The sequence below is a fragment of the Xenopus laevis genome, chromosome 2S (genome assembly GCF_017654675.1).
Source record: "Xenopus laevis strain J_2021 chromosome 2S, Xenopus_laevis_v10.1, whole genome shotgun sequence".
NCBI classification, from domain to species: Eukaryota; Metazoa; Chordata; class Amphibia; order Anura; family Pipidae; genus Xenopus; species Xenopus laevis.
This window is the reverse complement of record NC_054374.1, coordinates 1320184-1392272: the sequence shown is the minus strand read 5'-3', so window position 1 is coordinate 1392272 and position 72089 is coordinate 1320184. Positions and strand designations below refer to the sequence as shown.

At 37.0% G+C, this 72089-nt stretch overlaps 1 protein-coding gene across 1 annotated transcript; it reads left to right on the top strand.

The window, feature by feature from the left end:
- Nucleotides 1–21172: 21172 nt before the first annotated feature.
- Nucleotides 21173–64436, top strand: mxra5.S (matrix-remodelling associated 5 S homeolog). Its single transcript, XM_018248767.2, has 7 exons — nucleotides 21173–21696; nucleotides 46126–46332; nucleotides 47362–47491; nucleotides 49694–50084; nucleotides 52507–57510; nucleotides 60019–60919; nucleotides 61751–64436. Exons 2-7 carry the CDS (start codon nucleotides 46163–46165, stop codon nucleotides 63654–63656), a joined length of 8502 nt encoding a protein of 2833 aa, XP_018104256.1. The 5' UTR covers nucleotides 21173–21696; nucleotides 46126–46162; the 3' UTR covers nucleotides 63657–64436.
- The last annotated feature ends 7653 nt before the right edge of the window (nucleotides 64437–72089 follow it).

Below are 72089 nucleotides of genomic sequence, written 5' to 3'. Positions count from 1 at the left end.
TTTACCTTGTTCACTTTTTGCCCTCCAATTTGTGCCGGTATGTTTGCCACTCTCCCACTTAGACTGTAAGCTCTATGGAGCAGGGACCTTCTTCTCATTGTGTCTCTTACCACATAGCACTTAAGCTTTTTGTCCTTCTATGAACACTGTGTGTATTTATTATATTAATTGTGTGACTTGGCCTCCCTCTGTGTACTTTTACATATTGTATTTTATTTATATTGTACTTTTATGCATTGTATTGCTCTGTGACTCCTTAACAACGCAAAAAAAGTTATACAGTATATGCATATACTGCATTTTATCAAATTTTTCAAAATGATTTCCTTTTTCTCTGTAATAATAACACAGTACTTAGAACCTAACTAAGATATAATTAAACCTTATTGAAAGAAAAAACAGACTACTGGGCTTATTTAATGTTTACATAATTTTCTAGTAGACTTAAGGTATGAAGAGCCAAATTACAGGAAAATCCATTATGCATTCTGGATAACAGGTCCCATAACTGTATATTAAATTAAAATAAAGATCAGGAGAATAACTAGGTTGTGGAATGCATATTGAATTAATTCAACAAAATCACACTAAAAAGGATGTGTCACAAAATAATTCAAGCTTCCCTAAATTAAAACTATAAAACTATGTAAAGTCTATTGTTCTTTTGCAGAGACTCTAAGCTTTTCTTATTTCTAGTTATATTCTAAGAACAATATACCTTGACTTATACAACATCATCATTGAATTATAGGACACATGAATACTTGATGAGCTTCCGCTTCAGCTCGGCTAGGAAACATTTTTGAATCACATTCGGTGTAACATATGTAGTTCCCTTGAGGAAGTGCTCACAAAGTTCACAGCAGAAGCTAAAGTATCTGTCAATTTACCTTCAGTGACTTATTTCACTGACGTTACAGTTGGAAATAAATAAATTACCTATAAATATGCAATGAAAAGAGGTAAAACCAAGAAAAATAAAAATGTTTAAGCCTGACATCATTTAAGCGCTTATTATGCAACTTAATAGTAAAGTAGGTTAAAAAAAAACACATAGCCCCTTGTATGTATGTAATGTTTTCCTACTGTCTTCTAATACAGTTTTTACCTTTTGGATTTATTTTATAATTGTCTGAGGACTGGAATTATGGGGTCACACCTTTTTGTCATTATACCATATGGCACTACATGGTGAAAGCCAACTAAGTAAAATGTCAAATTTGGGAAAGAGAGAGGAAACATTACACAATGGACTAGTCCCTTTATTTACACTCTATTTAAAACCGTCCCAAATTCAAATTTATCTTTTTTCATATTCAGGTTCCATCATGGTCAGCCGATATGTCAACATGATGAAGAGACACTTAGGGGCCCATAAACAGTCCAATTGTGATTTTTTTTTCCACAAATCCAAAAATTTGGGTTTTTCTATATTGGTTTTCCTATATTTCTTAAAAGCTTTAAAAATTCTAAATTTAAAAAAAAAACCTTTAATACCAAACTTTGCCTAGTAAAAGTTGTTGAGGTGCTATAGAAGTCCTTGGAAGCTGAAGCTTTGGACCACTTTTAATCAAATCAGACTTTTAGAATTTTTCAGGTTTTTATTCACTAGGAATTGTCCTAAAAACTCAAATTCTTAGAGGTTATCATGGTATTCGTATTTATTAGCACATTGTTCATCACTTTTTCGTTCATACTTTTTATATTCAAATCTTTGAATAAATTTAATGACAATCTTGGCTTTAGAGTTTTTGAGTTTAGTCATGGTTTCCAAAATCTCTAAAACCACTGACTTTCAATAAATAAGCCTCTGTGTCTTATTCTTAGCCTAAAGAAACCTTTAAGTATTAAAACAAAAATAACCCAAAAGTGCTGAAACAATCATCCAGTGTCGGACTGGGAAGCCAGGTGCCCACCAGAAAACATAAGACCATGGGCCCACTTTCCAAACTATTATTCCTCCACTCCTCTCTCAACCTCTTTATTCTCCTAGTCTTTTATATCTACTTAGTCTATTCTTCCATTATTAAGCATTTTTCCCATAAAGAAATAAGGAGTGACCATGAAATTGGCCACATAGTTAGAAGCAAAAGGGCCCACTGACACCTGGGTCCACCGGGAGTTTTCCTGGTATCCCAGTGGGTCAGTCCGACACTGCAATCATCTGTACCTAGTCTAATCAAAATGTATCCTCTGTATCACCCTCTTTCTTATATTAGTAGGCCTCTACCTGTGCTACACAGTCTTGAAATTCCTGGTCTAGGTTAATATTTACAATGACTGGCAAAACATATAAGATGAAACAGAAAGTGAGTTTATATATCCTATTAGTGAGACCTAAACCTAGAGGAGCAGAGTATCAATTATAGTTTCTTTTCGACAGGCTGGCAAGGGTGACCCTGCCACTAGCTTAGCTCTCTGGATCACAGAAACACATAGTGCCCCCAACCACAACAAGGTAACAAGGCAGGTAGGTGCCACCATTCCATCATTCCATAACAACATTTTAGGAGTAATGGGAGTTTCATAATAAAAATATATATATATATATATATATATATATATATATATATATATATATATATATATATAAATATAAGTATGTTGCAAAAAAAATTCTAATAAATTGCCATCTACTCAAGCAACCTAGCATTTAATATTGTCATTGTAGAATTGTATTGGCTTTTAGAGTCATAACTACAGGATATGCAGGTCTGTGACTACATACGGGCTTAGGTAAGTATAAAAGGGTAAGTGATATAAGGGAATAAAGGGCCTGAGATTAAAACTATAGTGGTGATGTGAGAGATTTATTTTGGGGACAACTAGTGGGGATAAATATTGGAACTCCAACTTCTCCAGGAACTGTCCCTGTTGGCTCCAATGGGTGCTTGGAAGGTCCATTTTTAGAGGTGCACATCTGAAAATGTTTTATCTGGTTTTATAGTTGACAGAATTTTTGGAAGCTTTTATCAAGTTTGCAGTTTACAGGATATTGACTTCACACAGTCCAAGAAAAAGCAATGTAACAATGTCAAGTAGATTTTGTAATAACATGATTAGTAAATATCACTCCTGGCAGAAAATACCACAATTGCAATTAAATAAACATTGGACATTGTTTCGTCTGGTAAAAGTACTTTCAATTTTGTTCTTAAATAGTTTTTGATATTTATTCAAATATGAGAACTTGGCTCTGGAGATGCTTTTGAATCCATTTGATGTACTGAATGGATGACCCGGAATTACCCTTCATCAAAAAACAAATATTACTTCATTTGGCTGGGGACCAAACAAAATATACAAGTAAAAAAATTATAGCCTTCAGCAAAGGACTTTTAATAACTAGATCATTTCTATAAATGACAATTTATCATGCTTTTGCTTGTCATAGTTTTATTCACCAGATTTATTACGCACTTAGTAAGAGCTTCCGGTATTTGTTTTAATCTCATGAAAGGCATGTTACCTTAATCTTTTATTTATTTGGGGTAAATACTTGAACAGTCTCTGCTGTTTTCTGTTACATAAGAGATCAGGTTTTTCACAAGTACTCTATGTTGATACATTAAGGGGTCTATTTATTAAACTGCAAATTTTTCTGGTCACGTTTTTAAAGGGGAAAAACACAAATCTTCAAATGGAAAAAACTAATATTCTTTCAGATTTATCATGCTCTGAAGCTGCTAAAAATTTAGAAAGACTGGATTTCAAAAATCTGCACCTGCTTTGAGGCCATTGGGAGCAACATCCAAAGGTTTGTTGAGCAACATGTTTCTCATGAGCCACTGGTTGGGGACCACTGCTCTACCTGTCTTTCCTTCACCGTTAAACATCACTTAGTTATTCACTTGCCATGTGACTCCATACAAGTACATTTTTAAAATAAATATGGAATATAAAATATTTTTTGTAGGAAGAACATCAATAACAATCATGCCCCCTGACTGCCATTAAAAATGTGTGCGAGCAATGAAAATAATAATTTTTCAACAAAAAAAAAGCTTTTCATGCAACATTTGGAGAATGTGGACAAATCTGCGAAAGTGTGATTTTTTTTTCGTTCTGAGAGACTTACTGAATACACAAGAATCTGCCACCTGGATGGAATGCTGCCAAGTAGCTGTGGAAATAATGAAAAACTCCTGTTGAATGTTTTGGTAATGATCACATTCATTATATTACAACTTGCATTAAGGGAATCTGTAATTTTTCAGTCACAGTCTGTGATTCTGTTTTAAATCAGTCCAACTGGTAGTGTGGGGTTTTTTTTTGGTGTATTTACTGTTGCATGTGTTTATTTTCAGTGTTCAAGCTTGTATTTAAGCTTTAATGTCCCACAGGGAAAGCCTTCATAAAGACAATTATCATTACGCTTACATCCAATGCCCTGAGTGGATGGGGTCGCCACCTTTTCTGGGGCCAGAAAACAGACAGGGGGATGAGGTGGATGACATCAAAGGTGAGGAGGGGCTGGTGATGTTGGGGTGGGACTGGTCACATGGTGATCGGCAATTGGCCATTTCATTATTTTCAATGTCCTGTCCAGATTTCCTAATTTGGAAATCTGGACAGGAAAGTTTCACCCAGACAGACCTTCCAAATACTGGGGTGTGAGGGTGAAACCCTAATAGTGGATCAGACAGTCACTTGCAACCCAGATATACATGGAAGCCTTGTATAAATATTTGTGCTTGTACTTGTACTGTTCCTTGATTCCACAAAAGTATAAGTGAAACTTTGTGAAGACATGATGTTCCTTGGGAAAAACAGAGTAAAAACTGTGGTAGTAGAAACGTATGCAATTTGTCACTCTGGCCTATGGGGACAACCTTGATGGGAACCTCATTTCAGACTAATTAAATAAATACAACCAGATAATAATCTGGCCAAACAGAATATGACTGACATTTCTAATTGATCTGTATTAGTGATGTTACAGTCATCACAAAGTTGTCTTAAACCAAACCCAACCTGCCCTACAGCCTGACCCGCCACTTTCGTAAACTCCTGTACGATTAAAAATTGGCAGTCAGCTAAGAAAAAGGCTTATGTATTACCCATGGGACTCCCATAATGACACAGATTGAAACTGCAAGAACAAGTCAAGTCTAACACTGCTTGTGCCTATTTATAGGTACAAAATGTCTGTGATTATTTAAGTGATTTTGGATATTTATATCAGCTGAATTCTGCTTTGTAACATCCTAAAATATTGAATTTTCATTCAGCTGCTTCAACTCATCCCCAGGTAAAGCACAATGGGCTGTGGAATATTAACCCGTCTAACGAGATGGGATTCAGGCTTCATCACTGAAAAGGAAAGAGAAAAATATGAGTTATTTTTCATGAAGTGACATGTAGCAATGCATTACCTTGCCTCAAGTGAAACTGAAATAGCAGCTAGAGACGAAGCCTGGTGTGATGAATACACACGTAAATGTCATATGAGAATCTCTTTACATGTTCAGACCTGTATGTGAAACAGAGACGGGGGAATTAAGGAACGACTGTAAGGAGTAAGCAAGTTGCTTTCCAGTGTGTCAATATATTTTTTAAAAAAATGCTACAGTCAAATAATGTAGTTGCACTATTCTACTGTACTGTTAAATCCCATGTACCGATGCACCAGTGGTTCTCCCACCTTCTAGTCCTAGACAATTGTGCAGGGATCTTATAATTATCTGAGAGGCCTCTGGGATTCTGCAGTTCCAATTTTCTGCTGCTGAAGCTGCTCTGACCAAATGACATATTAGAGAACTGAAAGGCCATACAAGAAATAAATAAGAAAGAAAATTACATTTCACACTGTAATAGCCTATTACAAATCCTATTTAAAAAGTTAACTTTTTGGTGCAATAATAAAGACTGAATATTTAAGATGTTTCATGAAACAGTGTGGATTGGAACATGTAGCTCACATACAATATGTTAAATTTGCACAGCGAAAAAATTGTTTAAACATTGTTTGCATTGAGTACGTGTTTCCTTTACTAAATTTAATTACATCCCCCCATAAGACCCTAATCATATCTGCAAACTGTATGCAATTCTGATCCAAGTCCTTCTGACTCTAGGGGGGTTATTTATCAAAATCTGAAATGTCCTCACTATTTTTTGAAAACCACTCAGACCAAATCCACACAGACATTTCCCCACTCTTTATCAATACATTTTCATGAAAATTTCTTGTGCGGAAATGACTTGATAAAATCCTTAAAAAATATAATTTTTCAGATTTGTCTGTTACTTTTTCAAATTTGATGCCTGAAACCTGCGATTTTTTTGGATTATCACCTGAAAACCACAGCGTTTTAGGATTATTGAACAAAACCCAGCTAAAATCAGTTCCAGTTGTAAATGGAACATCTGCCATTGACTTCTACATGAACTCAGCAGGTCTTAATTGCAGTGCATTTGTATTCCAATTTTTAACACCATTGGGGTTGAATAAATCACAAAACTTTTTTTTTCTCTTTTAAAAGTCAGACCAGAAAAAAAATCAGACTTTAATAAATAACCCCTAAGATCTCATTAGATTTTCAGCATACATGGGGAATAAATTATTAATTTACAGCCTTAAACTAATAATTTGTCAGAAGTTTTTCTGTCTTGTGAACATGGGGTGACCAAATAAATGAAGAAAAAAATCGAGTTTTGTCAATCACACTAGTATGCAGGGGATATACAGTAATAGAATGAAAAGGCATTTTTCTGTTTTGATGCTTGAAGACAAACAACAGAAATAGCATTTGACAATGTAGTTACATTCACAGCAAATTGGTTGGTAATGAGCAGATGTTACAGGTTGTGGTTATACATGTGTTTATGGCATACAATAAAGACAGTGGGAGTGGAAAGAACAAGAGGAAATAAATGGAGCCCTTCTAAAACTGTACCGGTGGGTCAATCAACAATGACCAAGCTTCAAAGTACATACTGTAGTTATATATTCGAAACACTTTAAAATTGTCAAATGTGTTAATAAAACTCTCCCATTCCTCAAAAATATAAAACACCTGAAGAACTTGCTTTTGAAGAGTTACAGTGAAAGTGGTTGTTTTTCTATTCATATCTGTAAGACAGATTTATGGACAAACCCCCAGGTAAATCTAGTGTTTGCTATGGGAGGAATACCATATATTGTCCAATCAGGTGACAAAGACATACTGTATAGTGAAAAACATTTTTCTATTGCATGATATGGAGACATGACCAGAAACAGAGATACTGTCAATTTGGAGTATGAACATTTTTTAAATGCATTTATTTATATGATGACATTCATAGATATTTATTTGTATATTGCAGTGACTTAATGCCCTTTATCTCCAGCTATTGCCATAGCATCTTTGTTGATCTTTGCATCCCCCTTCATTGCTCAAATCCATTTTTGGGAAGATGACTACTCAAAATCCAAACAAATATGCAGAAATGAGGGGTCATTTATGACCTCCAAGTGCCAATAAAATGGGAGCATTGAACCTGCATACTGCATTTCCCTGTTGTAGAATTGACAAAGGTCTCTACACTCCATTTCCTACCACACAGTCCGATGGCTACACCTTTAAATAGAAGGCTCTCTGCATCCAGAGCGCTCTATTTAATAGGGATGGTTGTGGGGAGGCATGTAGTCATCACTCTTCTACTACCTACTCATCCTCTAACATGTGTGTGATTTGGATGCTTGAGTTGGGGAGCAGCAGAAACTGCAGACTTCAGCAAGGTCCTGTTGAGGGCTGGTGGTAAGGATCGGGATGATTCACACATAAACATAAAAGAACATCTATATTGTGTTGTAGCATATTCTAGGTAAAACTGATATCCTCAAGCAAACTAAGCAAGGTCATTTTTTTTCAGAACCATAAATGTTCAGAATTCTTATCATAGTTTAAAAACACGTTTATATTGTATAACCAGTATGAAGTAGCAGACTTCAATTACTGTCCATTAATACTTTTTCAGTTAGTTTTCGATACTATGTCAGTATCCTCTCCAGATTCCTATTTGAAAGGAGGGCACTTTTTTTTCTAAATCTTTTTTATTTGGGCAAACTCTGAAAAAAATCAGAATTTGGGTTTTCACTCAATTTATAGAGTTTGTCCCTGATTCAATTAAATCATGCTTTTCACATCGTGGATTCTACTTTGGTTAAATTTTTTTATTTTAAAAAATTATCAATAATGATGGGCGAATTTCTCCCGTTTCGCTTCGCCAAAACATTCGTGAAAAATCTTGAAATCTGAAAGTTCACAAAAAAATTGTGAAAATCTAACTTTTTCCCTAAAAAATCATGAAATTCTAACGTTTTCACAAAAAAACGTTAAAATCTAAAGTTTTCACTAAAAAATCTAATGTTTTCACTAAAAAATCGTGAAATTCTAACATTTTCACAAAAAAAACCTTGAAAATTGGAAATTGACGCAAAATGCGGAAATTCACCGCAAATTCGTCCCAGGTGACTTTATTCGCCCATCACTAATCAGAAATAATTGAATTTTGATAACTGAATGACATTTTGTAGTGAAATTTGCAGTTTCACCACAAAACTGAGGATGCTTATCCCTACTACCAATCCATGAAAAAATACTGTATTTCATCTAAAACTATTAAAAGCTATTATTCTGCAGTAATTTCACAACCGAACCTTAGAAAATTATGTTGCTTTGCAAGTTAAACTTTGAAATAATTGCTTCACTGAAATGAGTCCTATCGTCCTATAATCCTTGTTACACAACAGAAAACAAGGAATACTTGATTGTGTCTCTTCAAAGTGTTTTAAAGTTAATTATGCCCAGGAGCACAACATTTTTTAAAAAAAGGAAATGTTTTTCTGAGATTTTATGAGGCACTTATCTTTTTGTACAAATTATTACTTCTCTAAGTAAGTAAGTAAGTAAGAAGCTGTGTAATTACTCCAGTAATTACCTGTTGTATCCATTCCTTGCTCCTCATTTTTATGTGACAATGTATTCAAAGGGAAAAGCTGGTCAATACAATAAAAGTTATAAACAATTGTGCAATAGGTTTAGAGACCCATAGCAACCAGCCGATAATATCTAAAAACCACGGTAGTAATGTTTTGAAAGTCACAAACTTTGACCAGGCCTAGTATCAACAGCAACCAATAAGCTGTATTCTTCTAAACAGTTGACCAGACAATGTTACTTACTTAGTGGTTTCTGGAGTCTCCTTCCCATTCCTTTATATATTTGAATGGATATTTGGATCCACCTATAAAGTTCGACAATAATGAAAATGCTCTGAAGAGCTTTGGAAAATTCTTGAGGGCCTTTAAAATGATTCGTTCCACTAGGGGTAAGGAGGTTATATTATAGTGTCAAGAAATTATGGGTTGTCCACCAGGAAAATTAAGAGGGGATTATGCCCATAGGAAAATGAAGGTTACCAAGTATGGGTTGATGAAAATGATATGTCTAGAAAAATATCTTTAACTTAGGAGTTTTGGGTGGGATATTATTCACTCAATAATTTATTATCTTAAACAAATCTGATAAGTGGCCTTAGGAGATGTGGTATGTCCTTAGGGACAGATAAAGCATGAAACATAGAAAAAAGCTTTGATAACATTTTCATTTATAATTTTGCCATAAAAGTATTTGACTGATGCTTTTACATTACCTTTCTTACCCCCATGTTCCCCATTAGAATCTCTAACTAACAGACTGAGATGGGACAATCAGGTTGGCAAAACATTCAGGTTTAGGAACTTCAAGTAATAATTACTTACAAAAGCAGTCAGCTAAAAATGATCAATGTGACCTATATGTAACTTTAAGGGGCCGATTTACTAACTTCGAGTGAAGGATTTGAAGGGAAAAAACGTTGAAATTTTGTGCTCCTCGACTATCGAATTGGCGTTAATTCGCCTGAGTAGAATGATTCTAATAGATCGAGCACAAAAAAATGCTGCGACTATTCGCCATTCGATAGTCGAAGTACTGTCTCTTTTAAAAATACTTCGACTGCCTACTTCGCCACCTAAAACCTACCGAATTGCTTTAAAAGCCTATGGGAAAGTCCCATAGGTTTGTTTTCCAAGTTTTTGATCGAATAAAAAGGCTTTTGATCGAATGAAAATCCTTTGAGCGCATATTCGATCGAGCGCCTATTCGACTGGCGAATATTTGCCAATTCGACTATTCGCCAGCGCGTAAATTCGCCCGAATTGCCTATTCGATTCTATTTGATTCTATTCCCCAGTCGAATTTCGAGGGATTTAACCCCTCGAAATTCGACCCTTGATGAATTTGCCCCTAAATGTAGCTTAATATTTTGAAAAGAATGTTTTTAGTGTCAGTGTTACTTTAACTCTATATCTCACTCTAACTGACCTTCAGTGTGAGCAACCTATCTGCTTTTTTGACCCATAAAGAATGGTTTAACCTACCTAAAACTGAAACGTACCCAAAACATTCTATTTCCAAGTTATCACATTCTGATAATTACCTTAGACAATAATCACAGTATCACAGGCTTTTCCAAAACTTTAATTAACGAGATCCAGAATTTTGCATCTTTATCACAACATTTTCATATACGGTCAGTACATTACCTTACTCAATTGCTAAAAAAAAATCCATGCAGAATTATAAACTAAATAATGCTGGTATAAAATAATGTGTTGTCAAAACTTGAATACGATTCTCCAAGAAACTTGTTTCCTGTACTGAATAATGTTACCACACCTAACAATGTACATTACCCTGGCTCAATGCCTGATAATATGGAGAGAACAAAGATTGAAGATAGCAGCCTGGCTAGTATAAGCTCCATAATTATTAATAATCTGGGTGCATGCCATCTGCTCCAGGTGCTTCATACTCTCTAACCCAACACAGCTTTGTTATAGACTTCATGAGAAGTAACTTTATGGATCTAATAATATGGAATATTTCCTTTGCCAGAGTCCAGCTTTTTCTTCTGCTGTGTTACATTTTCTTTATTGTTCTACATCTAAATATTTGAGTTATAGAATGATATATTCAAGAGACCGTTTAAATGAATCTTCTATAAAAGAAATAGTTAGGTTTATATGATAGGCACTAAGAATGGGATAGGCACTAAAATCCTAAAACTATCTTAGGGGCAGATGTATGAAGGGTCGAATATCGAGGGTTAATTAACCCTCGATATTCGACTAGGAACTAAAATCCTTCGACTTTGAATATCGAAGTCGAAGGATTTAGCGCAAATCCTACGATCGAACGATCGAAGGATTATTCCTTCGATCGAACGATTATATCCTTCGAATCGAACGATTAAATCCTTCGAATCGAACGATTCGAAGGATTTTAATCCAACGATCGAAGGAATATCCTTCGATCAAAAAAACGTAGGCAAGCCTATGGGGACCTTCCCCATAGGCTAACATTGACTTCGGTAGCTTTTAGCTGCCAAAGTAGGGGGTCGAAGTTTTTTTTAAAGAGACAGTACTTCGACTATCGAATGGTCGAATAGTCGAACGATTTTTACTTCGAATCCTTCGATTCGTAGTCGTAGTCGTAGTTGAAGGTCGAAGTAGCCCATTCGATGGTCGAAGTAGCCAAAAAACACTTCGAAAATCGAAGTTTTTTTAATTCGAATCCTTCACTCGAGCTTCATGAATCGGCCCCTTAGTGAAAAAGTTATTTAATCACCAAGAACACAAAAACAACACAAATATTTTTCAGTATATTACTTGACACACCAGTAGCACCATAGGGCCAAGTTATCTTGATACTTCCCTGTCCAACATCTGTCCCATATTAAGAAGTTGGCTCTCCTTTTGCTGCTAACAGTTTTGTTCTTGGGTGGGGGGCTTTTCATTAGATTTCGGTGGGCTATGCTTCAGTTTAACCACAAGTGCATTAGTGAGGTTGGGCATCGATTTTAAGGATCAGACCTGGATCACAGTAAGATTTTAGATTTTTCCTGCAGGTGTTCAGCTGGGTCAGTTCTCTGTGCAAACCAGTAAAGTTCTTCCAGTCCCATTTCAGCTAATCCATTCTGTACAGACCCCACTCAGTTCCTGGTTGTGTTATTGTACTGAAATATGACATAGAAAAGAACATATCCAGTAAAACAGCAAATCCAGTGTAAAATGTGCAGATTTGCTATTTTTTGCCCACACTGCAGCATTTTGTTCCACATTTCCAGCATGATTAGAACTTATTGAAGAGTTGTGTCTGCTAAAATTGCACCAGATGCATCAAATGTATAAAACATTATTTTGATGTGTTTTGACACAAATTGGGTGTAATTTGCATCTGCCATTTTCAGGGTAAAGGTTGTGTCATTCAAAATGATGTTAGCATCCAATTCCTTATGTGAAAGTCTGGGACACTTATTGTTTTACTCTGGGATTACTGACCAGTCTAGACTTCTACAGACTTCCCTAAACTGTCCTAAAGTAAAAAGCATGGAATTATCCGGAATGCCATAGTACTCTGAAGCCTTATGGATTGCCTTCAATGGAACCCGGGGGTCCTAGACATAATCATGGAAAACTGACCTAGACCCTCTACCAAATCATCTGCAATATGAATTCTCAAAGGCAGTGTTCTCCTGGTATCTGCAAAATGCTTACTCTCCTATCAGATGGTTAAATGACATCTATCATTCCAGAGGACCTTTCCACTGCTCCAGAGCCCAATGGTTGTAATCGTTACACCACTCCAGCTGAGGCTTGGCATTGCACATGGTGATCTCAGGTGTGTTTGCCTCTGATCAACTATAATAGTACTACATTCCCTATGTTGTGTCCTGACTCCTTACTTCTAGACATTACACAAGGATGTTACATGTCTTAAGGGGTTGTTTATCAAAGTCCAAATTTATCTCAATATTTTCTGCTACAAACTACGATCAAATCCACTCGGGTTTTTTACACTTATTTATTATCACATTTTCCCGAAATTTTGATTTTTCATTACGATTTTTTTCAGAATTTTCATCCGAAAACTCAGATTTCTTATGTTTTTTGCCCAACAACTCTGAAAACTTTGGGGTAGTGCACGGAACCCAGTGCACATCAAAAAATCATTGGGACTTCTCCCATTGACTTATATGCAACCTTGACAGGTCTGAGATGCCGGATTTTCAGATTTGGACTTTTCCATCCTCAGGGTTTAAGAAATTCCAAAAAAATTGAGATTTTTTTAAAAGTCAGATTTTATAATAAAAAATCATGATTTTTTTGTGATTTTTGCATTTGGAGTTTAGTAAATAACCCCCTAAGTGTATTTTGCCTGTTTTCTAGATTCCAAGATAACATCTGCTATGTCTCCAGGAAGACTAGTTTCAAACAATCATCCTTTGCTATCTAATTTCTTACCTAAGCACCTCTACAGATTACTTCCTTGTATACCTCTAGACCAGCTTTAATGTTGATGGTCTTTCACAAGTGAACTTCCTGAAAATTACTTTAACCACTGTTTCATATATTAAAACTTTAACTTGATTACTTAAATGAGAAGGAAAGGCTAAAAGTAAGTAAGCTTTGTCAGAAAGGTCTATATAAATGCACCAGTAACCCCTCAAAGTAATGCTGCTCTGAGTCCTCTGTCAAAAGAAACACCACATTTCTTTCCTTCTATTGTGTACTCATGGGCTTCTGTATCAGACTTCCTGTTTTCAGCTTAAACCTCCAGGGCTAGGGCTTGAGCATGCTCAGTTTGCTCCTCTCTCCCTCTCCCCTCCCTTCCCCCCCTCCCTGCTGTAATCTGAGCCCAGAGCTATGAGTGAGCAGGGAGAGACTCAGGCAGGAAGTGATGTCACACCAAGCTAATATGGCAGCTGCTATCCTAAACAAACAGCTTCTAAATATAGTGTTACAGCTTGTACTATTGTGACTAATCTAGTGGCAATAACCTGCTTTGGTAGCTTTTCTTCTCCTTTAATGGATAGAGTAGACCTTTATAATTAAAATCTGCTGTTTCTACATAAAATCAGGACAAAAGGTGAATTGTGATACCAAAGCAGAACACAAAGAGCTTCCTCTTGACATTGTCTCTTTCCTTTGTGCTCTCCATTACTTTGTGTCTGAATTTCACCCCATGTCTATAAACCATTTGGCTCCAGGCAGCACATTTCCCTAACACTCCATATCAGTTAATTTAATAGTACAGAAGCAGGGAAAAAGCTGCAAACTAATTATGTAGCAAGTTGGTTGCAAGACACAGTTTTCAGTGCTTTTCCCAAAACTTCCAAGAGGTTAAACCTTCATCCAATTAACATTAATGCTGTTTAGTTTGTTATCCACTCTTGCTGATCATATAATATACAGCCCAACTATTTACTTTGAGAAAGCAATGGGATACTGTAGTGAGAACAGTCTATGATTTGTATGCCAGTAAAGATGACTCCATTCCCAACTGCACTATTTTATTCTAAGAGGAAAGATATTATTGTAATGAGGGTAAAATGGTTTACAGATGTAAAGTGGACCTACCCATAACCTGGGATTGTGGTATATTCCCGAAAAGCTGGAGCAAGAGAATATGTGAGAAGGTGAATGCTGGGTCTTCTTGCGTGATCATAATTGATGGTTTCACATAGTGAAGAGTGGAATTTGGCAAAGTCTGATATCGGTTTGGCATCTAAATAGTAAGTTGAACAATGGTGCATTAACTGAGTGACTGATGTAGAACTTACATTTTATGGCTTCAACAGTCAGTGAATTGTTACCTGCACATCAACAGAGGAAATTGTATGTTTTTTACCTTCTATACTGAAATTCATTTTGCCAATTAGTGACTTCAAAATCAAAGTCATTAAGGAAACGCTGCCCCACCATGCGGTAATAACCAATGCAGCACTGCCAACAGGTAACACCACACTTATGTGGTTCAGAGAAAAAAATAAAATTTTTCTCCATGCAGAAAACAAAATGTTCACATATGAGGGGGCAACAGTGCTACCTATTGAGGTACCATCAAAAAATAACTATAGAATTTTGCTTCAGCAAAAAACTTAAACACCCCCAAAATATGCTTTACGTGGTCCTTGGTATCTGAAGGTCTAACCAGTGACTGGCACTTTCTCTTGAGAGGGATTTGGTTTTCTGCTTTTAAATTACATATTATATATATATAGTTTAAATGCCGGCACTCTCGAAAAGGTGATCAATGTTGCCTGGGTGCAGTCCGAAAAAGGTGAAATAGAGAACTTGTAGAAACTGCACTCTCAGGGTTTAAAATATAACAAAAATATTTTATTGTAGACAAAAACTGATGTTTCAGCTGGAACAGCAGCCTCTCTCTCTCTCTCTCTCTCTCTCTCTCTCTCTCTCTCTCTCTCTCTCTCGCATTATATTTAATCTCCATCGCCCTCATAATTCATTGAGAATTTGTCCAGCATATAATACATGCATTTGTGCATTACTATTGTCTCTCTGCTCCCTAATGCAAAATAACAGGCATTTGTTTTAGCATGGTACAGCATAACACCCTATTTATTACACCATAAGCCAAATATAGTCTTTGCAACTGTTGCAGTATGACAGTGTCCAATAAGACCACCCCCCCCCCAAATAAAGCTGGAAATTGAAGCTCCCCACCAGTTGCAATGCATAAGGTTCCTTGTCCCTGGGAAAAAAAGAGTTTAGGTTTGTTATCATTCCCCAAGTCAAATTCATATGGGTGAGAATTTAAAATCATCAACCTGTCCAATAAGCTTTAGAAGTGGCACAACATTCCACTTACTCCAGAGCCTACAGAAGTGTTAGAAAAGGTGCCACTACTGGGTGGTCCTACTGGAAGTTGTACCTGACTATCATTGATCTTTCCTACAAGTTGGGAACAGCAAACTTCTACCCGTCTGCTGTAAACAATTATGTCATGGATATTATTATGGATATATTTGAAGTGAGGCCGTGATTATTAGAGAGACCTCTTTACAGTGTTGTCTAAAGTGTCAAATTATTGTCCATTTGTCTTTATTATTAGACCATTGCTTCATTTAAATACTCCCTTCCCCCACCACCCACTTGCTTGGTTTTTAGAGACCTTCTGATGTTCCTAACAAGAATAATCAGTCTCTTTTTTTTAACTGATTTGTCAAGGCCTACAGCTGCCCCCATCCCTTTGTTTCCCTTGAGATCTAGTTTCAGTCAATCCAATTGAGTTTAGAAATTATACAACCTGTCTGACATTTTGGCTTTAGCTTTAATGGCAAAGATAATTTGAGGGCATTCTCTGTTAAAGTCTCTCCTTCTCATCACTGAGACTTTACAGGAAAACATAAGGACTGAAGAACCATAAAACCATCAAGAGCTAAAAAGGTTTTCCATTGGTCAGTGGATGTTCCCAGTAGTTCAGTGTAAACAGGTGTGTAAGTGGGACGGACATTCATTCCAGTCTTTGCCACTTTCTCACATTGGGATTGTTTGTCACTCTCAGCGTGTCAATGTTTGTCAGCTCATTTTAACTGGATATCTGGCACTTTAAAGATGGAATCACCATGTTGTATAAATGTCATACGAACCAACATTTTTCTCAGGCCCCAATGTTTCATTTACAAATTGCATTCAGAGTACAAAAAACAAGTACAAAAATGTCCTACTAAAATATTGTCTGGTTCAATTTAATAGGAAACTTCATGGCAATGCGCCATTCCTTTAATTCATGCATCACTATATAGCAATAGACACAGCTAGGGTTGCCCCTGGCCCTTAATTTACTAACCCAGTCAGGAAAAATGCCACTTGATGCCAAGGTTATTAATAAGGAAGGAAAACAGCAGAAATAGGGACCATACAGACAGACCACAATTACTGCCTGAGAACAGAAGGTGCTCCTGCTCATTACACTGATCACAAAGTGGGGCAATTACATAGAGTCATCTAAACAAAACATTCCAGTGGGATGGCTTTTCATATTCACCACCTACAGTAATGGAATCACAGGAGTTAGGGATCTCACACATGGCTGTTTTTCTTTTGAGTTTGAGAAGTAGGTGTGAGGGCAACTCAACACATTAGCTAAGTGAATCCATTATATTCTGCCTGTTTGTTCTGCTTGACTTTTTTATGTTTTCTACTACAAGGGACCACAGCAGTTAACAAAGCCCTTGTTTTTTTATGTAGCTTGGATTTATGAGGCTGAACTGAACTGCCTGAGGGCTCCTACGCATGAGCGTTTTTTGAATGCGTTGCCTGAGGAGCAGCACTTGAGCATGGCCGCATGAGTACAAGCTAATAAATTGGTGAAACGGGCGTGAAAATTGTCCGGCGTAAAAAAAAACGGACGCCGCCGTCAAAAATGAGACACCTGTGCCGTTTCGTGAATTTCTTGCCTTTTCATGAATTCGGCACAAATTTACCCATCACTAGTAACGGCCCTAAAAACAGCAACTTAAAGAGGTTGTTCACCTTTAAATTAACTTTTATTATGTTATAAAGAATGATATTCTTAGACAATTTGCATTTGTTTTTTATTTGTTATTTGTGGTTTTTCATTTTTTTTTTATCTTTTTATTCAGCAACATTGTTTGAACAAGAGTCTGGAATACGAATAGCACAAGACATGACTAGAAAAATCAGTAGAAAAAAAAGCAATAACAAGAAATTTGTAGTCTTACAGGGTATTTGTTTTTTTTTTAGATGGGTCAGTGACTGGAAAGAGTCAGAAGAATAAATAAATAATTAAATAATTAATTAAAAACTATAAAAACAGAAAACATTAAGGCCATTTGTAGCTTAGAATTAGTCATTCTATAACCTACTAAAAGTTAACTTAGCGGTGACTCACCCCTTTTATACAGAATGATAAACACTCAGCATGCGGAAGACTTGGATCTATAGGGTTGTGCACAGACATCATTTCGCCCCACTGCTTTGTGGGTAAAAACATGACAAATTGCACCATAAATTTCACCAAACACCTGTTTGCTAGTGTTTGTGGGACAACAAAATATTTGTATAGTTTAGTTTTATTAGCTGCACAGATTCAATGTCAAATTGAACCACCTTAATACTAAAAGTCTTGGGTCTAAATGATACTGAAACCATTGTAAGGACTAAACACATGTGCCATTTTGATGGTGATGATGCTCAGCGTCAGACCTGGGCCCCCCACACCTACATTCTTTTTCTTTTAGATGCCCTGTGGCCAGGGAGGGAGGTCAGATGCTGATTCCAAGGACTGGGTCTGGGCCAGCAGGGCCCACCAGTTTTTTTCCCAGATTTTTTGCCGGCCCAGTCCAATACTGATGATGCTGTCAGGGAGGACAACAATGGGAAAATTCTCCCAGTCTTCACTAGTGATGGGCGAATTTTCGCCCGAAAAATTTTGCCGGCGTCAAAAAATGGGCGCCGGCGTCAAAAACGAGATGCCGGCGCCGTTTCGTGAATTTTCCGGCGAAACGGCGCAAATTCGCCCATCACTAGTCTTCACCCCTTCCCACAGAGAAGCATGGAGAGCATTCTGCCACACTGGAAACAGCTGTTTGCGACATAAGGCAAAGGGGGAAACTTTGGTGGCACATAATTAGGGGTTGGCAGAGCAGAACCTTAATATTAAGTGGAAGTATTGGAAAGTGCAACTGAATTGTTTTGTTTTCAAAATAAATGTCATGTAGTATCTGAAAACTGCTCTGGTTAGTATCACACTCCAGAAGCCAAAGTGCCCTTCCTGTTACTGCTTTAAAGGGGCTTTGCTCAGTGTCAGACTGGGGTGTTTGGGACCCACAGGAGCTGCCACCTTCAGAGTCCCCCAACTACCAAGTGCCTCACCACCCCCAGTGAGAACTCCCCCAAAAATCAACCTGCCTTATCCTCCTTCGTATCCATGCCCACCTGCACATGTTTTACCTTTTCTTAGCCAAGATCCACAGGGAGCGGGCCTGGGTCGGAGGGCCCCCAAGGGTCTGGTGCGTTGTCCTCATGACCCAGTCCAAACCAGTCTATGCTGTAATAACAATGTATAAAGCAGTATAACATAATTTAATTTCTACGCAGTGATATAGAAATCAGACAGTGATGTACTATCCATTGAGGGGCTGGCCCTTTAAATTTGATCCATGACAAGGTAGAAACTTCACACACACAATTCATTTGTCTCTCCATGTGTCTATAAGACACACTTGCAACACATCTAATGGCAAATAAAAGGATAGTAAGTGGTTTAGCAGTTGTGCAGGTTTGTATTGGGGCCTATGGCTACGTAGTTAAAGGCACATGTATAGCCTTCTGCATCCATTGTAACCTGTGTGTGACCTGAATTACTTCAAGTGCGGGTCAAACTGCTGAGCATATGGGTGTAAATGTCACAAAGCAAGACTAATTGCAAGTGAAAAGCACACGAAAGTGAAATTGTACATCACAATACTTGCACGGAATTGCTTCCCATTCACAAACCAAACACATTGACTTGTACTATGTGTGTATTAGTATTCCATTCATATACGTGTCTCCTTGGGCTAAAATAAACAGGGGACATTAGGAGGAACCTGAAGACAAATAAAGCACAAATGGTGGTGGAGGGGATGTATTGTATTACATATATCTCTTATTTGTATAGCACCACAATGTACACAGGGCTTTACAACTTGCACTACACAGTTGCAATTTGGTCCCTTGCAGTTTCTGAAGCAGAGGAGCAGACAGAAAAATATAGAGGTTTATAGATGAGCAGCTGTAGGGCCACACATTGTACGTTTCCGCATTTCCCCACATGCAAATGTGCTGCAAAAATTTGCCAACGAAAAAGTTGTTAAAATAATTTTGACACCCACTGACTTTAATGCATTTGAACAAAAGAGTCGCTTGTGTGTAAAAATTGTCGAGCACATAAAAATTGTCACGCATCAAAATTACTTTAATGCCCATTGTTGCACACAATAGTTGCACACAATATTCGCACGTCAAGATTATTTTGCCGTCCATTGACTTTAATTAGTTTTGTGAATTTTTCACCATCTCATGAAATGTTTCTCAAATTTGTCAGTGAAGTGAAGTAGGACAGATTTATCCATCACTATTTAAGACTAATAATAATACAAGTATAGAATCTGTAATCCAAAATGCTCGGGTTTTATAGATAATTGGATCTTTCCATATTTTGGATCACCATACTGTACCTTAAGTCTGCTAAAAAAAAAACATTTAAACATTATGGGGTCTGTTTATTAAGCCTCACATTTTTCTGGTTGAATTTTGAAGGAAAAAAAAAACTTGAATTTTTAGAGGCTTATTATGGTCTGAAGCTGCTACAAATCCAAATCTGAAAATTCTCCAGCTAAAATCTGTCAAAATCAAATGACAAATGGAAGATGTTTTTGCCTTCATGATCTTTGAGGTTTTCGGGTTGTGTGTGATGCAGGTTTTCTCTCAAAAAGTCAGTTTTTCTGCAACAATTAAAAAAAGTTCCACAATTGTAATTGTCGCGCAATTTTGTTGAGACTTTTCCCAAATGTACAGTTTTCTTTTTAGATTTTTTAGTAATTAATCCAAATCTTGAATGGGAGTTAATAAATGTTTTTTTTTTTAAATAATGATAAAAAAATTGAGTTTTTATAAATACCCCCCTACATAAACCCAAAAGGGTGGTTTTGCTACCATTATGGATGCATGCAGATTAGTTAACAACAAGGTACTGTTTTATTATTATTATTATTATTATAGAGAAAAATTGCTCTAAACATTAGAGCTTATGTCTAGTGATGGGATGAATTTGTCCCGTTTCGCTTCGCTTTTGTTACGCGCCTCCAAAATTTTTGGATGCTGCCGAATTTTTGCAAATTTATTCACCATCGGCGAAACACAGAAATTCACTGTGAATTCATGCCTGGTGAATTTATTCGCCCATCACTACTTACGTCAAATGGAATCTATAGGAAATGGCTTTTCCATATATTGGAGCTTTAAGGATAATGGGTTTTCGGATAAGAGATCTGAATACCCCCAAGCTTTCCGTATAGGAGATCCCATACCAATTTTAGACTATGTTCGTAGCAAATCTCACTATGTCTCTGCAGATGATTTCATTCTATTCTGTGTTGTTTCCCGTATGGCTGAGAGATTACAGAGAGTCTCCCAGTCCTGTAGTGTAGAGCTCAATAAGTCTGCGTATAAGTCATGCCGGAGAAAAGGATCCAGACTCTCAGCTTCCCTTGGATTCCCCAGTCTGATAAAAAAGAGCAAGAAACTCCCACTTAAGGAAACTAAGTCCAAACTGATCTGCCGGTCCCTCCTCCTTGAACACAAACACAACAGGAGGGAGAGGGGCATCAGTCCTGATTTGAAGGTTCCTGCTACTAGAATTCGTTATTCCCACTTTTGGAACAGCGCTTTTTTGTTGGATGCTCCCGGGTCCTGAGATGAAATTCAGCTTCCGACAGCCCAGATCGAATTCTTGCAGCAGAGCCTGAGAGCCAAACCTGAGCTGCTTCTGTCTGGAAGGATTTCTGCAGGGAAAGCTGATGCATTTGCTTGAGAACATTTTCAATGGAGACCGAGTTTACTATTATCTGCCCATATTATCTGCCTGCTGCTCCTTAAAGTGGATCAAACACGTGTGACCATGGAAAGCTGGAAGGATTAACAACATTTCAAAGAAGAGACACTTTTGTACCCGAATTCTGCAGAATTCACTTGCGCAGCCGGATAGAGGGTCACATTCTTCATTAGACGATGATATGATTTAACCTAAAGATGAGCTGCAAGAGAGAGTTGTAACTATATCCAACTATATACAGGTACAGTACAGAGAACGCTTCTTCTTACCTTTTTCTTTATCCAAATCCTAATTTTACCCCAATTACATTGCCTTAAATCAACTGAAAAATATAACTTCAAGCTTTAGACATTTAAATATTAAAGATTTCTATTACAATCCAGGTGGTTAACCAGCTTCCCTTAGCTTCCTGTGGATATTAAACTCCCAGCATCCCTCTAAATAGCAGTGGGTGCTGGGAAATGTAGTCCCATCGAGGGCAGTAGGACTGCAGGTTGAACAAACCTGATTGAAATGCAAAGTGATATATACTTTGGTATAGAAAAGACATACAGGTATGGGACCTGTTATCCAGAATGCTCGGGACCTGTGACTTTCCAAATAATGGATCTTTCTGTAATTTGGATCTTTATACCTTCATTTACTAAATTCGAGTGAAGGATTAGAATAAAAAATACTTCGAATTTCTAAGGTTTTTTTTGGCTACTTCGACTTTTGACTATGACTTCAACTTCGAATCTAACGGTTCGAACTAAAAATCGTTCGACTATTCGACCATTCGATAGTCGAAGTACTGTCTCTTTAAAAAAAACTTCGACCCCCTACTTTGCCACCTAAAACCTACCGAACCTCAATGTCAGCCTATGGGGAAGGTCCCCATAGGCTTTCTAGCCAATTTGAGATCGAAGGAAAATCATTCGATCGATGGATTAAAATCCTTCGAATCGTTCGATTCAAAGGATTTAATCGTTGGATCGAAAAAATTTTCCTACGAATTGCGGTAAATCCTTCGACTTCGATATTCGAAGTCGAAGGATTTTACTTCGACGGTCGACCCTTGATATTCGACCAATACTATATGTACCCCTAGGTCTACTAGAAAACATGAAATAAAGCCAATAGGCCGGTTGTTCTTCCAATAAGGATTAATTATATCTTAGTTGGGATCAAGTACAAGATACTGTTTTATTATTACACAAAAAAAGGAAAATCTGTTTCAATAATTTGGATTATTTGGATAAAATTAGTCTATGGGAGAAGGGCTTTCTGTAATTCGGATCCTTCTGGATAACCGGTTTCCAGATTAAGGATCCCATACCTGTACCAGTCCAGAAAGACATAATATATGACTCCTTTAATTGGAGTTTGTAGAAAAGCATAAAAGAAATGTAAAAAGGAGTAAATGAATTATTGTATAGTAAGTAAACTCTTTTTTTTTTATTCATCTCAGAAGGATTTGGCAAAAGCTGAATGGTAATAACAGAAAAGACACGCAGGGACTTGTGAATGGAAACACCATGAAATGTACATAAAAAGTGTTTCCTCCGTTGCTGGTCTGTGTCTCTATTCATCACAATGGTGGGGTTAATCTCGCTGCTCATTAAAGTTCAGTTAAGTAGCAGAGTTAACGAATATGAATGGGGCGTCATTGGAGCAGATATCAGGCAGGGGCAGAGGGGCTCAGGGTCTATAATCTCCTTCCAGACGGGAAGTCGGGATCTAACAGGGAAAACTGTTACTCGTGTGGCTGGTCAAGTCATCAACGCATTGACGTGTTACTGGATTTTACTCACTTGGACAGTTTTCTGGAAATGTTTGCCAAGTAATTCCGCCTCCTGCTCTATTGAATCAAATGCCTCTTAAATATATCAGGCTCGACATACAATGTACAAATCCATAGAAATATCTATCTCTATCTATCATTTATCACCTACCTATTTTATTAGTGTCCTAGGCTCACCTCTTAGTAGTGAAAGATTGAACAGCACCACCAACTCTACAAGTAGTTAAAAAGCCTTTATTTGTGCTTTTGTGGGCATCACCGCAACGTTTCAGGCCTCAAGCTTGATGAAAGGCCGCATGACCTGAAACGTTGCGGTGATGCCCACAAAAGCACAAATAAAGGCTTTTTAACTACTTGAAGAGTTGGTGGTGCTGTTCAATCTTTCACTACACAGTTTGCCAATGGGAAGTGGCCATTGTAGGACGTGCACCATCTCTAAAGAGTATTGAGAATCGATGTGCTGACTACTCTTTTCCTACAGATTAGGCTCACCTCTTACCAGGGCACTATAAGGGGAGACTATGTACAGGTATTGGACCTGTTATCTAGAAATCACAAGACCTGGGTTTTCCAGATAAGGGATCTTCCTGTACCTTAAATCTACTTGAAAATCATTAAATTTAGCCAATAGGCCGGTTTTGCTTCCAATAAGGATTAATTATATCTTAGTTGGGATCAAGTACAAGGCACAGGTATGGGACCTGTTATCCAGAATGCTTGAGGCCTGGGGTTTTCCAGATAATGGATCTTTCTGTAATTTGGATCTTCATACCTTAAGTCTACTAGAAAATCATATAAACATGAAATAAAGCCAATAGGCTGGTTTTGCCTCCAATAAGGATTAATTATATCTTAATTGGGATCAAGTTCAAGCTACTGTTTTATTATTACAGAGAAGAAGGGAATTATTTTTAAATATTTTAATTATTTGCTTAAAATGAAATCTATGGGAGACATCCTTTCCATAATTTGGAGCTTTCTGGATAATGGGTTTCCGGATAGCGAATCTCATACCTGTATATTTTTTATGCTTTTGTGTGTACATTGATTTTTTCCTCTGTGTGTGAAAGTGTGACTGGGCAGTTAGATTGCAAGCTCTACAGGAGCAGGGACTGTATGGATGAGCTGTGGGCAAAGGCTCAGAAGTATAACTTCAGACGTAGCAGACCCTGCAGATGCAGGGAGTCCAGGAGGTATGGGGGCCCTAATTAATGAACAATTTCAATATATACTGGAAAACAGGGCAACCTCTGGATATGTTGGGGGCCCTAAACTTAATTTTCTGTGGGGTCCAATAAAATCTAGTTACGCCATTTCTAGTCATGTTTTTTGACTTTTTATGACTAATGAGAACTGTTGCATTTTGCATTAACTCTTCAAAATAATTGTGTTGGTCTTCTGCCAGACTATGCAATCAGACAAATGGCTCATAATGAGAGAAACCCACTCACAGGACCAACAGTGGTGCTTCTGTCTGTCTGTCTTCAAAATATAATCCAATAAGGGTTGAAAGTTGGTCCAGTGTAAATCTCGTTATATGGATAAGAACTAATGAATAGTGTTCCAAACTGAACTAACAGCAAAGCTTTGAGGTTTCTTATCCCTTGTGTTGAAATGTAGAGCAATCGCCAGTGCAGAATTACTTTGTGTAAATACTTCTTGCAAGTTGGGTTTGAGTAGAGGTTCTGCAATGCTGAAACAGCAGTTAGTGATGAGAAGCAGGATTTTGTGATGGGAACACTGAGTCCCACAGAGACCAGCAACACACAGAGAAACTGCTGACGGTAAAAGTCTCACTGTCACGTCCCATTACCAAAGCAATAATCAGTATTTTGGGTGAGAGGTGTGATACTGGAGTTGGCGTAAATCTGGTGTAAAGTGGTTTCTTCTAATGCATCTTCCTACATTGTCATCAATAGAATGAGTGAGGTTGTAGTGGAATGACGCGGCTTTTACTTCTTATCCTTTGAGTATTATGACATCTGTCTGTATATTCTTCTCAGATATATTTAGATATATATATAGGCTGTGGAACTCACTACAGTATAATTAAATGCTCCATATTGTGTGTATCCAAGTATTGATGCCGGAATTGCTTCTCTGAGTTGTCTGTGCATCTACATGTTTACAGAAAGCTCCAGTTAAAGGAGATGGAGTGCATGGGGTTGATGGATGGGGCAACCAATGAGACCGTGAAACATGGAACTTTTTGGGGTTGGATTTTTTTCCTTAACAATGTCCTCTAGTTTTAACCACAAGCTGAGTTGGGCTGTGATCACTTACAATTATTCTTAAACTAACCAGAAATGTGATGTCATCATTAGTAGTGTTGGGCAATATCAATTGGCTACATTTTACAATCATTGTAAAGCCAATTTATTTTTACAGCACCTTACACCAAACTTGTTTTTTTTTTTACATCAAATAGTTGGGTAGTAGGGCTTCCCACCATCTTTCTAAAATTTGGCAAGTAAAATGGAGCAAGTAAAACCAAGTTTCAATTATTCTAAGTTGTCCTAATAGATTGTGTTATCTACAAAATCCCCCCCAAGATCCTTCTCATTTAAGGAAACTCCCATCACATTACAATTTAGTGTATAACTTGCATTTATCAACATTGAACCTCATTTTCCAGTTTGCTGCCCAGTTTCCCAACTTAGACAAATCACTGTGCAAAGTGGCAGCATCCTGCATGGAACCTATAGTTCTGCACAATTTAGTCTCATCTGCAAAAAAAGAAAAAGAAACAATGCCTCTCTTTAATCATACAATTGGTGCCCATTATAAAGAAAATGTAAGGCCGTAGGGTTTAATACACTTTAGTTTGAACCCTTAACTCAAACTTTTCTATTTTTATAAAACATTTCTCAAACTTCATCTTTATGCTAGCTTTAGCAAACTCTACCTTTGTGAAGGACCTACCACCAAGTAGAACATTAGCTAACAGGTGAGCTGGACTTGTAGTGGGTGGTCTTTCAGGGCAGTGTCCCACATTTATCTATGAAACTGGTTTATGGTAGGGCAAACAGGGTATTTGCCCTGAGTCACGGCAGTCCAGTGGGGGACATAGATTAAAGAATAAGGCCCAGCGTGTGATTGGCTAAATAATGTTTATATATTGCACAGGGGTGTACAGGGTGAGGCCCCCAGGATGTTGCTCAAATCTATACCCAGCGTCACAACAACAGAAGGGAAAGATGGTAGAACAGTCGATCAATAAGGGCCTAGTGTTCATGTTCAGTGTTCATTGATTCATGTATTTCTGCACAGACAGGGGCCAAATGTTCACTTAGTCTGGCCCTGATCACTCTCCTTTGCCAAAAAAACTGGTTGATTTGTAGTTAATTTTATTGTTGCAGGCCATAATGTCTGTGCTTCCAAATGGCTTTAGCTCTAACATATTTCACTTCTTAGTAAGCTCGAAGCAACAGGTTCTGCATTCCAAAGTTTAAAGAGAGCTATTTACAAGCAGATGCACGAAAGCTGACTACATTCATGCCAAACTCTCAACTCATTGTGAAAACACAAGTTTACATGGAGGGGGGTTAAAAAAAAGAAAAACACCAACACATTTGTGAGTCTTAGTCTTTCTAAGAAATAAGGCACAAATGTCAATGCCTTCATAAAAATGACAGTGTGTTTTTTTAGCACGTTCTTGAACAAAAAACTGAAGCTTAGGAACACTGTAACACTAGATACAGATACTGTACTTATATAATGTGCATACAAGAGCCATCAATATCCTGCAAACGCGAAAACATTGTGAAGATTATCTGAAAATTCGAATCCTATAAATTTTTCCGATTTTTGCCTGAAAACCACAAAATCTTCGGATTTTTGCACAAAACCCTGCACAGATCAGAACATCTTCGGGACTTCTCCCATTAACAATCTTGCCAGTCTGAGATGCTGAATTTTTGGATTCTGACTTTTTCCATCCTCGGGGTATATTAAATCATAAAAAAATTTAAAAAAAACCTTTTCACTCAAAATTCGGATTTTCTAGTAAAAAAAAGTTTTTATTTCATTGGTACTTTAATATACACCCAATATGTACCCCATGCTGTAAAGAATATAGAGGTTAGCAGGCACCAATGAGTTCCATGCATTGTTTAAAAACACTTGTGTCTTTATATGGTCATGGAACTCCTTGGTGACTAATAATAATGCTTATAGTTTACAATAGGGGCACATTATGTCCTTCATTATTTACCTTATAGGTCCAGGAGAAACCTCTCACTGCAAATGCCACTCTAGTTGGCATTCAATTGGGGATTTGAGGAACATCTAAGGTAGCATCATCCTCTGCTTTCCTCCTCTTGCCTTTACAGAGATTATATTTGATTTACATCAGTCCCTACTCCAGGCTGAACCCCTCATCTACTGCTTTTGGAAAGGCAAGAATACACTTTCATCTGGTACAGAAAACCAGGGCACTTTATGGTGGATTCTCTATACAAAGCTGCTGATATTTTGTAAGAACTGTAAATCAAATGAGTGTCAGTGCTGTGGGAAGAACATTTGCTGTCCCAGGGGCAGAATATGTAAACAAAGGAATTTATGATAAAATCCCCAGCTGTGGTTGAACTACATTTTCCCTAATAGCCAATGTAACTTGCTGCTGTGTAGTTCAACAACAGACCAGTGGTCAAAGCTTAGCTGCCTTTGTCCTTTTTAAAATCCAGAAAGGTGTATTAATAATAATTATAATGAACAGTCATTTGTATGTGTTTTTGAATATTTTATTTAATTTTAATCACTGTTAAACCCAAATTCTGATAATTGTTCACTGATTATTCATGCACCAAGCTGGTCTTGGATTCCCAGTGGGTAATGCCATCTTGTTTTTATATGATTACTAAGTAACCAGCCCATAAGCAATAAAAGAAGAGTAGTAAGCTCAAGAATGAAGTTGCAGAGAGCCTACAAGAACAGGATAGGGAAAGTGTCTATAGAAGAGATAAGAGGCTACACTAGAGGATCACATAGGGACTGCACAAGGAATCAAGGTTTAAGCAACAGCTAAAAAAATAGCCTGTACCTCAAGGTAGGTATGTAACTGATGCATTACTATAAGGGAGCATGAATTAAATATTGGACCCCATCTTATAGTTTGTATTAGTTATTGCAGATGCAAATATACTCCATTGTGATAGAATCCCAGTTATTTTTCTGTAAGGTAATTCCTTGGTTATCATCTAGATCTCATTAAGTTTAGGCACTGTGCTAAGTCATACCAGGTATCTGCTGGTCTTTCCCACATCATCAAGAAAGTTCTTCTTATTCAGACAAGGGTTCACTAAGTTGAAGGAACCTGGAACAATTGTACAGTAAAAGAGATCTGGGTTCCAGGGATTTAAAGAATCTCCCGTTTTTGACTACAATGAGATCTATAAATAATTTTAAAATAACTAAACTATTTCAATCTATGCATAATGTATACCGTTTTAGGATTATATTTTCTTTCCCTACGGAAAAAATATTTTTTTGTGGAGTTCACTTTTCACTTTTCAAACAATTTAGTATTAGTGCCTTCACTTTTCATGGGAAGGGGGCAGGGGAGGAACTAGGGCTAACATAGTAACATAGTAACATAGTAACATAGTAACATAGTAACATAGTAAGTTAGGTTGAAAAAAGACCCCCAGCACCTCCTGTAGCCTTTTGTCAACTCTTAGTATACCAATGTTTTTTGACAAATTCCAGTTCCCTCTAACATTCTTTACACAATTCCCAGTACTCCCAGAATGTAGTGTGTTGCTGATCTACAGTTGCAGGCCCAGTTGAACATCTGTGAAGTAATATCTAAGTTTTTAGAAGCAATTAACAGGGATGAGCAAACTATTTACTCAGGAACAGTTTTACACCAAGCTTCCTGGTTTTGCCGCAACAATATTTTTGTGGCTCTGCTCTAGAATTTTGCCTTGTGGTCTTTTTTGACAAAAAAAACAAAAACAAACATTTTGCCATGTAATTATTATCCTTTCACATCAATGGGATCAATGGGATCAGAGTCACCCACCCTGTCTATCTGAGAGGCTGTCCAGGCACCATATTTGGAAATAAACGAATGATGTAGGAGCTGTTTTTCCATAAAGAACACTTGTAGCATAGTGGAAAAGAGCTTCTCTAACAAGCAAGGCTATTGCAGAGCTATAAACATCTTAAGTGCAATGTGATTTCACCTTCCCATTGACTCAATGGATTTCAGCAAATGTTTTTATGCTTAAAAATGGTTTACAAAGATTGTTACTTTCAGACACTGGCTCTCCTGAACAACTCAAGAACGTGGAACAGCTGGGTGGTTCTAAAAAGGTTTTTGGGATTTTTTTCAGAAAAGTACATAAAAGCTAACTTTTAAAAGCACATTTCTTCTTTGTGTAATCCAATAGCAAATAGTGGTTCTTGTTGTCTTTAAAGGGATACTGTCATGGAAAAACATGTTTTTTCCAAAACGCATCAGTTAATAGTGCTACTCCAGCAGAATTCTGTACTGAAATCCATTTCTCAAAAGAGCAAACAGGTTTTTTTATATTCAATTTTGAAATCTGACATGGGGCTAGACATTTTGTCAATTTCCCAGCTACCCCAGTCATGTGACTTGTGTCTGCACTTTAGGATGGAATTACTTTCTGGCAGGCTGTTATTTCTCCTACTGAATGTGTCTCAGTGGGACTTGGCTTTTACTATTGAGTGCTGTTCTTCCAGGGAGCTGTTATCTTGTGTTAGGGAGCTGCTATCTGGTTACCTTCCCATTGTTCTGTTGTTTGGCTGTTGGGAGGGAAAAGGGAGGGGGGTGATATCACTCCAATTTGCAGTACAACAGGAAAGAGTGATTGAAGTTTATCAGAGCACAAGTCACATGACTGGAGACAGCTGGGAAATTGGCAATATGTCTAGCCCCATGTCAGATTTCAAAATCAAATATAAAAAAATCTGTTTGCTCTTTTGAGAAATGGATTTCAGTGCAGAATTCTGCTGGAGCAGCACTATTAACTGATGAGTTTTGAAAAAAACATGTTTTCCCATGACAGTATCCCTTTAAGAAGTAATATAGACTGAGACATATGTATACGGCCCATGGAAAACCAACATTATTTTTACTTTTCTAAAATGAACAAGGCAAATCCAAATATAGGCTCTGCTAATAATGTGTACCAACTGGACTAACACGAGAGAGCAATGCTGGAAATAGTAGCACAGAGCTTCCATCTGGCAGATAGTTTATAAGAAGTCTGAATATTTCCAGAGTTAACAATATGAGCTCCACCATGAAAGGGTTAGATGTGCAGAGCATGTGGTTGGCCAGTTGGGCTATGGGTTAAGCAGTGTAGGAAGCATCAGGACTGGAAAATGAATTTAGCTTTCATTGCTAATCCAAGGAGAGGTGAGAAGACCTCCAGAGGACGCTTTCTTTATACAGAATGATCTAACAACATGTTGGTGTGTTTCTGTGATTTTGCAGCAGATCACGTTTATATCAGAGAAATGTTTTGTTATTGCTGGAGTTCTGCCAGTTGTGTGCCCCCGCCATTATTACTGTACAAACAAAGGGGATCAGGAATCTACAATAATCATGGCTATTGGCAGCAAAATCAGCAGTAAGTCATTCTCTCCATGATGTACCACATTAGTATCAGTGTAAGAAGAGTAAGAAGCCTTCAGAAGGGTTTAGGATTACTTGGGCAGATGAGGGCTTGACATTAAATGTTGTGATTTTTGGGCATTGAGGAGGGAGCAGTAAATTTTTTTACTCTCCTTACTGGGCTATATAAGTTGTTTACAAACAATCACATACTTAAAGCTATAATTTGTCTAACTCTTCCACATCCGATACTATTATCATGATTTTTATATTTGGTTAGTCCTGCTAGTTATATACAGTCCTACACTAAGTGGTTGATTTATAAAGATGATTACAACATTTTATGCCGCAAGAAAATGTCTGCCATGTTTATACTCCATAGTAGCTCTTTCTCATAAAATACTCCAGTGATCCCCAACCAGTGGCTTGTGAAGAACATGTTCGTCACTGACCCATATAATGTTGCGCCCAGTGTCATCATATCATGTGTTCATTTTTGAATTTCTGGCGTGTAGGCAAGTTAATTTTTTTTTAAACTGGCATGTTTTATTAACTTTCATTGTACATGAAATGGGTCATCCGCTGGTTGCGGTGAAAAAGTAAGGTGAAGGAGTACATATTATTAGCATATGTTAAAAATAGTTATATGGCGGTGGGGTATCATTGTTATTACATCTATGTTAATGTTAGAATATTGCGATTGCTGGGTATTCCTTGTACATGCCCCTTCATCATGAGTGTAAGGCCAAGTACAGTTGAGAGTCATTTTCATGGGCTAACCAAGGAAGCCATATTTTGTCATAGGCTAGTAGGCAAGTTTTTAAGGAACAAAATCCAGTTGGGCTGCCAAACAAAGCCTTCTTCAGGTTCACAGTCAATGGAGCTTCCAAATAACCAGTCAGTTCCCTTATTTGGCATGCCCTCTCAGCTCTGATCATACTTTTTACATTGGGATGTGGCTCATGGGTAAAAAAAAGTTGGGGATCCCTGAAATACTCCATAAATTACAGTACCATAATAATCCACTGCAAATGGTTATTTTTGTGCATTTATAATGGTGAGGTTTTTTTTTCTTGGCTCCTGGAACCCTAGACAATCTGCTACTGCTCCTAATACTTCTGAATCGTGACTCCCTGTTGGATGCATTGGTTTCGTGTGTCAGGAGCCTAAAAGTGCTGTAAAATTGTTCATTGGTTCTTGCCATTAAAGTGCTATTTTCTTTGATGTACATCAGTTAATCTGTTGAAGGATACTACTTCTGTTGCTGCATTGCTGATGCACTTGTAGAAGGCAGCGCCTGTTGTAATAGGCATAAGTACCAGAGCAAAGAAAAGGAGTCTGCTCTTCTTAGCGCTCTTGAACTTGCATCCGGGGTAATAGTAAATGAGCCCTATCATGAAGTTCCTAATTACAGAGGCCAGCCTCACAAAATGACGCTTCTGTGGAGAGAGAGAGACTTGTTTGAGCTTCTACTCAGATCAAGGGATGGTCATACAGGATACATCTGTAACTAAGGCCTCCTAGAGGGATATTGTCCATACAGATTCATTATCTGTAAAACAGATTTTTTTTGTTGGTACAGGACTTAAAGCCATATTACTCTTGCAACACAAAATAAAGTCCTCTCCAATACATTTTTCAGTTGGATCACTGGTTGCTCTGCTTTTAGTGCTTTGCCTTGATTTGCATGAAATTGAAACCATAGCTTCTTAATTACAGGCAAGTCCTTAAGAATTATTTTCGCTCAGTAGTTCACTTATTATTTTTTAATTTTTTTTTAGAAATCAAAAACAGACAAACTTGTTTTATTGGATGCAGTGTAAATATAATTTAACATTCTTCATTCATTACGGTTCTTTATGTACAGTATCAAGAAAGATACACCCTGTCTAGTGATGTAAACCTGTATTATATAAGGAATTATTTACACAGTGTCCCTTGTCTTCCCTGTGTATGTACTTTTGTATACTGTAAAATGATAGAGCACTGCGTATACCAGTAACACTTCAAAAATAAAGTTATACATACTGTACCCTCAGCCCTGTGGCCTCATTCATAAGGCCAAGGAACTCCCAGGTAAGTACTTAAAATGGTGTACATTATTCCAGGGTCAGACTGGACCATTGGGGGCCCACCGGGACTGCAAACAAAATGGCCCTCCCGACTTTGAAAGTACAGTATATCTCCCATGCGCAAACAGTGGCCGGTGCATGCATGCCCGAATGGAGGCTCGGCACTAATCAGGGGAGCAAGTCTGGGCTGGTGGGGGCCCATGAGGGCCTGGGCCCACCCACAGGGTCTGACCCTGCATTATTCTCTATGTAGATAGGTGCAAACTCAATGTGTTGAGTCTTGCTATCCTTCTGAAAGACCACCCGGCATTATCTATGGTGGGTCCTTGTACACATAAGAGAATATCACAATGAAACAGGACTATGGGAGGCAGGTTCAGACTGGACCATCGGTACATAGAGTGTATGGAGGGGTCAGTATGTGTTTGTGTGGATGCTGGGCTTCATTTAGAGGGGTTGAACTTGATGGACTTTGGTCTTTTTTCAAGCCGATCTAATGATATAACTATTATATTGGAAAAAAATCCCAGTGGGCCCTGCCTCTGTTGAGTTTTGCACACAAGCCAGCCACCAAAACTCCCCACTCCACTATTATCTACCATCTATCATTTTTAGCAGTAAAGTATGTAGTGCAGGGAGCAGGTGGGGGCTCTTGAGTTGGGTACCTGGTGGGCCCCGTGTACCCCAGTCTGATTTTAATCGGAGTGGACTAGGCGCTTATGGGTGAAAAAAACTGTCTATAACAAAGACTATATTCTAGCCTGATATTGATGTTGGTCTGATATTGATAATGCATCATTTTGATACTTATATAAGGTTTAATATGCTCTTAGGGATTATTCACACATATAGGTAGTAAATTGAACCAGATAGTTAACCAAAGCAACCAACTAGTCTTTGGTTTCATTATTTTACTTGTAGCAGACTGTTATACAATAATTGCTCATAATGCAGCTATGAAAAGTGCACTTGTTTGTCCATTTATTGCAATACCAGTAAACTGAAACTGACCTCAAGCCTTGCGTTGCATTCATCTGTAATTGCTTCAGTAGAACCCTGGTCACCAGCATCATGTCCTGTAAGGGATCTAAAGTCATATATCTTCCTTCAAGAAACAGTGCTAGTATTAGGTAGCAGAAAGTGTTTTTGCTCAGCAGGGTATATTAAATCACTTTAATACTGAAAACTGAACTTGCTGGAGGAAAAGTAATGTTAAGACTAATGTAGATATGATTGAAGTTCTTCTCAAACTGGTGGGTTTTTTTGGTTGTCATAAATGTGAGACGTGAATGGTTCACTTTTAGAAGCGCTTGAGAAAAAAGCCAGAGAAAAAAATAATCCATATATCAACAATATTCACACTAAGTGCAAATCTGGAAAATACCCAGTGCTGCATTCTACTAGTCTTTGCCATGACTGCTTTCAGGAACTCATTTTTGTCTGAGACCTGGTGCAAGAAATGAATCTTCTGATACATACAGAACAGTATAAACGATTGTATTTTGGGGCCCAAGATTAATGAAGTCCATGGCCAAACACCATCATATGACTCTTAACCACTATAGCGGTCCTACAGAGAAAAGTCATAAATAAAAGTCATATTAACTGGTGTTGACGATCTGTCGGGGGGGGGGGGGAACTGCATTTATAAACATAGACAAACCATGGTCTGAATATCATACAAGATACTTTATTCTCATATTTTACATTTTGAATATTAGATTAATAGTAAAATGTACAATATGCTTGAGTTAAAGAGTTGAAGAAAAGTTTGTTCAGCACCTAAAAAATGCATCAAAAAAAGTTGGGTAACTATGTAAATAATAAAAATAATAGTATCACAGGCTTTTTCTAAACTCAACCCTAACATATACCGTATAAAAAAATCATGTTTTTACCTATTATAATGCCACTATTGTTGATATGTATTTCACTGAAGATGCAGCAACTCCAGAATTAGGTTTGATTTAGTTTATGTCATTCAGTAGGGCCATTGGCATGTAGTGGATCAGTCAGTTCCTGCAACCTTTTGGAAAAATATAGATAATTTTTGACCCTAATGGGCATTATATTGCATTGCACTGCTGAATGGATTCTAATAATGCACAAACTCTCTGCAATATAAATAATGGTCATTATTATTATTTTCTTCCCCTCCAAGTTGTGATAACACACATATAGTGAGACTGCACACATGGGCACCCTGGAAGTGTCTAGGGGTCCTATTCTGTGGCAGTTTTATGTCTAGTGTTACATGTCCTTCAGATTGACACATCCCTTTCTACTTCCCTTATTTCTGAAAAACTGAGAATATAAATTTGGAATACAAACAATAGCTTTTACTCCTGACAAACTGCAGTAGATTGAGTAACATGGTTCAGAGTTTATTACTAGAAATATCAATGTTATTCTTTCCAAACCTGACATGGACCCTTTGCATCTAGTAATCTGTTCTTAGGTGGATAGAAGCCAATTCAGCCTTTCATTCTTTACCTTATTAATTTATGGAGCTTTATTTCATGCTAGTATTTCTGGAATAATATTCCACATTTGCCTATGGATCTAGGAATGCTTTGGTTGGCTTCTACTTAGCATTTATGAATACGCACCTGTTTTTACAAAAAGCACTACATTGCTCAATTTGGCAATCACAGATGTTCATAGCATGTTTTTATCAATGCACAGCCATGGGATATTGCCAGGGTCGGACTGGGCTGGCAGGACACCGTGATAAAAGCCAGTGAGCTCCAGTCCTTGTGGACTTGCTGACCCAGACCCTAGTCCCTGTCCTTGTTACCCTCATCCTCCCACTCCGGCCCCAGTCGCAGCAAAAAAAGTATATGAGTTAGGGGACTGAAGGGGAGTTGTGACTGCGGTGGGGAGTCCAGAGAGGGCTTTACAGCAGGGGTGGTGGCCCTTGAGACAGAAGCCCCATTTTATTGGTTGTTAAGGGTTATTGCTACTGGGCAAACTTGCCTACTAAATGCCTACTTAAAAAGCTTCACTGGAACCATTGACCATCACAGGGTTTCTTAATATTCTCTCCATCAATCCACAATTTTGCAAAGCCAAATTGGCAGAAAGTTAATGAGTACAATATTCTCTTATAATAAGAGAATTACCCATTACCAAGGTCAATTTATGTTTCCTCAGTCCACTGTGAATGTCAATGATTATTCTACTGGTACCTATGTATATGATGGCATAGTAATTCATTTTTTTTTCAGAGATGTGGCACTAAGCATCCTCAAACAAAACTCAATGAAATGGAGTGGAATATTCACTATTATTATTCTTCTGTATATGCTCTGCTCCAATCACCTCAGCTTGGACTACACTCTTGACAAGGCTTTCCCATCACAATATTGAGTTTGGAGCTAGAACACAGTTTAACTGGAGTAAAAGGTACTCCTAATTTATACCTAAATGATGCAGGACAGAGATTAGCCAGTTGCATGTGTAACCTATCTTCAGACCTGCTAGCATACATTCTTACAAATATTGCATTAAAATAAATAATTATTTTCTCACTATTTTCTCAATAAATTAAATATTTTCTCATTAAAGAAAATAAAAACTGTAATTACAGGTCAGGGGACTGCTTTCAATGGCCACTGTGCCAGTACTGTGTAAACCTCTAAGTTTAATAAATAAATATTGTTGTGAGACAATATTTGGTCTTGAAAAACAATGCTGATTGGCCATAGTCTAGACCAGTGCTACTACACAAGGACCACTTTGTTCTCTTTCCACCCCAGGCCAAAGACTGCAAATCCACTCCTGATACAGATACAACATTTGCAATCATTCCTTGCTGTATTTTAATCAAGTGCACTGTAAATGTAATTCTTGCCCTGTCATTTTCTTGCTTTCAACTCTACAGTGAAAGAGGATCTGCAAACAATTCCAGCCCCTGTTTAGTATTAGTCATAGTGATGATGAATGTGCCTAGAGGTAAAATAACACTTTTACTAACTCCCATGAAAGTGGGTTGGCTAAATAGGAGCCAAGGATGGAAGAAGATGAGAACACATTAGATAAGGGTCTGGGTTTGATTTATGGTTTGATTTGTACAGCAGACTGGCATTACACCTGTAGCATTTAGTTACGGCTTTAAACATCCCATTACAATTTTCCTTCAAATTGCAGATTCGTTTTGTACCTCCAACCACCCAAAAGACCTTAAGCCCCACTATACTGGCTTTTTTAAATGCATAATAAATCTACTGGAAATATTATAAAGCAAATAATCCTTCTGGGCAGTGTCGGACTGGCCCACCGGGATACCAGGAAAAGTCCTGTTGGGCCCTAATGCTGCTAAACATTTGGCCTATTTCATGGCCATTCTCTATTTCAATGAGAACAAAGATGCTAAATAGATGGAAAAATATATAAGAGTATAGTATGTAAAGAAAAGAGACTAGCAGAATAGAGGTTGAGTGAGGAGAGGAAGAAAAATAGTACTGAGAGTGGTCCCTGGTCTAAGGTTTTTGGGTGGGCCCCTGGTGTCCCAGTCCGACACTGCTTCTGGGAGATCTCAAAAAACATGGTCTAGGTATAGTAGCTGAATGTTATTTACGGAAATTGTATGAAAAGCATGTGTGCCCCTGCTGCTAGCAAGTTTAGAGTGCAATACTTTTGTTATCGTTTCTATCACTGTTTGGCAATGTCCCTGTAAAAAGTGTGTCCGGCTTACAAATGGTTTGGGTCTTACTCCTCATTAATTCTGTTTTATTCACTTCTTATTAATATTCCTGTACATTTCAATAAATAAATATATGCCGAATGTGAATGTGTGTTTATCCAAGTCTATAAAAATTATATAGATTTTATTCTTCTTGTAATATATATATATATATATATATATATATATATATATATATATATATATATATATATATATATATATATATATCAGTATTTTTCCATAATGAGGGAACATAGCATGGATAATTTGTACTCATCATTAAATCATTAGCCAATAGATGAGCTGCCATTGTTTTACAATTGTTTTACAATTTTTGGCAAATAACGTAAATTTCTGCTCTGGCACAAAAGTGTTTATGGCTATGAGTAACTTTGCATGGAACATAGTGCATCCAAAAATGTTAAAATTAAATTACAGGAATATTCTTTAACAATTTTAAAAGTGAGCAGTTTTTCTAGCTCCCATTACTCTTAATTTACTATATTAGAACCATATTAGGTTTTTCTTGGCCATAATGTGTCAGCAGGTTTCTATTAGCTTTTCATTCTGTTCCATTTCATACCACTGACATACTGCAAATAGGTTCTCAGATATCTTCTAGTAATATCTCACAACATACAGCCTTCATACTTATTGGATTTGTGGTAACATGAATGCACAGTTGTAATTGATCATTGGTAGGAATGTTACAAACAGTAGATTTTGATTCATCGTTGGTGGGAATGTCACAAACTGTAGATTTTGATTCATCGTTGGTGGGAATGTTACAAACAGTAGATTTTGATTCATCGTTGGTGGGAATGTTACAAACAGTAGATTTTGATTCATCGTTGGTGGGAATGTCACAAACAGTAGATTTTGACTGATCATTGGTGGGGAAGCTACAAACTGCAGATGCAAAAGTGCCAAAAAAGGTTATAAAAAGAGTGCAAAAAAGATTTTTTTAGACTTTTGCTCAGTTACTTGAGTTGCCCTGTTTATTAAATACTGTACATTCTGTCCACAGTAGAATTTTAAATTCAAGGGTGATATTTGTTATAACACTTCTTACTCATACAGGGCAGCAAGCAAATTAATAAAAATTATCTAAAGATAAGTATGAGAAGTATGAGTTCAGACTTTTAAGTTTTTGAGTCTAGCTGAAAACATTATTCCCACTCTTTCCTCTGAGCCTTCTGTTAGATGCAAATCTTTGAATTTGTAGTATGGGGTGCAAACATTTGTGTCATACTGTTGGGTGAGTGGAGCATAATGGCAAGATGGGGCATTTCTTCTGATGACACAATTCCATTGTGCAGTCAAGAATGCCTTCAGGTGTAAAGCTCTGGATACTTTTGGATAGGGGCAAGTGCTGAAGTGTAAATGAGTACAAAATTGAACCCCTTAGAGTTTTTTTAGTAGTACTTTGCATCTTTAGCTATTCAATGCTTAGTGCAAAGCGCCACCTGCACCCTGTACTGGTTGCACCACTTTTGTTACATTTAGCATTAAGAGCAGAGCGAATCACAACACAGCAGGGGGCTGCACATTTGTTTCATGTTGTTTTGACATAACATAACAAGTGGCACATCATGTTACATCATTCATATCAACAGAAAGATGGGCAGTCATAAGCCTTCTTAATGTATTTTTTAAACTGTTATATAAAGTTTGTTCTCCTTGCATGATGATTTATCCTGTTAAGTGGGCTATTCTTTTAGAAAGTGCCATGTTCATTTCAGCACATACACCTACAACTTTATGGCACTTTGCCATGTATTTATGCTCCCCTTATATTACACTACAGTTGCAGCATGCGAGCATACTGTATAGTGAAGACAAAAAAGGCCAGCTCCCAAAAGACATCATCTGAAACAGAAGCAAGGAATTTTCATACAGTTGTGCTTTCATTTGTAACTATCTTTCCCTAATGTTAGAGTTAAAATGTTACAGTCTGGTGGGTGGAAGGATATTTTTAAGCACTGTGCACTGCTGTTAAGCATGACATGAAGGAATTGATGTGATAACCACTTCTAGATGCACTCATAACCACTCATTACTTTGAATATTGCGTCAATCATAACCACTCATTACTTTGAATATTGCGTCACTCATAACCACTCATTACTTTGAATATTGCGTCACTCATAACCAGTCATTACTTTGAATATTGCGTCAATCATAACCACTCATTACTTTGAATATTGCGTCAATCATAACCACTCATTACTTTGAATATTGCGTCAATCATAACCACTCATTACTTTGAATATTGCGTCAATCATAACCACTCATTACTTTGAATATTGCGTCAATCATAACCACTCATTACTTTGAATATTGCGTCAATCATAACCACTCATTACTTTGAATATTGCGTCACTCATAACCACTCATTACTTTGAATATTGCGTCAATCATAACCACTCATTACTTTGAATATTGCGTCAATCATAACCACTCATTACTTTGAATATTGCGTCACTCATAACCACTCATTACTTTGAATATTGCGTCAATCATAACCACTCATTACTTTGAATATTGCTTCACTCATAACCACTCATTACTTTGAATATTGCGTCAATCATAACCACTCATTTCTTTGAATATTGCGTCAATCATAACCACTCATTACTTTGAATATTGCGTCACTCATAACCACTCATTACTTTGAATATTGCGTCAATCATAACCACTCATTACTTTGAATATTGCGTCAATCATAACCACTCATTACTTTGAATATTGCGTCAATCATAACCACTCATTACTTTGAATATTGCGTCACTCATAACCAGTCATTACTTTGAATATTGCGTCAATCATAACCACTCATTACTTTGAATATTGTGTCAATCATAACCACTCATTACTTTGAATATTGTGTCAATCATAACCACTCATTACTTTGAATATTGCGTCAATCATAACCACTCATTACTTTGAATATTGCGTCAATCATAACCACTCATTACTTTGAATATTGCATCAGCAGAGAGTGAACGTACCCTAATGCACTATGGAGTAATACATTTGATTCTGCCATTTCAGTTTGTCAGAGTGGCGCACATTGTTACAGTCACATGGATCTCTCTTTAACCCAATAACAGCGGCCTGGGGCTTTCACAAGTTGGACACTTTCATTCCAGGAAAATCACTTCATCTGTTTCCATAGAGGCAAATCAAGTATTCCATTTGAAAATGGAATTTGGGTATGAATCTATGAACAGAAATATTTACCATACTAGATTTCTTAATTCCATATATATGTGATTAAATAACTTTGAGTTACTGTTACTAGATTTCGATGAATGTAACCGCTCCAGACTCACCCCCTCGCCTATGATTAAGGGATGGAGCCTATGCATCAGGAAATGTAGATCCTCTATCTGTCGCAATAAAGAATCTCTTATTTTATCCGGAGTGCCGCCTGATCTATGTACTGAGTGGATATACCGTTACTGGATTTGCCTTATTCAAGGCTTTTACTACACATCTCACTAACTCCACTACAGTTACATCATAGTTTTGTCATTCAAAATGATTCTTAGAGATTTCAGACATTTATATAAAACGATGCAGCTGCAGATCAATGTAATCTATCCACATGGATTTAGTCCACATAATATTTCTCATGCTTGCCAAACAGATGAAAGCGATTCATAAATACCGAATACAATAAGAATATATATAATATCATATAATGTAGGTTTTTTTAACCTATTGTAGTCAAGAATAATGTTATAGTCCACTATTTAGTTGAGGGACTGTATGTCCATAAACAGAAATAGGATACTGTAATTTAATGGTTGCGTTTAGATAAGTAGGTAGTGAACCCCCCGCAATAAATGCGTACACCTACCTGATGTAGCCTTATTGTGTTCCCCACTGATTCAGGGTTAAAACAGCACCATTACTCTATGGCAAAAAAATGAGGAGGTGCAGCTGTTGACTTTGTTCTGACATTTAAATAAAAAATATCTCTTCATATGGTGGTGTTACCTTTGGCCCGCAAACTGGTGCAAAACTATAGATCCCTGCCAAGCTGAGAGAGATGTAAGTGCTGTCGTTTTATCACCTGCAATACTGATATATTTGGAGATAATTAAATTACAAATCTTTAAAAAAAAAACATTTGTAGCGACTCAAAATTAAAAAACAAAAAATAAAGTACATTGCTATTCTTCTCTTTGTGCTTTCAGCCTTCTGAAGCACCCAAGTGCAAGCGAAGCTTTTCCCAAGTGCATTGAGCTGGGGTGGGTCACAACCTGGAATCATTTCTCCATTCTCTTGTCTGTGAACCTAATTCTCCTTTATCTGCGCCAACATGTAGACAACAAGCACTGCCCCTACTGGAACCCTGTGTTCAATGCCAACATGCAGCCTGGCAGTACTATGGTGGTATAATGGAACAGCATTGAACATTGGTATAACAGCAGTGATACTATTACGTTAGTGTCACTTTGAATTATAAACCTAACACGATGAATTGTCTGTGAATAACAATATCAACAGCTTTTGCAGATTATTTTAATAAGAGTTTTAACATCAATGTGCATATTATTGTACGGATGTTGTCCGTCTCTTGAAGAAGAGCCCTGGCATTACAGCATATTATTCAAACAGAAATGCAGGGGTTTTAAATGTTAGGGATATACAGTATAAATGTATATATATATATATATATATATATATATATACACATACATGTATGGAACCTGCTCGGGACCTGAGGTTTTCCAGATAAAGGATCTTTCTGTTATTTGGATCTTCATACCTTAAGTCTACTAGAAAATCATGTGAACATGAAATAAAGCCAATAGGCTGATTTTGCTTCTAATAAGGATTAATTATATCTTAGTTGGGATCAAGTACAAGCGACTGTTTTATTATTACAGAGAAAAAGAAAATAATTTTTTAAAATTTTAATTATTTGGATAAAATGGTGTCTATGGAGAACAGTCTTTTTTGTAATCCGGAGCTTATTCGATAATCGTTTCCGGATAATGGATCCCATACTTATATACTGTATATATATATATATATATATATATATATATATATATATATATATATATATATATATATATATATATATATAGATATAAATAGGAGCACTCACGGTTCTGATGAAAAAAGAATGTCTTTTATTGGAGTGTTACAAACTGCCCCACATCAACGCGTTTCGGTTCTTTCTGAACCGTCGTCAGGATACACCCAGTGGTCACCACATGATGTATAAATACAAAATTCCACCAATCGGTATAGAGTGTCAATTAAATATTCATATCAGTGAACAGACATATCATTATAGTGTTTAGCGACAATTACAATACAATACTCAATAGTAACATATAGATATATGATAAAAATCGTGTGCAACAAGGTATAAAAAACGTGTGCAACAAGGTATAAAAAAGGGTATAAAAGTGTTAACCGCATTTTTTAAAAAAATGAAATGTATCATACTGGACCATCAAGGCATTATCCGCATACAAGTGTTTATACAAAAGACTCTTAGCTTAAAAATAAGTTTTTTAATAAGCTGGATTGTCATGGATGCCTTTAAGGTATAACCCCAAACTGGAATAAGGATTTATCCAAAACGTTAAAACTTAAAACAACCCAAATACCAATGAGGTTTCTATTGCAACCAGTACTGTATATAAAAAACACTGCCAGATTGCTAGTGTCCATTAACCTTTTTAGAGATATGGTTCTATCACCGTACACGTAAGCGTCAGGCTATAATTCCACTGTACCGAGTATCAGAAATCTGGGATAGTCACATCCCTCAATTGTGTCCAACTGTCACAGGATCACAGTCAAAATATTTCAAATGCCTGTCAATATTACCTACAGAATGTCGGGGATCAATATTCAAAGAGGACCATATAAGTCCATGTTTAAGATCATTGTTTATGATGATGCTAACTCATTGGCTTGAATAGGGCAATTCCCAAGGTCATCCCAGAAACCCAGCCTATAGTAAAACATTTCAAGTGTGGTCAACATGTGTATTAAAACAATTTTCAAATATTGTGACGCCGTGTCACCATTACCATTACACCCGAGTCTTGTAAAGTCATCTACTATCCCTGATCCCTGCAGGGTCAGAGTAGAAATAGAAAAAGAAAAAGAACCAAAATGAAAACATTAGAAAAATGAAAAAAAGATTATGCTGACAATCCTCAAAAGGATGTACAACATTGGTAGGATCTGTATAAAAGGATGGACAAACATATCATCTAGATGAAGCAAGCCAAGGAATACATCTCATTAAGGCCTCTAGGGGCTACTGTATCTAGAGTCCGGATCCACTTAGCCTCTTTTTGCAGTAGTACTCTCCCCCTATCACCCCCACATTTAAGTGGAGGGACATGGTCTATTAGTACACATTTAATGGAGGGCAGTGAGTGTCCAAAACTCAAGCAATGTCTGGCGAGTGGAGTGTCAGCTCTCCCAGTGTTCAGGGCAGTACGTATAGTGGATCTATGGTTGTTCATGCGGATCCGAAATGCTGTGGTGCATTTCCCAATGTAATGTAGGCCACACGGGCAAATAATGCAATACACCACAAATTCTGACAAACAGTTTAGCCTGTGCCTGATTTCATATCTCCTGCCACTGTGTGGATGGAAAAAATGAGAACCCGTTAACAAGAAACCGCATGTAATACATCCACTACACCTGAAACAGCCCAACTTATTGAATTTCAGCCAGGACTGTGATGGACTAGTATTTCGATCACTCTGTAAGTCTGTGACCATCAATATATCACGCAGGGCCCGACCTTTGCGGTAAGCGCATCGCGGTGGTTTCACCTTGATGAATGGTAAATTGTTATCCATTTGTAATATGGGCCAATTCTTTCTAATGACGGTACCTACATCTTTGCTCATAGGCGAGAAATTGGACACAAAGGTTAAGATCTCATCTTTATCTAACACTTCAGAGGTCTGTTTCAATGTGCCTCTGTTGTCTGTTTCGAATGCCCTCTTCAATTCATCATTTAGAAATTCTCTTTGATATCCGCGCTGCAGAAACCTTTCACGCATCTCTTCAGCCTGTCGCTTTGCCAACCCACTATCAGAATTGTTCCGAAAAACTCTTAAGAACTGTGTATATGGTATTGATCTCAAAATAGAGGGCGGATGAAAACTATGCGCATGCAACACCGTGTTCCTGTCAGTGTCCTTACGGTATAGTGTGGTGCCCACCCCATTAGGTGTACGAAAAATTCGTATATCCAAAAAATCTACAGTATCACGGTCAAAAGTTAAAGTGAACTTGACCGGAGTGGTTAGGGCATTCAGCTCGGCAACAAATGTTTGGAGTCCAACTTGGCTCCCCCGCCAAATCAGAAGTACGTCATCGATATACCTCTTATATAAGAACAATTGATTTGCATACCTAGACAGGATATGCTCCTTCTCAAAACAATCCATGAATAGATTGGCGTAAGAGGGGGCCACGTTGGACCCCATTGCCGTGCCCGTCAGCTGTAAATAAAACTTGTTCTCAAAACGAAAATAATTCCGGGTGAGTACCAATTCCAACATGGAACACAGAAATTCAACCGGTGGAGCACCATTGTGTCCATTTATCAAGGCCGCCCTGCATGCTGACACCCCCTGTTCAAGTGGTATGATGGTATAAAGACTGGACACGTCCAGTGTGGCAAAAAAGGTGTCCTCAGGAAGTGGTGACCACTGGGTGTATCCTGACGACGGTTCAGAAAGAACCGAAACGCGTTGATGTGGGGCAGTTTGTAACACTCCAATAAAAGACATTCTTTTTTCATCAGAACCGTGAGTGCTCCTATTTATATCTATTTAATTCTTCCATGAGGAGCACCCGGGAATCGATTGATTGAGGGTGAGTGCCGGTGAAGCATCTGTTTATATATATATATATATATATATATGTATACACATATGTGTGTATATATATATATATATATATATATATATATATATATATATATATATATATATATATATATACAAAAGCCACATGCTAATTAATTGTATTTTAAGTGTAGATGCTGATGGTTTCACATTTTAATCAATGCGGCTAAAAGTTTTTGCACTGCCTTCAATAAATGCATGTCATGGTCATATTGGGTCAATCTGCTAATTTGTGTTTGCTCTTTGGAACAGAAATACGTAATTTTATAGACCTGTAGTACAGGATCCCCCTAGGCCATTACAAGGCTAATGCAAGTTTGTTATTATTGAGCTATTTATACATACAGTATAGGCATATATTTATAAACATGGCACCACATTAATCAGGCTGCTTTATTTTTGTTGAATAAAAGCCATTTGGCTAGACCCGATGAGTGCAGTGCCTTGTTAATTTATACATTCAGTCACTTGTACATATTACTAGTTTGCCCCCATGTTTACATTAACGACGTTCCAAATGTTATTATTCAGTTGTTCAGACTGCTTTTAAATGTTAAATTAATGTCAGTTACTATAAACAACTTAAAATAGTTAAGGGTTTGTTTGTTTGTTTTTTATTTCTTCAATCAGGAACTCAAGAAGAAAAAAGCTGACCAAACTACACAACATGATACATTTATGGCTCATCCTTGCGGTTATTATATTCATGCCACAAAATGTTCTCTCCTGCCCCCATCCATGTGCCTGTTACGTCAACTCTGAGGTCCATTGTACCTTCCGCTCCCTCGCTGCAGTGCCATCAAGAATACCAAAACATGTGGAAAGAATTAATTTGGGGTTTGTATCTAAATTTCATTTTCAGTTCATATCCTTTACATAGTCACAAATGACTCTCTTTGATACTGAGCAGATGTTGAATTTGGCTGATTTTCATGCACCTTTGAATGATTATCCGTGTGTGTTTATGAATAAAACTTTAATCTGCATGAACATTTTCCTGCGCTTGTCAAAATAAAATCTGTTTCATCTATTATTCGGTGGTGAGGAAAATGATGTCCTGCTGTTTTAGACTGAATTCAGTGATTGTTAAACAATTCATCTATGAATTATCCCATTTAGTTTCTTGGTGTTTTTGACAGTGTGTCATTATAAAGGGAAAAATTAAAAATACATTTGAGTAAGGATGATGAGTTCATGAAATTTAGAAATAAATTCCCAAATCAACATTATGACCTTGGTCTGGGACCATAAATAAAGCTGACCAGTATTACTCATTATTACTTTATTTTCCGTTAATGTTGATATGGGCAGTGGGACTTCTAAATTCAAAATATGGGAAGAAGTGAAAGGCTTAGTAAGTACTGGAAAACAAAAATACAAATAAGAAATGAATAAAAGCGATGGTACTAAGGAGGAATATATTAGTGGTACTGATGTACTGGATGGAGAAACTGGGTATTATCATTATGCCATTCTCATGTTCCACATGTTCCATTGGCAGCAAGTCCTTTAAAGGGACAATAATAATTGGGTTCATAGATCCCTGAATAAAATATGAATTCCATCCCATTATATCGGTTTTTTTTTAGTCAAGAAATTTTCATAATGTTCTCAGTTTGAAATATTCCAGGAGGCTTTTCTTTCAGCTTAAAATATTCTTTGGATTTACCTTTGTTTTCAAAACCATTCTGTAAGATAATATTTAGTATAGTTACATTACACAGCAAAAGGGCTTTAGACCATTGGCTACTAAAACTAATTTATCTTTGCTATTTTTTTTTCCAGTTTTGAAGCTTATCATAATTATATCTTCTCACACTGACAAACTAAAACAAAGCCTCCTATTGGTTTTATTATTTTCTGCAGATTCAACAGCATTCATTCTATTGGGGAAGATTCATTTGCAGGATTATCGAAACTAGAATTACTTTTGATCCATAGTAATGATGTCCGCAATGTTCCCAATGGTGCTTTTAGAGATCTGGTTTCTTTACAGGTAAATTCAGAGTAATGTATTCCAGTATTTTGGTGTTTTATTATTTTCTTTGCTTAATTATAAAAAAAAGTTTATGTACAGACTAAGGGGGTCAATTACTAACAATCCAATTTCCATTTTTTTTCCACAAATCACAAAAAAAATCGGGAGTTTCCTGTTTTTCTAAAAAGCTCTAAAAAATTGAGCTTTATCAAGTGAAAAACAGAACAAGAGCTTTTCATGCCAAACTTCATCAAGTAAAAGTTGTTGAGGTTTTGTAGAAATCAATGGAAAGTTGATTGGATCATTTCAAACCTGTTAGTGGTGTTTGGATTTTTTTCACTACGATTTGTCGGAAAAACTCAAATTTTCAGAGGTTTTCATTCATGGTACATGGATTTTTTTTTCAGGTCGTTCAGCACTTATCTTCACTTTTTTTTATAATTGGAACTTTTAATAAATTCAATGACAATCATGGTTTTAGAGTTAGTGAGTTTAGTCATGGTTTCAAAAACCTCTAAAACCACAAAAACTCGACCTTTAATAATAATAATAATAATAATAATAATAATAATAATAATAATAATAATTATTAATAATTCTGATACAAAATGCTACAGCTTCATGTGTATACTGTATATACAATATATGTATATGGAAATTTACTTTTTTTTACGGTCTAAGTAAATCTTAATGTAGTTGTATATGACTAGTTGTAGATACTTGATCGTTTTGCAGAGATTTTACCAACTAAATATTTTTAAGCATTATAATTGTGTATGTAAGGGAGAACACATACTGAAAGTTTAGAGATTTATGGTTACATTGAAGAATGGTCTTGCACTTTTTGTTGTCTTGACCCCTTTGTAAACTAAAACTACAGATGTAGGGTGACATATAGGACCAGAGGCTCCAGCCTCTGGGCTCAAATAATTGGTTATAAAAACCACAGGTGAGTTCCTGAATGTACTAGTGTTTTCTATGATCTATTCCTGTTCAAACAAAAGTAAATATGGCCCTAAGATTCAATGATAACAAAAAATACTTTTATCCCTTCTTAAAATACGATTGGCATGTTTTTGGCAGACATTTCTAATGGCCCTGATGCATACTGTATTTCAACAATCGACTTTTAGGGTCCTATGGCAGAAGAATGGTAAATAAGTAATTGAGATAGGGAGGGGATGGGGGATGGGTCTGTTATAAATATTTTTAAAAATGTTAATTATTTGTATAAAATGGACTCTAAAGGAGATGGCTAATTTTGGAGGTTTCTGGCTAACAAGTATCTAAATAAGGGATTCCACAGCTGCATTTACAATATCACTGTTAACAGCACACAGCTTTTGGTTGCAGTTTTCTGAAAGTTAATTGCCCTAAAAATGGCTTTGACCAGGCAGATATCACACTATTGCGGAATGTACAGTAACATTTTAGTTTAGTTTGATTTCTTGTCATATAACCATGTCCTGATGTTGATAATTGTATGATATTAAAGAATAAATGTCAATTTCTGATAATGCAATGGGACAGCAGTACATAGTACAACCCAAAAAGAGTCCACTCTAACGGTGACATGAAATGGATAACTAATATTACAATTATTCACAGTTTGCACATTGGTTTAAAATGAGAAATATCTTTCTTTTCACAATGCTGGCTAATTATTAGGGATGTAGCGAACCGCCGATAATGTGTTCGCGAACGCCGTTCGCGAACACCGGCAAAAATTGCGGACAGTTCGCGAACAGTTCGCGAACTTCGAACATCCGAAAATCGTTCGATTCGAACGATCGAAGGATTTTAATCGTTCGATCGAACGATTTTCGTTCGAATCGAACGATCGAAGCCATTCGATCGAATGGTTTCATTCAATCCAATGGCTTCGATCGTTCGATTCGAACGAAAATCCTTCGATTTTAGCGATCGAATGGTCGAACGATTTTGACGCGAACGCCTATTGGCGAACGTCGCGCGACGTTCGCGAACTTGCGGCGGACGCAAACAGCCGATGCTCGCGCGAACAAGTTCGCCGGCGAACAGTCCGCGACATCCCTACTAATTATGTCATATGCAGTAGAATTATCAACAATGTATTTGTGTATAATTGTAATATCATCATTCACTGGCAATGTAATTAGTCATCTAGAATCAATAGCCTTATAATTGTTCTGTGCCACTATGTTTTCGAAAGTAAAAAAACGTTTTTCCATTTTCCCGTAGGTGTTCAAAATGAGCTACAACAAACTGAAAGCAATTACCAGTCACACCCTCCATGGTCTTTTGGGCCTGACAAGATTACACATTGACCATAACCAAATTGCATTCATACACCCCAATGCCTTCAATGGTTTAACTTCTTTGCGACTTCTTCATTTAGAAGGAAACTTGCTACAACAGCTACATGCCAATACATTTTGCACCTTCAATTTCTTAGGTTATTTCAGACAGTCTACATTAAAACACCTTTATTTATCAGATAACATGATTCGGTCACTACCTGCAGACATGATAAAAACAATGCCCTTACTGGAAAACCTCTACCTTCATGGAAACCCATGGATCTGTGATTGTAACATTAAGTGGTTACTTGACTGGGCTGAGCAAACGGATGGTAAGATATAATCTATTATATATATGAGCAAAAGTCTTTTGAAAAGAGTTATGGTCCCATATGAAAAGTGTGTTAAGTGCTACGAATTTGGTATAATAAAATAGCTGACAAAAAAAATATGACATTCAAAACTGTCCCTTCTTAGTTGACAGGGAAAGGGTTAATGATGCAAAGTATTATTAAACACAATAAAATTAAGTGGAAGCAACACACACAAAGTAATGCTGTATTCACTAAAGAAGTATATACAGTAGTGAATAGAATTGACACAGGTCCCATGTATGCGTTCCCATACTTTTTCTCATAATGTAATAATTTTATCCTCAATGACAGTTTAATTGCAGCCACAATCATTTGTACCAGATATGATGTGCCATGCACCTTGTGCAAAGTAGGCATCCATGGCAAACTAACACTAGCAGTGGTTAAAAAATTGGCAAGCACTTTCTGTACACCATTTTTATGGGTCCAGTGTCATGATTGTTAAAGTGGACCTGTCACCTATACATAAAAAGCTGTATAATGAAAGTCCTTTGTAAAATAAACATGGAACAAGTTTTTTTCATTAAAACATCCATTCCAAATATCTAAGCTGTCAAAAAAATAGTATCTGCCCCACCTCTATGCCTGAGGCGTAGAGGTGGGACAGTCAATTACTTTCAAATTCCTAAATGTCACTGCCCTTCTCACATCCCCCCTCCCACTCTATAATTGTGTAGGGCAATGGGAATAGGCATTAGGTCTCCCTTTCTGGCAAATACACAAGATTTTGGGGTGATACACAATTTGTCTTAATAACAGTGTCCAAAAAATGGCTTCTGCCTGCTTGCTGTGACTGTGTAATTCCAAGATGGAAGGAAAGAAAATTGAAATAACATAAAGTTTATTTTGCTCAACTTACATTATTGAAAATAATTTGGAATTATCTCTTAGGGTGAAAGGTCCCCTTTAATTCCAGTAAAAATCAGTCAACTGCTGAAAAAAGAAGAATTTCTGTTGATCCAAAAATCAATTCCAGGGTTCTGACATATATATACATGAACCTTGACATGTTTTGTGTGGTAATCTATGCAATGTATCCTCTAAATATTCTCCTGGTGGCCAACACTGCATTGCAAGTGTAAATACAAAATATGTACAGTATATTTACTATAACGCTATTAAGCCAAACATATGCCCATTCAGTGGGGCACCAGTATGCAAAAACAGTAGGCCAATTGTAAATGGTCTGCCGGCTAGCCCACCAGACAAAAGTAAGAACATGCACAAAAGTACAGGGGACAAGTTAACATTGAAATAATCTTGTGCATGAATGTAATGTCTATCAGCCGCTGCACTAGTATTATGAGGTAGATAGCAACTACCGTATATACTGGAGTATAAGCCATCCCGAGTATAAGCCGAGGTACCTAATTTTACCTCCAAAAACTGGGAAAGCTTATCGACTCGAGTATAAGCCTAGGGTGAGAAATGCAGCAGCTTCTGGTAAGTTTCAATCAAAAAATTGAGGGTTTCTGCTCCCATTGGAGGTGCCGGCGTCTCGTTTTTGGATGCTGGCGAATATTCTTGGAGACTATTCTTGGACGCCGGCGACTATTCTTAGACGCCGGCGACCGTTTTTGTGCTTGACCCGAGTATAAGCCGAGGTAGAGTTTTTCAGCATATTTTGGGGGCTGAAAAACTCGGCTTATACTCGAGTATATATGGTAGTTGAATAAGATGAATTGTACAGCAGTTGGTGGAGCATAAGTTAGACATCAGTGGTCTAGTACAGGAATTCCCAACTGGAACGGTACAACATATCTTTTAGTATTAAAAGTGTTCAACAGATTGTTGATGGCTAGAAGTTTTTACTTTGTAAATGGAATGGGTGCTGAATAAATGGGAACCTGTACACACTAGGTGATAGAGAATGATTGTGTAAACAAGTAATTATGTAAGAAATTAAACTGCAAATGTTCAGAGGGTTTGAAAAATATCCCTTTCAAATTCACTGTACTGTTCAATTTAATGTACTTAATGTTAGAATTAGAATTAGAGGACAGGGGGAATGCAGCAGTTGGCATTAACAGTTTAATCTCTCTTTGCTTCTGTATTACCCAACATTGATCATTTTGCTATACAAACTATTTGCCATGTCTGAGACAAGTGAATAATTAGTTGTCTCTAATGTCTCTAAGTCTGCAAAGTACATGTGATCGACATATAATGCTTTGGTCCCAAAATGCATCTGTTTAACTTCAAAACAATTTGCTGTAGGTGGTTTATTACTCAAAGGATGTAAGTCTTTTACTATGCCAAGTAGTGTTATAACTTGGCTTACTTTAATATTGGTGCATCTGAATGAACATTTTAATATATTTAATTTAGTGCAATGTTCCCATCCTGGTTATTTTTAACACATTGTTTAATTCTCCTATAGGCATTATGAAATGTAAGAAAGATAGATCGTATGAAAATGGTCAACTGTGCCCTGCATGCTCCTCTCCAAAGCATCTACAGAAGTGGGAAATCCAGAGTCTGAAAGATGTTTCCTGTTCTAGACCTGTTATATACTCAGCACTTCGAGACAACAGTACTTATGCCTACACAGAAGAAGAGAACGGGAATGATCCACCAGTAACAGAGTCTTATCATAACCTGCTAGGGAAAGTCATATTAAATATGACTGATGAGCATGGGAACAAAGTCAGTTTGGACTGTGATATGATAAAACCAGGAGACTTCAGCAAAATTATTTGGAGTCAACATCATGCAGAGGAAATCGATATCAATGCCACATTTAGTCTTGATTTTGAATGCCCAATGAATCGCGAAAACTACGAAAAATTATGGAAACTAATAGCCTATTATAGTGAAGTACCTGTAAAGCTGGAAAGAGAAGTACAGTTTAGTGACAGTCCCAAAATGACTTATAGATACAGACAAAATGTAGACCATGATTCATATTATTACACAGGTGTTAAAGCTCTAATATCATCAGAGCCATCTTGGATAATGCAAACATCTGTCAACATCCAGTTGAATAGAAAAATGAGCACAGCAAAGAAAGTCACTTTATCTTTCTCCACACACTTTTCAGAGTCTATACACACAAAGGGGATACAGTATCCTCAGAATAATTGGGTGTTGATTGAGAAAAATGAAAAATTGAAGACATCCTGCACTGCTGTTAAAGGAACTATCTGTCAGCTTAACTGTCATGTAAAGTCATCGGAAACCCCCTCAATAGAATGGAGTCTTCCAGATGGAACAATACTCAAAGCTCCATACAATAGCCCGGGAAGCAGATTTTCCATATCTCCCAGTGGGCAGTTAGTTATAAAAGAAGTAGATTTTCCTGATTCTGGATTGTATTATTGCATTGCTCGAGTAAAGCATGAAGTAGATATGCAGCTATTTAGAGTCACAGTTCAATCCCCATCAAGTGATGTAGCTGAAAGTCATATTCACGTTCTTACGAAAAATGTAGGGGATCCCATAGCCTTGGCTTGCAATGTAGTGGGTAATCCAGATGCTGACGTAAATTGGATTTTGCCTAGTAATAAAATTATTGATGCATCAGTAAATAATACTGGTCTATATTTTTTAAATAATGGTTCCTTAGCAATTATGAATATGAAACCTAGTGACGGCGGCTTGTATAGATGCATCGCTGTTAACCAACACGGGACAGATCACTACAGTGTTCAAGTAGAAATAAACAGAAAAGTGCCTTATCAAATAATAAAAACAAAAAAACAGCCTTCTTTTAAAGTGCCAACAAAACCTAAGTATAACATCATAGATGATGATGGCGGCTCGGGGGAAAAGGATACTCAAGAAGAGTCAGTTAAATATAATGTCAAAAACAGGGGACACCTTGTAAAGAAAATTGGTTCTGCTTCAACTAATGTCCATTCTAAGCAAAACAGAAAGGACAGGAGGAAAATGAAACCATGGAAGGGTACAGAAAGATCCAAAGGGAGCAATATTGCAGAAGGTCGAAGGAAGTTTGAATCAAGAAGAAGAATTAATATGGGAAATAAACAGATTGATCCAAAACAATGGGCTAATATTCTAGCAAAGGTGAGAGGGAAAAATCTTCAAAGAACAACAGAAATTCCCCTTACCACACAAGCCACTCCCACCTCTGCATTAGGGCATAAACCTACACCCCCTTCTTCTATTGCCATGCCACCACCTGCAGAAGAACCGGAACCTTATGTAGAAGAGACATCCTCAGATGAAGATGAATTATTATTTATGACTTCTTCCCCACAAGTAACAATAGCACAGAGTAACGTTGATGAAACATCTCCCTCTAACAGAATTTTGACCATAATCAAAGAAGAAACAGATAATGAGAAAACATTCAAAACAGAGTTATCCACTCCAAACACAGATCTGACAACTATTGAGAATTCTAAAGCAGGCAGTTTCACTTATTCAACAAATGAAAATGTCATTCTGGAAAGAGATGAAATTAACAGTAATGCTCCAACGACATATATCCAAATGATTGAAAATGAATATATAGTAGACAGTGTAACAGCCGACAACTATGTTGAGGAGCAATCAAATAAAAAGACTGTGTTTGCAAGCGAGACCAGTTTGGAAGCAGATTCAGAAAGCAGTACAGTGGAAATGCTTAGTGTGGGAACTGATGATGTCAAAGATCTTTCTACTGCTTCGGATATAACAGTGTCCCCACTGCTGCTTGGTGTGGAAAAGTCTACAGCAATAAAAAGTGGTGACTCATATTTTCCAAATGAACCATCTCAGCTTCCTCTAACTGCTGAAAGTGATCGTAGTCGTACTTCTGAAAACTTATGGACAGAAAACAATGATATTCTTACTACAATCAACAGAGAAGTTCAAACCACTCCTGTGGCTGAGCATGAACAGGCTCTTCAAACAGACAGCATGACATTTATATCTAATGCTATTACCCCAACACCATCTGATGACCAATTGAACATCTATGCCTTGGTTCCTTCCCAAACATTTATTCCATTAACCACTGACACTCCTGTAGAAAATGTAATTGAAGTAAGTTACACAAAGGACTATGCTGGACATATAGGCATTATTTCCACAAAAATAAGCAGTAAAAGTTCTATTTCCCAGGAGCAGAGGAATAATATTTATAAAGCTGAGCCTACAATTACAGCAACTAGATCTACAGAAAAAACAAAAACAGAACATCGAATGAGGACTACTACAACAATCCCTAATGCTATTATTAGTGCAATGCCTGAGAAAAGTATGATGAATTTTATAGTTCAGGGGTCAACATTTAGAACAAATTACCTAACAAGTCAGGCACAAAGCACAACTACAACAACAGTACGTACAAATGGAAATATTAATCTCCATAGACGTCGACCAAATGGGAGGAGAAGACTTCGACCAAATCGGTTAAAATTACGCCAGAATCAGATTGTTCCAACAGTACAAACTGTCTTAGACCGTTTTCTTCAAAAGCCTTTTACACCACCAACAAAACGACAGGACATCTCTAATGAAAGCATAATACCTACAGAGTTTAAAAATGTTTACACAAACACTGTTCCATCTTCTAGACCTGCATCTAATGCTGAAATATTTGGATTGCCCATTCCCACGCCAGTAACAACACCACAAATAGTCAAGACCCATAAGATAGCTGAACATGCGAATGCAAATAATGTATTTACCTTGCATCCCATTGTTACCACAAATAGTATACAAAATGTCCAGACCTCAACATTGGTTAGAAAAAAAGACAACATACTGACCAGTCATATTAAATTTCCCAATACAATGCAAGTAACTACAAAGGCGTCTCAGTATGCAAGATATACAACTGTTCCATATACCAGCTCACATATACCAATCGAGTCATCTACAAAAATGCAGTCAGAATCTGAGTTGTTTCCATTACCTGTTACAAAAGAACCTCCAAAAATAACCACTACTGCTGGTACAACAGAACATAGCTTTCAATATCTAGACAATGTTCAGAGCAGCCCAGAGCATCCTGAATTTATACCTTTAATCACCGATTCCTCTGTGTTTACCACTATAAAACCTGTAGAAACCACAGTTCGATATGACACTCCAATGCCTGAGAAGAAACAAAGAAAATTTTCAGCCACAGTATCTTCAAAAACAGAAAGGAAAACAGTATCTTCAACAGTATCTTCATACAAAGGAACTAAGGAGAGTATTACTAAGCCATATGTAAGAACTACGCAAAGTGTTCACATTAAGTTTATGCCTTTTACAGAGAAAGCTTTTATTCCTACTGCTCATTTCCATTTGCCTACTGCCCAAGCTACAGCTTCCACAAGGACCAAAGATCATCAAATCATGGTTCCAACAGCACCATCAAAAGTTAAAATAGCACAAATAAGCACCCCATCTTCCACGCAAAATGAACTGGACCAGCTTCTGCACATTCAATACAAAATGCTTATTCCACAAATACAGGGACAATTTAAGGACAATTATATGGCAATATCAAACAACAGTGTTTTATATAATACAAAATTGCATCAGTCACGCATAATACCTAATAATCAAAATAATGTGAACCCTCCAGTTAATTATGGTCCTGTACGTGGAACCAAGAGACCACCTTATATTGCCACGCAAGGACCATTACGCTACTTTGTAACAAACCAACCATTTGTGATGACAAATAAACCGGAAATCACAGCATATACAGCACAAGGCAATCAAGAGAAAAAAACATTTACCCCTCAACAGGTGACCACAAAACTGGCGACAACAACCACAACAATTGTACCATTATTTAGACCAAAGCCAATGACTCCAAGCCGATTTCATCAAGGCCAGCGCACATCACCCTATTACAGACCTGCAGGGAATACTCTCAATAATAATGGCAAAGACTTAGTTGCAAGAATTCCTTATCAAGGAAATCCATATTACTTAAATTCAAGATTCCAGTATCGTTTTAACAGAATATCTGCTGCTACACTTAAACCTCCTATAACTACCAAATTGTTTGCAGATGGTGCAAATAAAAAAAACAGCTATATTTCAGCTGCCAAGACAACAGTATCAAGTGCCATATTCAAAGCCACTGTTGCACCTTTGTCAGTGATGCCTGTAACCAAGCCACCAACACAAAAACAAATGCAGCTGACTACTCCTTCTCATATTGAACTTACTCAAGCACCCAAATCCAGCTCCACTGTTCAGCTCAACAGGTACTTTAATCACATAAACAACAAGCCATCGATTGTCGAAGGATCTAAGCTGACAAACCTCAATGAAATCCAATCTTCAGTAACTCGAAGACCTCAAGGTATCAAGCCACGGATTGCAACCACTGGGCTGCAGTCATTATCTGTGCCCTTTGAAACAAATGCAGTTATACCATGTGAAACCTTGGGTGATCCTAAACCTTCCATCACCTGGACAAAAGTTGCCACTGGTAATATATTAATATTTTACTTGATTGATATTTTTCTTTGTCACATAAATGTTATCTGCTTTTATTCACAGTGCTATTAGTGCAGTACAACAAACACTGGCTCTTTTGCTCTATAACATAACAATATCCCTATAACATAATAGCATGATCCAAGCAATACAAGAGTTTTTACTAGTCTACTGAAGTTAGAAAATGCAAAAATAGACAGTATCTGATTCTTTGGGAATTGTAGCTGCATTGCTAAAGGCAAAAAGGTAATTTTCTATGAGTTTTATTAAGGCATTTCAGTTTTGTGTCAAACTGCATTGCTACACAACCTTTCTCCAGTGTGCAAACCCACCTGTGTGTCCATGATGAGTAAACCTTCTAGTAGAGTGGCCCACTGATGTGTGCATGTGTATAAGTGCCCTTCCAAGGAGGATATGCAGATTCCACATGTTAAGTAGAAGGTGAAAACTCACAATCCTTACCAAGATGTGAAGGGCCACGGTTAATGTGAATTCTTAAGTTAATCATATTGGGCAAGATTGAAATCAATGAAAATTTTTTTTAGAGCTATCATGGAAAAACGTATGGCCAATATTTAGTTTGTTCCTGTTTTTCCCACGGAGCATCTTCATTTACTAATCAGTGAGAAAAGTTTTTCTTAATGAATTGCATCTGGCCCTCGTGACAAACTGGACTTGAGTATGGAGATAAGTCTCAATCAAAGTGAAACTAGCCCATTTTGTGTTGCTTCTTTATCAGGACCTTTGTAGTGTTCTTCAAAGATACAGATAGGACTGTAGCAATGTTCATTTTTTTCCACATTTAAAGGGGAACTTTGTTGGAAATACAATATGAGCTTCATGTGAGATTTCTAAATATAATCTGATCTAATATATATATAGCTAGATTTTCAGTAACATAAGCCATTAAAAATTCAGCACTGTTTCTGAAATAATCAAATTGATCTTCACTATCTCCCTCTCAGCAGTGTCAGATTTAAAATGAACCCTTAAAGTGGCCACACAGACAGATTTAAGATGGCAATTCAGATCCTTTAGAATTATTGAGCAACTTATGTGTATGGGCCCTCCGACCGGGCCCACCTGACTGATATCTGGCCAAAACCGACCAGCTGTGGATCAGGCAGGTCTGATTTTTCCTGTTAAGACTGCATGGGCTAGTTGATGCAGGCATTGATCTTTTAGCTCCTATTCCTGTCATTGCAATCTGATTATTTGACCCTAGGACTTACAAGGTTGGGCGTATTGGGGGAAAGATCGGCTCATTTAGAGAGAACGTAGGTGGATAAATTAGAAAAATATTCAGTTAATGTATATAGAGCAATTACTAATGGGGGCATCTCTAGCTGTATGAACCCAGGTTTAATCCTTAAACTGTGAACAGACAAAAATGAGGAACACCAACAAAAGATGTTCAGTGCCTTCAATGGCTACAGATATGGATACATACATATAAAGAGAGTAATGCATTTTGGTAATAAATATGGGAATATATCATATTATAATATAACAACCAAAAAAGAAATAATAAACAAAATTCTTATATAATGTGGTTTATATGTTTATATGTTTTTTTTCTTTTTTAAGATTTGTACTTTATATGCTTGATGGCATTAAGGGGGTGATTTATCAAGGTTCAAATCTGAATTTTGGCCACGATTCATATTTTTTTGCACATAAACATACAAATTCGAATTATATTTTCAAAAACTCAAATGTCTGGTATGTATTAAGCAAAAAAAACCTCAAATGTTAAAAAAAATCAGCATCTAAAAGCTGGCAAGTTTATGTAGAAGACAATGGGAGTTGTCCTAGGGAAAATACGAGCCATTTCTTAAATTCGAGTTTTCAAGTTTTAATTTGAGTTTTCAAGTCTGTAAGCTCACAAATTCAATATTTTTAGGCCTATAGACTCAAGTTTTTTCATGATTATATTCAATCGAGTTTTTTAAATTCTTATTTTTTCATAAATAAGGAAACATTCTATTTTTTTTAAAGTGTGAGTTTATTCGAAGTAAAAAATACTTACAAACCTCACAAATGTGTTTTTTGATAGATATGCCCATAAATGTGTAGAGATTGGTAAAAAGGAGAATGCTTTCAACTAGTAACTTCACTATAAGATATTCAGAGGAACAAACCTTTCATCAGGCCTTGTAACTCATAGCAGCAAATTGTATGCTTGTAAACGCTACTTGCTGATAGGTTGTCTTTATATTACTAAAACTGGAGCCAAGTTATCATCTGTTATTACATTTCCACTATAAATTGTCTATATTTGTCCAGAGTAGCTTCATATTTCTTCTAAATGCTTATGAACAAGTTCACTTTTTTATTCAACTCCCCATTTTGCCCCCATTAGATAATAACTTGATAAAAATTAATGAATCTTTACATGCTAGTAAGCACGGCATGTCTTGCCGGCGCTACATAAATAAATGATGATGATGAAGATTTTAGTAGAGATTATCTTTTTTATTAATTGATTTTTTTATTTCAGGAGCAGTAATTTCAAAAAATACAAGGATGCAACGTTTTGAGGTCTTGGAAAACGGTACTCTCAGTATTCAAAAACTTCAGTTACAGGACCATGGACAGTATTTGTGTACCGCGCAGAACCAGCATGGCATCGACAAGATGTATGTGACCTTGACTGTGGTGGTCCAACAGCCTAGAATATTAGGACCTCGTTATAAGGATGTTACTGTGTACATTGGAGATACAATTTCAATGGACTGTCCTGCAAGTGGTCTACCATCTGCGCACATTTCTTGGATATTCCCAGACAGAAAAATAATACGGACCATATCAGCTACAGAAAGTCGTATTAGGCTTCATGAAAATGGGACATTGACAATTAAGGAAACAACCTTTACTGACAGAGGAATTTTCAAATGTGTTGCTAGCAATGTGGCAGGAGCTGACAGTCTAACAGTAAGGCTTCACATTGCTGCCTTGCCTCCAATTATTAAACAGGAAAAGGAAGAGAACATTTCCCTTCCTCATGGTAACAGTGTTTATATCCATTGTTCTGCAAAAGGCGCTCCATCTCCGAATATACGTTGGGCTCTTTTTGATGGTACACAGGTTCGGACATCCCAGTTTGTAAATGGAAATTTGTTTGTTTTCCCAAATGGAACATTGTATATTAGAAGCTTATCACAGAAAAATACCGGAAAATATGAGTGTATTGCCACAAACATTGTTGGAGCTGCCAGAAGGACAATCATGCTTGATGTAAAAAAGTATGCAACGAATGCCAAGATCACTGCAAGTTCCCCCCAAAAAACTGATGTGACATATGGAAGTACTCTGCGCCTGGACTGCAGTGCAGCTGGTGATCCATGGCCAAGGATATTGTGGAGACTTCCCTCTAAACGAGTGGTGGATTCATTCTTCAGGTAAAGTATAATAGATTTTCTATCAGATATGAAAAAAATATTCAAGTAGTCTAACATGTCTATTTTCCTTCCCTTCTTGTAAATGGTAACTAGTTCAAAGGAACAGTTGTAGGGTATATGGGCTAAAAATAATGTGGTTAAACAATTGCATCTATATCAAAGGATACCTTTTGTCTTTGAGCCCTGAACATGTGGTGTAATGTGCTCTGCCATTATGAATGTTTTTCCTATGGAAAATTATAGATGCACCAGATTTTTACATTCAGTCCAGGAAAGGTAATATAGATGAAGATCTTAGAAGGACGTAATAAAATGTAAAGAGACAGATGGAAAAAGTTAACTTGCAACGAAGCTTAAAAAGAAGATGACACCTGTTTATACTTTGGAAAAAGTTGCTTGTTATATTTAACATTCATAGGCTGACATTGTTTGGTTGTCTGATAATTCTCTTGCATTGCATTAAAGTGTGGTATGGATCTGGAGACACTGGAACACGTTAAACATGCGTTGCAAATGATATGGGGCTGGTTCTATTGATGTCAATAGCAAATATTCCTACAGAAGAAAGCTCCATAAAGGATCTCTTAGTTTAGTGTGTAAATATTCAGTATGTACTTAAGGAACCATTATGACAAAAATACTTGTGGGGAAAATTGAGACAAGAGTTAAAGGGAATATGTTACATATGTTACATGAGGGCATAAACAAAAAGTGCCCCAGCATTTGTTAACTTCCTTAACTTAAATCTGATCTTGAATGGTTATGTTAATAATGATCCCATTACAGAGGACATATCTAACTTTGCTTTGTTTTTTGTTTTTTCTGAAACAGCTTTGACTCCAGAATCAAAACATACTCCAATGGAACACTTCTTATTTATTCAGTTACTGAAAAAGATGCCGGAGACTATTTGTGCATGGCACGGAACAAACTTGGAGATGATTACCTGGTTCTTAAAGTAAATGTGATGATGAAACCTGCTAAAATACAGTATAAAAATGAAGTAGACCACAAAGTTATGTATGGTGGAGATCTAAAGGTTGATTGTATAGCTACTGGTGTGCCTAACCCTGAGATTTCTTGGACTCTTCCTGATGGAAGCATGATCAATAACATTATGCAGTCAGATGACGGTGGCTCCAGGACAAGAAGATATGTTGTATTTAATAATGGAACCTTATATTTCAATGAAGTAGGGATGAAGGAAGAAGGGCACTATACATGTTATGCTGTAAACCAAATTGGACAAGATGAGATGCGTGTCAGTGTGAAGGTAGTAGCAGAAAAAGCAATTATTAAGAATAAAACCTACTCTATACTACATGTGCCTTATGGGGATGTAGTCACAGTTTCATGTAAAGCAAAGGGAGAACCTGTTCCCAAGATCACTTGGCTCTCCCCTTCAAACAGACCAATACCTTTGTTATCAGACAAATATCAAATTTACAGAGATGGAACTCTTCTGATTCAAAAAGCACAAAGAGCTGATAGTGGAAACTATACATGTATAGCACAGAATACCGGCGGAGAAGACAAAAAGATTGTGTGGATCCAAGTTAATGTTTTACCACCTACAATAAATGGTTTCTCAAATCACACAACAACCATAAAACAAATAGCAATGAGAGATTCTCGACTTATGCTAGACTGCAAAGCGGAAGGAGTCCCAACACCACGGGTCATGTGGGCATTTCCTGAAGGGGTGATTCTTCCTGCTCCCTACTATGGAAACAGAATTACTGTGCACCGTAATGGGACGCTTGATATCAAAGTTTTAAGGAAAACTGATTCAGTACAGTTGACATGCATAGGCCGAAATGAAGGTGGAGAGGCAAGATTAACTGTACATCTGACGGTTACTGATCCAACAGAAAAGCCTAAATTCAGTATTGAACATGAAAATATTGTTGTAAGTGAGGGACAATCAGTAAGTTTAAATTGCTCATCCCATGGAATTCCAGTGCCAGAGAGAATATGGTTTCTTCCAAATGGAACTGAAGTTCACAACAGTAAACAGCTTCACAGATTATACCATAGGAATGATGGCACTCTGCTCGTTGGGTCCATAGCAGTATCTGATGCAGGAACCTATCGGTGCAGGGCTATAAACATTGCTGGATTTGCAGACAAATTTGTCACTTTACAGATCGGCCGTAAACCACAAATGAAGAATAACTACAATAATTTAATCAGCATAATTAATGGCGAGACATTACAACTTCATTGTTCAACACATGGAGAGTCCCAGCCTCAGATTTCATGGACACTGCCTAATGGTGTGATTCTTGATGGTCCACAAACCAGAGGTCGCGTTTCCTTGTTATGGAATGGTACTCTTGTTGTGCGTGATACATCTGTGTACGACCGAGGAAGTTATATATGTAAAGCAACAACGCAATATGGCTCATCAACAATGAATGTTCCTGTGATTGTCATAGCTTACCCTCCACGCATTACTACTAGCCCTGCTCCTGTTACTTATGTAAGACCTGGAAGTTCTGTACAGTTAAACTGCATGTCCATTGGAATACCAAAGCCAGACATCACATGGGAATTACCTGATAAATCTGTTTTGACTGCCGTAGCTCAATCCCGTTTATATAGAAACAAATTCCTTCATCCTCACGGGACACTGGTTATTCAACACTCTTCAAAAAGAGACACAGGATACTACAAATGCACAGCTAAAAATATACTAGGGGCTGACACAAAGACAACTTATGTACATGTGTACTAAGACCTATCATTCTACAGGTAAATGCCCAGGACGACTGCCAAACAAGTGCAAATTATACTGAATTGTTATTTGTAAATGGTTTTGATAGATCTCAGAGGTGTCTCTCTGTCATTGTGATGAATTGATTCTGAGAGCTGTTTGGTAATTGTAATACCCTATCCACAACTGAAATTAAAAGACTAAATTGAGTAGTAAGGACCATGAAATCCAGATAAACCCAAAGGTAGTAAACACTGGGCCCATCTGGTTATGGTTAGTGAGTAATACAATGTAGTGTTGCCTTTTATGCACCTTACTACCAAAGAAGTATTAATTCCACAAACATCCTACAGTGATATTTTTTTTACTTGTATAACGTATTCATTTTCCCTTAACTCTTATAACGTCATCCTTTTGGTGATCTAGGAGGATGATAAATGCATTATTTGTAGAGACAAATAGGTAAAACACCTTTCTGTATGATAGCACTTTTGTTTTTAATGATCCTTTTATGTACCAACATATACCTTGGAGTTAATATTTCATCCTGTACCATTTCATTCCCACCTCTGAACTGGACTCTGATAAACCTGTTGATATACAAATAGAAAAAGATCCCTTAACTGGTGCTTAATGAATATGTTTTATATATATTAGTTATCTTCTCATGAGACGCAAAGTCGGTCTATCAATGTCTCATTTTATAAATTATTGGTCTTTAAAAGACTTTACGCAAAACTGTGTTTATATTATTAAATCAATGTACTGTACATTTTATAATAAATATTTTTTTCCCAACAACCACTAAGATTGTAGTCGACATTACTTTATAAATAACTGATAGCAAGAAATATAGACCATGATTAGGTAAACTGGGTTTCTTGTATAATTAACATAAATATTCTTTAAACATAACAAATCACCCAAACTCTTAAGTTCTTTGCTGGCTGTGGGGGGTCTTTGCATACAGTATAAAGAAAGAGTCTTATATCCAGAATAATAAATTATTATTAGCATTTGATACTTTAAAAATACAAAATGGCTTCCTATAATACTATATATTAATACTTAGTTATTTATACTATTTATTAATAGGGATGCACCAAACTCAGATTCCTTTCTGGGTCTGGCCAAGTCATGGGTACATATTGGCCAAATACCAAACTAAACCCTCACAAAAGGTGGCAAATAATGTGTGAGCAGAAAAGCTGATTACATATTAATCCATTATATGGGTTCAGATTTCACTCAGCCAGGCTCTTGGATACAGTTGAATCCAAATCCTGCTAAAAGTTACTCTGATTTAGCCAAATCCCAAACGTATTGGGGATTTTGTGTATCCCTATTTATTGAAAATACTTTTAAGTCACATACATAAAAGCTGTAGAAAATGATCCTATATATTATATGTAAATATTTATAATATATAAATATAAATAAAATAATCCTATGTATTTATCATATACTGTACATATAGTTGTCAAAGAAAGTATAATATTTTCACTGATGGAATGAATGTATACTGACAAGAGATTTCCAAGAATTGGTCACAAATTGTAATGGAAACATGAAGGTGAAACAAAAACAAAAGAAGAACGTATAAAACAATTTGGCTCAGTTTATTACTGGACTGATGGAGAGTTGTAAGAGTTCCAGACTCTATGGAAGTACAGAAAATCAAAGCCAAGAAATTCTTCTTGTATTTCAGTGCACAATAGTAGGTTTCTGGGTTGGTCAGACGTGTCAGCACATGAAATAAATGAACTATAATTGGCATGGATAAAGTAGGTGTTTTGTTCCCTAGGACATTAAACTAAGTTGTAAATTGAGAAATATATTTGTATTCCTACTGTGAAAGGTTGTTATATAAATTACTTTGTTCCCTGAAGATCAAATAACAAACTCTACAAGATCACCAGCTTGTGTATGAAGAGCTTTCCAGTAAATATGCAACAGTTTTTGCATGATATGTTTGAAAATGACCAACACCATAATTGTTAAATAGCAAACTGCATTTAGTAGACCATGAAATAGAACAATAAACCTTCATTCAGCCTGTATTTTCATTCTGAAAGGACACAATTTCACCACCAATAGAAATGATCAGATTCTGTTACTTCTTTCTCACTGGCTGAGCTTTGTGATGAGGTGGGATGCTGATTAGATGACATGTTTAGCTAAAGGGTTGCTGCTCCCTATAGAGATAATGGTTTTCACAAGATCTGCTTTCTTTATGACAACTGTAGGCACATTGATGGGTAGATGCAGTAAATCTTTCAGATCTCAAAGTGAAAACACTCACCAGTATAAGGAAGGGGTCCAGGTGCACCACCCAGAACCTTCAGCTGAGGGAGCGGATAACCGTATGGAGAAATTGAGCAGGCACTTCCAAGAACCAATCTTCCAGGCAGACTTTTCAATTAAAAAGTGTTTATTGAGGTGCACTAGGACACAGCCACTGCTTAATATTTACACATACTTGCACGTCATTTTAAATAGTTTTGGATATAATATAAAAATAATAATTACTGTGTTTTCATTTCGCTTTTAGTGCATTACAAATACCCAGGACATTGCTCTAAAACAGGATACATACTGGCTGACGTATATTATGTACGGTAGAGACAGGTCACTGAAAATATCATTCTTTGCAACTTGCTAGTTTACTAGAATTACAAGTTTTCAGTCTATCTATCCTCTGCTATTCCCTGCACTGCTGCATCTGACTACGTGTACATCTGACACATTGTTGCAGTAGTCAGCTTCCCCACAGCCTAGTCCTAGACTATTTCTTACAGTGCCTTGTGTGTTTTAAAATTAACATAACTGTGAAGAAGTAGTATCACAGAATTGTGCAAGAGTTATTGCTAATTAATCTATAATGGGCAGTTCCTTAGTATTAGTTTTGGGTTTGCAGACGCTTTATCACTGGAAGGTATAAAGTGCCAGTCTCCCTTGGGTGCAGCTTCGTTATGTAGGGCATTTTGCCATATTTCAGCTTTAGCACAATTTTGCCCACAGTAGAGCCTTTGTTGAAAGGTAACTATGTAAAATGAATATGTTTATTGCCAGTGGATCTCGCATGCACCGATTCCTCCCTGGCACTCCCTGGATTCTGTGTAGGAAATGCTCTTGAGCTGATTCCGTCATGCTTGACATCTCCCTTTCCACAACCAAATGAAAGTTCTGTTTTTACCCAGATTTGTGCAATGAGAGCTACACAGACAGTCACATTTTTTCCTAATTTAATTTACATTACTCAGAGAGCTTGAAATGTGATATTCTGTAATAAAGTGCTCCTTCTGTATCACCAAAACTCCAATGTGTAGTTGGTGATTATTCATAAGCTCTTTCATTTGAAAGGAAACAGATCACAGATTTTCACATTCACAAAACACATCAATTCAAATTAATTTCCTTCCTTAACCTACTGTAGAAGGGACCTAAAGGAATAACCACAGTACGGCACCCAGTTTTTTATGTTAAAAAAGGGAAAGTTGTGTTTTCTACTAGATTTCAAACCATCGTGCAGGGGTGCAATGAGGTTGTGACTACAAAATTCACAAAAAGACAAGAGATCCTTTGCACTCAACCATTATCAATATATTAGGGACATTTAGGGGCCGATTCACTAAGGGTTGATATTCGACTAGGAACTAAAATCCTTAGACTTCGAATATCGAAGTCGAAGGATTTAGGGCAGATAGTACGATCGAACGATCGAAGGATTATTCCTTAGATCGAACGATTAAATCCTTCGAATCGAACGATTCGAAGGATTTTAATCCAACGATCGAAGGAATATCCTTCGATCAAAAAAAGTTAGCCAAGCCTATGGCTAACATTGACTTCGGTAGCTTTTAGATGGAGATGATGACGTTTTTTTTAAAGAGACAGTACTTCGACTATCGAATGGTCGAATAGTCGAACGATTTTTACTTCAAATCCTTCGAGTCGAAGGTCGAAGTAGCCCATTCGATGGTCGAAGTAGCCCAAAAAAAACTTCGAAATTCGAAGTTTTTTAACTTCGAATCCTTCACTCGAAGTTAGTGAATCGGCCCCTTAGACTTTGTGGGCATTAAGCTACCAAAAATGCCTTCCACTTTAAACAAAAGCAGATGTATCAAGGGTCGAATTTTGAAGTAATGGGAGTTTTTTTTTAACTCCTATAACTTTGAAATTTAAATAAAAAAAAGACCAACTGATATTTATTTTAAAAAAAGTTTTTGCGGGTGAATGGGCTGTATTCAATCGTTCGAATCGAAGTAACATCAAATTCGATTCAAAGTATTTTCAAAAAACTTTTGATTTTTCAAAGTCCACCAGTTGACTCCAAATAGGTTCTAAGAGGTCCCCCATAGGCTAAAACAGCAAGTTGGCAGGTTTTAGATGGTGTATGATTGAAGTCGAATTTTTAAAGAGACAATACATGATAAATTTTGATATTTGAATTTTTGATTTTTTTTAAAAATACGAATCAAATTTTGACTATTTCCTAGTCGAAGTACACAAAAATAGCTCGAAATTCAATTTTTTTTACCCCTGATATATCTGCCCCTTATTGTTTGGGATCCGTTCTCTGGAAACCCATTATCCTGAGTGCTCCAAATTATGGAATGGCCATCTGCCATAGACTCCATTTTATACAAATAATCCAAATTTGTAAAAATGATTTCCTTTTGCTCTGTAATAATAAAACAGTAACTTGTACTTGATCCCAACTATGAAATAATTAATCCTTATTGGAAACAAAACCAACCTATTGGGTTTATTTCATGTTTAAATGATTTTCAACTAGACTCAAAGTATGAAGATCCAAATTACAGAAAGATCCTTTATCTGGAAAAGCAGAGCAGAACCTTAATGCTGGGGCAGAGGGTATTGCTTTCATTTGCTTTTTTCCCAGACATTGAAATCCAATTCTAAAATATAAATAACAGATTTCTGTTTGGGAAATATATGAAAGAAATATAAATACGGCTGAGTCAGGAAAGCCCTGGAGCCATAAGCACAGGGGCTGCATGACAAGGGATCCGAATGAGCAGCAGTCAAATTACACTGGTCCAGGTTAGAGATGGGCACAATCACATGTAGCTGTGTTTAGCTGAGAAGGAATCAATTAAAGAAGGAGATGGCCGGGCCCAGGGGCGGAGTCAGAGAGGGATGTGATGTCAGGGGAAGAAGCAGTTCACTTCCTTATCATTTGAGCAGGTACAACCCTCTCACTCTCCCTCATTTTGCATATTCTGCGAAATGTGAGGAGTTTTCCTCTTTATTTTTTCATATTATCTATTAATAATTTTTTCTGAATGTGCTGTTACTTTGTAGTTTCTGTATCTTCCTACAGTTTAATTGTGAGAGTCTGGATCGAATTAATGAATGTCAAATGCTTGATCCAGGGAATGTTTCTGATCACCATTGGGGTCTGGAAGGAATTTTTTCCCCTCTTGAGGCATAATTGGCAGTGGCTTTGGGCTGGGGTTTTTGCCTTCCTCTGGATCAAAACATTGCATTTTATGTTTTATTTGTCACAGCAGTGGTAGGACCTTGCCAGGGTAATGCACAGGTAAATTTAGAAGAGGGAGAAAGGAGGTTCTCTCCTGTGACTGCACAGTGGGTTGATACAAACGCTATTACTGCTTGTGCTGGGGGGCAGCCTGCTTGGATTTCCTAAAATCGAGACACTGAAGATGCAGGTCCGGCAGCAGAGCTTCTAAACTTCTCTCATGTTGCCAGAACAGTATAATATTAATATCTTGTTAAATATTCTTTAGAATATTGCCTTTGGTTAAGCTGGCAAGGTCCTATTTATTTGTTAAAATGTGAATAAATGCTGTGGCCATTGTACACCCACCTCTGTCTCATTAAGGTATGTAATAATGGGGTTCAGTGGGATGGCTCAAGGCGAAGGGTCAAATTAAGGAGTCACCTTGATATGGACAAGTTTGTTTAAAGAAGTTCTGAAGTGAAGCAAACTGAGGATAAGCTGGGGTTCAGTACTAAATATGCATGTTAAGGCCTTTCTGTATGTGGTTTTAGACTTTCTCTGTTCTCACACAGTAACTGATTATCACACAGACCAGGCACATTGCCAGAATAGATGCAATCAGATCTCTATAGAACAGAACAATAGAGTGAATGTACATCTGCACTGCATTTGTTGTCCTGGAACAAAGACACATCATGCGAGATGCAGCAATTATATGCTGTGTGCGGCTAAAGGGAAGATAAAAATAACTTCTGTAATACTAAGGGTTAGATATAATCAGCTTGGGCAAACATGAATGACATACATCATCTGTTTTAAAGAATAAGAAACACCAAAATATGAACATTGATACTCTGCAATTGAGAATCCCTATGAGTGCAGTCAAGGATGTAGCTCTGTACGTCTGTCAGAAGATGTTTTCCTCCTTCTATAGGAGAGAGGCAGGGAGGAGAAATCGAGCGCCGCCAGATGGATCGTCGCCATGTCGTCTTTTCAGAAGAGGAGCGCAAGCGTAGTATCTGTAAGATATTTCTTAATAAAGTCTATGCAAATGTAAAGTTAAATGTGTGCTGGTGGGTTTTTTTCGTTAAGGGCAAACACATTTTTTATAAAAAAAAAAAATTCATATTACTTTTCCTTTAAAGCAACTCTACATGGTGATGCATGCATGTCCTTTAGCCTTGTGCTATAATGTTGAAATGCAACACTTGAAGCATGACACCCAAGTGATGGTCTAGTGGTTCCGCAGCAGCTGAGGTTGTGGGTGAGGCATTGAATAGGTTAAGAGTATATGGGCTCTAGAGTTATGTAGTGGGGAGTTGCACTCTACCTTGTTACTAAACTATTAATGTTTTCCAGCTGTTATATGTTTACCTTCCCATTGTTCTATTCATAGGCTGCTGTGAAAGGGAGGGACTTGTTGTACAGCAGTATAGTTTGACTGTTTATCAGAGAACAAGTCGCATGGCTGAGGGCACCTGGGAACAACATGTCTAGCCCCATGTCAGATATTAAAATTAAATATAACAAAATCTCTTTTGGAACAGCACTATTAACTAGTGACAGTATCCCTTTAACATACCCTGTACTGGTCTGCGATTTAACAGCAAACATCTATTTGATTGAAATGGGCTACAAGACCTACAGCAAAGGCTTTACTTGATATTGTTATTAAATTACCTACCTACACAACTGACCATCAATCCTTTCTTCCATAGCACCACATTCCCTATGTTATTCATGTAGACTCATCAACTTAAAGGAGATTTGTGTGTTCTTGTTATGTAGGAAAGGACTGTTGTTATATGTGAATTCAGAGCCAAAAGAATGGACGGCACTCCATTTGAGGAGGAAGCAAGTTTTATTGCAGGCTCCTACAAGGATCAAAAAGCCCTACGCGTTTCAAGATAAAATCCCTTAATCATAGGCATTTTGTTATATGTGTGTATATAAATGTGTTATATGTGTGTGTATATAAATTTAAAATAGTGCTTTTTGGTTTAAACTAACCCTGAGGTCATAAATATATTAACTAGCATTTAATCTATTAAATAAGAAAGTATACCCCCTACTGTAATTTATAAGGTTATTAGAAATCACTGAGGTCACAGAGCACTGCAGAAATTTCAAATAGCCTTCTAATTTATGATAGGGATATATTATTCTTAGTAATCTACAAGATCAGCCCCCATAGCCGTGCCTCTCTACAATCTTTATTTATAAGTTTATTAGGATTTCATTTACAAGTTTGTTCATTGTAAAATGCCGTTTTCTAGATTATATAATGCCCATAATAGATGTTTACAGGAGTGATCTGATGTTTCTATTTAAGTATAAAAAGAAAAGTATGCTAATAAAGAAAGAAGACTACAGCTATGTAAATAGGAAACAAAATACAGATGCAAAGTCATGGCAGGACTTTTTACAGAAAAAATGCAAATTATAAGGATGCTGTTAAGTCACACGCTGTTAAAAGTCTATAAGTATAAACTGTAAACACTAGTGGTGTAATGGAATAATAGGCACAACCTTTGCATCAGGTCTAGTAATCCTTAGCAACCAACCAGATGCTCGCTTTAAAACAGTTAACCAGTACATGCTGCCTGATGATTGGTTGGTGGATAAGGCTCAAACTTTGTAACTTTTTACTACTTTATCCCATGAAAGTCATGACTCACTGGGCAGAACATTTTCTGAAAAACATTCAGTAGAGGGCTTTACTAGGACACCCTCACCCTTACCCTTATAGGCTAATGGAAGGAATGCACATATTTTAAACAGATATGGCAGCATACAACTAGCATAAGTAGCAAGAATCAATGGCATAATAAGAGTGTGCTGGGCCCCCCCACCAAAAAAAACTCTACTCCAGCCTGTGACCTCAACCCCACCACAACCCCCTCCCACCACATGCACGTGCGAGACAAGTGGGCATGAATTTAAAGAAGAAGAAGAGGGCAAAGAAG

Coding starts and splice junctions, on each gene's coding strand:
- mxra5.S (XM_018248767.2), top strand. CDS start 46,163: ATGATACATTTATGGCTCATCCTTGCGGTTATTATATTCATGCCACAA. Junction 47,492..49,693: donor GAGATCTGGTTTCTTTACAG/GTAAATTCAGAG, acceptor ATTTTCCCGTAG/GTGTTCAAAATGAGCTACAA. Junction 50,085..52,506: donor CTGGGCTGAGCAAACGGATG/GTAAGATATAAT, acceptor ATTCTCCTATAG/GCATTATGAAATGTAAGAAA.